Here is a 72,089-nt window from a genome sequence, read left to right on the forward strand (position 1 = left end):
GCATATATCTATTCCTGAACACTATAAGCAGAGCAGTCTCTGAGTAAACTATTAGCAAGCAAATGCAGACATTAAAATTCAAAGCGTTAAATTAGAAAAGAGAATACGAGAAGTCCACATCTACCTCATATAAAACTTATCAGGGATAATGATGGAAAGCAGACAGAACTAAATCAAAATTCTTACTATTTTGCTGTTGCTTTGCCATTGATTAAAATGAAGCCTTGAAAATGTCACCAAAACATTCTAGATGTTAGAAAAATGGCACTGCATAAAAAATTATGCCTTTTACCTGTAATCAATCTGTTTTATTAGCTCCTTAGCATGGCATAGTGGAAACAATTTATAGCTTTCTCTCAGCCCTTGAGGCTCTCCCTGAGGAGATAGCAAGCAATGTGTTAATGTCTGAAGCCCTTGAAAGCTTAAGAAAACATCTAGGGTGTCTGCTAATTTTCTAAACTATTTGCGTTCACCAAGGAGTAGGTTTCTTTTAGATACATTTATTAATTTAACTCAGTTAACTTTCAAATTGTCGCACCCAGGGACCTGGATTAAAAAAATTTACCTTTAGGACAGGCCACTCAATATTTCCTTATTTCCACCATGTTCTCAAATGCAATAAAATTATTACATTTGATGTATATGATATGCATTTTTTCCCTATATTTCTCTTATTTTTTTAATATGGAGACAGATATTAGTCGCTCCACTCCTTCTTTCGTTGTGAATTGTCTGTTTAAGACTGCTTTCTTATTCTATTTTATCAGATTAAGATATTCAATTTTATTAGCATGACTCAAAATGAAAAGAAACTGGCAAATAGCCCTTAATAATCAGAACATGAAATGTATGAAGTATGAATCTCTGAGAAATGAAATTGTAAAAAATGAAACAAAAAACATAAAGATGGGCATCCGGATATCCTAGACCTTAGTGAGCTGAAATGGACTGGTATTATACGTTTTGATTTGGACTATCATGGGAACAACAAATTGAAGAGGAATGGCATCACACTCATCCTTAAAAAAGAACATTTCAAGATCTATCCTGAAGTGCAATGCTGTCAGAGACAGGATATATCCATACTCCAATGAAGAAAACCAGTTAATATGACTATTATTCAAATTTACCCACCAAACACTAATGCCAAAGATAAGGAAATCAAAGATTTTATCAACTTATGAAGTCTGAAATTAATCAAAATTGCAGTCAAGATGCATTGATAATTATTGGTGATTAGAATGTGAAAGTTGGAGACAATGAAGAAGGATTGGTAGTTGGAAAATATGGCCTTGGTGTTAGAAACAATGTCAGGCATCGCATGTTAGAATATTGTAAAACCAACAAATTTTTCTTTACGAATAACTTTTTTTTCAGCAACATAAAGGAGACTATACATGTGGAACTCACCAGACAGAACACACAGGAATGAAATCAACTATGTCTGTGGAAAGAGATGATGGAGAAGCTCAATATCATCGTTGCAACAAGGCCAGGAGCCAAGTGCAGAAGAGACCAATGATTAATCATATGTAAGTTCAAGATGAAGCTGAAGAAAATTAGAGCAAAACATGACCTTGAGTACATCCAGCCTGAATTTAGAGACCATCTCAAGAATATATTTGACACATTGAACACTAATGACCAAAGATTAGACAAATTTGGAATGGGATCAAGGACATCAAGTATGAACAAAGCAAAAGGTCATTAAAAAAAAATAGGAAAGAAAGAAAAAAACAAAATGGATGGCTGAGGAGACTCTGAAAATTGCTCTTGAAAGCAAATGGAAGAAATAATGAAGTTAAAAACTGAAGATTTCAAAGGGTGGCTTGAGAAGACAAATAAACTATTATAATGAAATGTGCAAAGACCATGGAAAACCAAAAGGGAAGAACATGCTCGGCATTTCTCATACTGAAAGAAATGAAGAAAAAAATTCAAGCCATGTGAGTGAACTATAAAAACCCAGTGAATTATATGCTATGTTAATTATATCTCAATAAAAGGTTTTAAAAAATAAATGTAACAAGAAAAAGCCAATTTATCTGACTTCTAGATGTGAAAAAAGAGATTTACCCATGTATAAAGCACTTTAAATGTGTAGAATCCTTGCTTACTCAAGTAGGTATTAAAAGTCTTAATGTTTAAAAAAAAAATCATGAACATTTAATGACTTTGTAAAAAATAAAGCCTTGAAAAAAATCCAATGTTTCTTTATCAATTATTTTAAGTTAACAATTTCCATAGAGTCATTTGTTGTGATGGTCAAAGAAAATGTCCATGAAGAAGTGAGTTTTAAATACCAATATTCTCTATGAGACAGTAAACGTTGAATTCTTATTTTGCCTACTTTAGGGTTGGCTAGTTTTTATTGCTTCAAGTAATAAACTAATATTTTGAGCTAAAATTATGTAAATAGATATATCTGATGCTGTACTTTGCTGTTATTTCATATATTAAATTGTGCAGGTTTTCTGGGATTTAAGTAATATAATATTTTTATATTTCTCACCAAGGAGCCTTTACAGGTTTGCTATTGTTTTTAGTTGCCATTGTGTATAGAAAAGACTGGCTATGAATACAAGATAACCTACTACTAGAATATGACACAACGAAAACTGGGAGGAATACCACGTTGTAGTGAAGGGCATGCCCCTCACAGTTCTAGCAATGTGCCAGTCACATATACTGGAAATTAGAATATCACTCTTCCTGTAACTTGACTTCTGTGACTTCCCTACCTCAAAGCATTTCTGTTCACCTCTCCACTGGTTTACTCTTTCTCCAGGGAATCCAGCAACGTATGTAGTACCAATTTGGTGGTAACTTTCTCTAGATGAAAGATTACATGCAGATACTATTTGACACTTGGTGGTGGGGACCAGTCACTGGAGAAGAACATCAAGCTTAGTATAGTACAGGGTCAAAGAAAAAGAGGAAGACCCTCAAGGAGGTGGATTGGCACAGTGGCTGCAACAATGGTCTCAAACACAGCAATGATTGTGAGGATGGCTCAGGACCAGGTGCTATTCCATTCTCCTGTACATGGGGTTTCTGTGAGTCAAAACTAACTCAATGGCACCTAACAACAACAAGTATTAAGATTATTGGGGACCATTAAATATTTAAATGAATCACAGATCATTTCTTATTCTAACTGTAAAAATGTTTAACTCGTATACTCAAGATCCTCAGCTAGTATTTCCTTTTTTTTTTTTTTCTCTCTCTCTCCTCTCTTTCTCTCTCTTAATTTCAGGAGCTCCTTCAGTGAAAAACTATATAGGTGAATTACACTTTTTTTTCCTTTGGGTTGATGGATATCCCTGAGTTGTATGTTATTCCTTTTGATCTGATGATTTCTGTGGTGGGAAGCTCTTAGATGTTTGCATTAAACTTGGGACTACCCAATATATTGCAAATTTTCAGCTGCTTCTTTCACATCTTAGTGTATATGAATGACACACCCTACAATACCATGGTGCCCAACTGTCACAATTGCTTATGGTGCCTCTGCCTCTCTGCATTGCATCATCTAGTAATGCTTTTCCCATGCATGTAATGAAACAATAAGCAAAGGGATCACCCAAAATTAGCTCAAGAAAGGGGTTTTAATTTATTTAAAAAAAAAGTCCAGCAGCAGGGCCCTATTGGCGTGGTGGTTGAGAACTCTGCTGCTAACCGAAAGGTCAGCAGTTCAAACCCACCAGCTGCTCACTGGAAACCCTATAGGGGCAGTTCTACTCTGTTCTATAGGGTTGCTATGAGGCAGAATCCACTCGATGGCAACGGGGTTTTGTTTGGTTTAGTGCTCATGACCTTCATAGCCTTCTAAGTACTTTAACATTTTTAAACTATTTATGCTCACATGACAATAAACCGTGCACCTTTTTATATTCCAATGGACTATTTTTATTCAAGTTTCATTGGCTACACGGAGAATTTTATTTCATGATCATGTGCCAAGAAAATAATTTAGACTTTTGAAGTTTCAAAAAAATACTAGAAATTTTAAAATAATAACAATAAACAAAAATACATGGAAAAAATTAAGGAGCATCGGAATCAACTCGACGGCAGTGGGTTTTAACATGCTGCAGCTATGTCCGTAAAACTAGATAACTATATCCTTACCACATAAAAGGTCTTACTTGAATTAGAAATACAGGTAAGCACAAACCATGGGATTATCTCATTTTGTCGCTCACAAGTAGGGTGGACAAAAGTCAATGCAAATAAAATTCATAATAAATATTTACCAAAGTTTAGGAAAGCCAAACCAATGAAAGAGAGGCAGCAAACTTAACTCGTCATAGACTATCCTGTTACCCAAGGAGATACACAGAAAGTAATTGAACAAACAACTTAAAAAGTTGTTGATATAGATAAGAAAGGATCATCCATTAAACAAAAAAAGATAATTATTAAGAAAGAACAACCAGCAGGGGATGGATTTCAAACCTGGGAGCCTCTATGGTTGGCCTCAAGAAATTTATCTTAACTGGTGTATATTCTGATCTAGGCAAAAACAAGTCAGATGCAGAGCTGAACTTTTGAACTGCAAAAATTTCAAGGTATGTTGAGTAAACAGATTTACATGTGAAAGTAAAGGCATTAATGGGTAAAGGGTAGAACTCCAAGATCTGCAATGGGGGCATTTAAGCAATTCATGCAACTGAGTACTTTAAATCGCCATATACTCTGAGACTCCTCGCAACCTGGCCCTGATCTAATGCAGCCTTCAGAAGACTTTGAAGACTAAAACAGAAGGCAAAGGCTTACAAACACACACACATACATAAACACAAGTGCTGACACTGAAAAGTTTAATAATTGAAAAAAAAAAACACCAGAATCTTTGTATCTCCACTTTTGTACCTAGTACTTTTTCCCACTTCCACTCAGCATATCCACTCTCCTTGCCTAATTTCATGATTCCCAACACATTCTCCTGGAGCCCTAGTGGTGCAGTGGTTAAGAGCTTGGCTGCTAACCAAAAGGTCGGCAATTCAAATCCACTGCCCACTCCTTGAAAACCCTATGGGGCAGTTCTACTCTGTCTTACAGGGTTGCTGTGAGTAGTAATCGACTCAAGGACAATGGGTTTGGTATTTTTTAACACATTATCAAAAAAACCAAATGCACTGCTGTTGAGTCAATTATGACTCATAGCAACATTATAGGACAGAATAGAACTGTCCCATAGGGTTTCCAAGGCTGAAAATCTTTATGGAAGCAGATTGCTTCAATTTTCTCCCAAGAAGCAACTGGTTTTTTGAAACACTGACGTTCCAGTTAGCAGTCAAGCAATTTAACTGCTGCACCACAAGGGTCCTAACACATTCTACTGTACTATAGATTGTTCTTAATTATTGTTTGTGATCCATCTCTTTCCTTCAAGAAAGGTACCAGTTTGTACTCTTTTGTTCATCAATGCACTTAGAAGAGTGACTAGCATGTAGAAGGCAATTTATAAATATATGTTGAATATATTTGTGCTCACTGTTCCCTATGGAGGCACACAGACAAGGTTTGAGTTCATGGTGTAATTTGTAGGAATCATATGCTGCATCAAACTCTAGAAAATACATTGCGTATTTTTTTCCATGTCCTATGTAGGGCACATTTTACATCTTTGTTCCTCAAGCTATAAATCAAGGGATTCAACATGGGGATAACCAGGGTGTAAAATATGGAAGCCACTTTATCAGTGTCAAAGGAATGACTGGACTTGGGCTGCATGTACATAAAGATTAAAGTCCCATAGAACACTACCACCACTGTCAGATGGGATCCACAGGTGGAGAAAGCCTTGTGCCTGCCCTCAGCTGACTTCATCCTGAGAATGGCTACAAAAACGAGTAGGTAAGAAACAAGAACTGTTAGAAGAGATGAAATCAAATCAAAAGATGCTAAGATGAGATTGATCAATTCAATTTCATGTGTGTTTGAGCAGAGCAAGGATAACAAGAAGAGATTGTCACAGTAGAAATGATTGATGATATTGTAGCCGCAGAAGGATAAATTAAAAATCTTTATGGTGACCAGAAGAGAAACAAATGTGCTGTAGAGATAGGGTATTGCCACCAGCACCCAACAAGTCCTTTGTGACATGATGACTGTGTAGAGCAGAGGGTTACAGATAGCCACAAAGCGGTCATAAGACATTGCTGACAGAAGAAAAAGTTCACTAGTTATGAACACAATAAAGAAAGCTAGCTGTGTAGCACAAAAATAATAGGAGATAGTGTTTTCATCCACAATAAAATTGACTAGCATTTTGGGTCCCACAGCTGTTGAATAACCAAGATCAGTGATAGCCAGGTGTCTGAGAAAAAAGTACATGGGTGTTTGTAGCTTGGAGTCTGTCTTGGTGAGGATGATCATGCCTGAGTTGCCCACCACTGAGATCGTGTAGATGATGAGGAACAGCCCGAACAACGGAGCCTGGAGCCCAGGGTGATCTGTGATTCCCATCAGAAGGAATTCATTTAGCATTGTTAGATTTTGCTTTTCCATCTTGGTCTATCAGGAAACCTGTTCTGGATAGAGATATCAGCGTAGTCAATCGGTTTTATGTAGCATCATCTGGTAGATTTTTAGTATACAAAGGCAATATGCTAAATGAATAAGATAAATCCAAACTTCCAATACAGGTTTTTGAAAGTAAACCCGCCTCCCACAAGTAAAGTATAGGTACATGAAGAAAGAAAAAAAGATAGAGGGAAAGAAAGAAAAATCTAACTTGTTATCAATTGAGGAAAATTTGCTGCCCATGGAACATTTGTCAATGCCTAGGACATTTTGGGTGTCAGTACTAGGAGAAGGGTACTACTGGTATCTAATGGAGGCCTGGGATGTTATTAAAAATTCTACTATATACAGAGTAACCCCACACAATAACAAAATTTCCAGTCCAAAATGTCACTATGGCGGAAGTTGAAAAGCCCTGATACAGACATAGAGATAGAGATAGACACAGATAAAGATGTAGGTGAAGGCATATGTGTACGTGTACACGTAGATGTAGATGTACATATACATATACCTTGATGGGATTCCTGGTGGAGCAGTGGTTAAGAGCTTGGCTGATAACCACAAAGTCAGCTTTTTGAATCTACTAGCTGCTCCTTAGAAAACCTATTGGGCAGTTCTACTCTGTCCTATAAGGTCTCTATGAGTCAGAATCAACTCGATGGCAACAGGTTTTCTTTTTTTACATATAGATATATGAAGCAAAAATAAAAAAAGTAAAAAATTTTAGATGTGTTAGGTATATGGGTGGTTACAAAACTTTCTTTTTTCATTTACAATACTGACAATTACATAATGACATGTATAAAATTATAATATGTATGTTAACTTCATTAAAAACATTTCAAAATGCAAATTCCCAGAATGTGTGGAAACATTTAGTATCCCTTACTTCAAAACATAGTCCTGTAAAAGCCCTTGTGCCACAGGTGGTACAGTCGGAAACAACATACTTGACAAGTATTGAACACAAGGAAAATCTAATAGATCGTGGTGGGGATAGTCTGTCTTTATACAGGAAATTATTCCAGGTGGTAGACCCATACAGATATAGTCTTTTTTATACCTCAGCTTGTGGGTAATAGAAAAGTTTGTGGCATAGTGGTCAAGTGCTACGACTGCTAACCAAAAGAGCGGCAGTTCAAATCCACCAGGTACTCTTTGGAAACTCTTTGGGGCAGTTTTACTCTGTCCTATAGGGTCACTATGAGTTGGAATCAACTCAGTGGCAATGGGTTTGGTTTTGGCTTTGTGGGTTATAGAATAAAAAAAAAAAAAGATACCTTAATTTCTTTATTCACAAGTGCAAAATGACCACTTCCCTTCAGTGTTGCTGGAAAAAAAAATGAGGATTAAATGTTTCAATGCATTTAAGATATCAGGACATAAGTCTCAAATATCAAGTATATAGTGATGTTTTTTTTTTTAAATGACAAATGATGACAGTAAGTTACCTGAAAGGTGTTTTCTTTACATATGCATATGCAAATTCTCCTACTGTGATCTAGCTTCTATGTCAGGGTTATGATGATAAGTAGGTTGAGTAGTTTGTTATCCATGTAACTGAGCCCAGCCCTTCCCTCCTGCATCCTCAACTCCATGACTAAAATTGGACCATCGATGTGCCAATCTTCTGGATGATACATCTTCTTAATACATTTTAATATAAGTTGATGGACTGCTAACCTAAAGGTCAGCGGTTCAAAACCACCAGTGGCTCCATGGGAGAAAGATGTGGCAGTCTGCTTCCATAGAGATTTATAGCCTATTTACAGCTATGGGGTCACTTTTGAGTCAGCAGTGCATTTGAATATAAATTTACTTAAAATATGTCCTAACCTAGGAGCATTTTCATTATAACTAATATACTAAATTGTTTGTAACAAATGAGATATAGTTTCTCATGGAAGAATCTAAGACAGTGAGAGAAAATTTGAACAAATTGGGAGAAAGTAAGGTCCATGTCACTGATTTTATATAACAAAATTTCATTTAAAAATTCCATTTGGATAAAGAAATCCTCTAGTTTAAGCTATTATATAGTACATAATGCATATAAACACATGTATATTTAAATTAAAATGTATATATGTATCCCTAATAAGCCACAGATTAAAAAAAAAAAATGCCAGAGAAGGATGAGGATGGCAGTTTAAGGTAAAAGAACGAAAGGTTTGAAATGATACTACTTACATGAAAATAGCACTACCAGCAGCCTCTGAATCAAGAATAACCAAACAAATAGAAAAATACAATAGTATCATATTAAATAATAAAATGGTTGCACAGGAAATACACTATCTCATTTAAAACATTGCTTACAAGGTTGTGACCCTGTACACACATTGCTTATGTCAGAAAAAAAAAAAAAAACTATTGGCCTCTTTCCACCTAGAACAAAGGAGAACGAAGAAAACCAAAGACTAAAGGAAGTAATTAGTCCAAAGGACATATGGCCCACATGAACCACAGCCTCCTCTAACCTGAGACCAGAAGGACTAGATGGTACCACTCTGACCAGGATCACAATAGAAAGCCTGGAGCAAAATGGGGGAAAAAATGTAAAAAAAAAATTCAAATTCAAAAATAAATAAACAAAAAAGACCAGATTTACTTGTTTGAAAGAGGCTGGAGAAACCCCTGAGACTATTTTCTTAAGACAATCTTCTAATGTGAAACTACAGACACCCCTGGTGGCCACCTTTCAGGCCAATAACAGACGGGGCTGCTAAACAATAACTTCGATCAACTACAGGAGACCAAAAGGGCAAGTAGTCAGGGAGGGACAGGGAAACCTGACTAATGGAAACAGGGAGCCAGGAAGGAAATGAGAAGAGTGCGGACACAGTTTTTGGTAAGAGTTTCTGATTGGAAAATTAATTTGCTGTGTAAACTTTCACTTAAAGCACACTAAAAATTTTTTTTAAGAGGTACTGAATTGGGTATTAGTAGATATTATAATTAGGAAATCAACTATCTTCAATGAATACAATAAAAGCAATGTAAATCTTGTCGAGTTGCAATGATGAAAGGCTGAAGAACAAAAATACTTATATTGGTAAGTGCTGCTTTTCCTATAAGTTAAGAGGAGATAAGAGGACTTCCTCCCATCGGCTTTGGAGTTCCACGGAGAGCACCAAATTATTTTCCATAGTTTACTGTATTTGTTGAGCATTTAATTCATTTTACACAGCTATGCTCTTTGAAAAAATTATGTCTTCTTCCTGCCAGATTCTACTGGAAATTGAAGAATATGGTATATATTATACTATCACCATAAAAAAAAAAACTAGGTAATTAAAAGTTTCCTAAACTCCAAAAATTGCTTTTCACTTCTCAACACGAGGTGTGAGATGGAAATTTATTTGTTTCTTCATCAAGAGATTAGGAAAAATGGACATTTGTACTGTTATCTAAATATGCATTAAATATTAAATTACACTTGAGAGGTACATAAGAGCCTAGAGGCAGCTTATAACTGAGGATTTTGAAGAACACCAATGCTAGAAACTGAATACCTGCAGCTTCATAATTCTGCTGCAGTATTTTTAATACTGTATATGCTTCCTTTACTTTCATATTGGAGCTCTATTATTCACATAATTAGGCCACCTGGGTGGCAAAAACACTTAAGCACTCAGCTACAGACTGAAAGGCTGGTGGGTCGAGTCCACTCAGAGGCACCTTGAAGAAAGAAAGATCTACTTCTGGAAGGTCACAGCCATTGAAAAACCTGTGGAGCACGGGTCTCTGATACCCAGGGGGCAGTTATGAGGCAAAACTGACTCCAGGACTTTGTTTTTTTCTGTTAACTTTATTCAGATAACTACTTATATGAAGTAAAAATATTTAGACATGGAATGATAATGTTTCAAAATGCTTCTTAGCATTTAGCCTCTGAAATAGAGTGTGAAGATTTGAAAAAAAAATTATGTCAAAAAATTGGAGAGAGATCCTAGCTTCAGGCACTATTGAAAAGTATAACGCACACAGAACTGAATCAGAAATCCTAATATTTTGCAATGACTTTGCCATTGGATAAAGGTGGGACCCTGCAAGGGTCAATGAAACATTCTGGATACTGGTAAAATACGGAAACAGTCTTTTTACCTGCAATGAAGCCTCTGTCTTGACTCCTCTCCCAAGTGTTTCTTAAAACGGCAGAGGAAGAAGAATTTATGGATTTTTTTTTTTTTTTTACCCATGGAGATCCTCCCTGAGGAGATGCCAAACAATTTGCTGATTGTTCCTGAGGCATTTGAAAGCTTAACAAAATACCTGGCCTTCGTTTGTTAATTGTCCAGTATATTTTGTATTCACCAGTGACCAAATTTTTACTCATAGAGTGTGTATGCATGTCTATGTTTATCTGTTTCATATAGTCCTTTGTTTTACTCTTTGTTAACGTTCCATTTTTACCACATGGGGATCGGGATTAAAATATCGTATCTGTATAACAGACCTATCAACATTCTCTATTTCTACAGTGGTTTCTTCAAACGGATGACAAAACGAAGAAGTGCTTAAACACTGTCTTATCACATTATTTAAAAGACTTAAATGGAATAAAACTATTGCATTGTGCATATGTGAGGTATCACTTCCTAGTTTGCTCTTACTATTTTTATTATTGTTGCTGTTATTGCTATTTTCAAGTTATTTTTTGTTTGTTAATTTTGTTTTGACCTAAAGAACAGAAATGTTACCCTTGCTTCTCATTTGATGATCAATTGCCATCATCTGTCTGTTTAGGTTTTTTGCTTCCTTTATTACATCTCAATATTGTATGCTTTTCCATTCTGTTCAATCCTCATCCCAAAACATCTTTCTTGCCTTCACACATATTCAGCTGTGCTTGACATATGCTGTACCATGTCAATATACACTTGTGTCTTAGGCTGGGTTCTCTAGAGGAGCAAAACCAGTAAAGCATATAAATATGTGTATACAGAGATTTACATCAAGGAAATGGCTCACAGGGATATTGAAGCTGGAACATCCCAAGTCCCGAGATCAGGATACAGGCTTCTCCTGATTCATGCAGCTGCAAGGGCTGGATGACCCAACATCTACAGGTCAAACAGCAGGGCTCTTGCTCACTGGCTGGGAAGATCCAAGAATCCCCAAATCAGCAGGCAATACTGAAGGCAAGCTGCTGGCTCAATTCCCAAGAACCAGAGGTCAGATGAACAGGAGCCAGCTACAGGACCCAAAGTGAGCAATAGCAAATGAACCTTGCCAGAATGTCTGCTTATATTCAATTCAGACCACACACCCAAGGAAACTTCCTTTCAACTGACTTGCTACTCAGAGCAGAGTCTATCATGGAGGTAACCACATTATATCGAACCTCATCATGGAAGTGATCACAACATCTTTGGACTGCCAAACCACTGAGAATGATGGCCAAGACAAGTTGACACACAACCTTAACCATCACACCTTGTAAAGTGTGGTATTTTGTGTGTAATGTTTTATTATGAATATATATGTATTATGCTATAAATCTTTTTGATGCATTTTGCCATTTTAAATATTTGTAATGTAAACATTTGTGACTTTTTTTTTTGCTTATTTGTGATATGTAATGATATGTATATGTATGTGTGTATTTTTTTTTACTTGTCTATTCTTTAATGGAAGGAACACCGGTATTGCAATGTTTAAAAATTCACTGCTAACCAAAAGGTTCACAGTTTTAACCCACAAGCCATTCTGGAGAAAAAAGAACTTGCCATCTGCATTCATAACAGCCTAGGCAACCCTATGGGGCATTTCTACTCTGTCCTATAGGTCACTATGAGTCACAATCCACTCCATGGTACCTAACGAACCAAAAATTTTTTAATGGTAAATATCTTGTTGTCTCCAACAGAACATTGTCCGATCTTCTTGCGTTGGACATGTCATCAGGAAAGACCATTTTCTGGAGGAGGACATCATATTTGGTGAAGTAAAGGGCCAAAGAGAATGTGAGCCCTCTGTGACATGGATTTCCACATTGGCTGCAGCAGTGGACTCAATCATACCAGTGATTTTGAGGATAGCCCAGGACTGGGCATCATTTTGTTCTGTTATACATAAGGTTGTCATAAGTTAAAGTCAACTCAATGGCAGAAAGCAACAACATTTTGAGATAGACTTTTTTCACTTCACATGACTCTACTAAGGTCCATCCATGCTGTTGTGTGTATTAATAATTTGTTCATTTTATTGTAGAGTATTGTATCATGTATCTATTTATTACAGTTTACATAACCATTCACCCACAGAAGGAAATTTTGGGTTGCTGCCAGTTTTTAGCTATTATAAATAATGTTTTTATCAACCTTTTTTTCTTTTTTTGGTTGTGATTTAGGTGAAAGCTTTCAGAGCAAATTAGTTTCTCATTAAACAGTTAATGCACAAGTTCTTTGTGACATTTGTTGCCAACCCTGTACTATGTCAACACTCTCCCTTTCTTTACCTTAGCCTCTGTTTCCATTTGTCCAATTTTTCTGTCCCATCCTGTTTTCTCTTCTTTGCTTTTGAACAAGTGTGCCCACTAGTCCTGTATTTATGATTGCAATACGAAGTACGTCACTCATGTGTGTTATTTTTGGCCGCATAGACCTGTCCAATCTTTGGCTGAAGGGTGAATCTCAGGGGTGACTTCAGTGTTGGACTTTAAAAGGTGTCCAGGAGCCATACTTTTATGGTTTCTTCAGTCTCTGTGAGACCAACAAGCCAGGTTTCTGTGTGTGTGTGTGTGTGTGTGTGTGTGAATTTGAAGTCTGTTCTACATTTTTCTCCCTCTCTGTCTGGGACCTTCTATTGTGACCCCTGCCAGAGCAGTTGGTGGTGGTAACTGGGCACTGTCTAGTTGTCCTGGGCTCAGTCTGGTGGATGCTGTGGTTGTTGTGGTCCATTAGTCCTTCGGACTAATCTTCCCCTTGTGCCTTTGGTTCTCTTCATTCTCCTTTGCTCCAAACAGAATGACCAGTAGATATATTTTAGATGCCTGCTTGCAAGCGTCACCACAGTTGGATGTACAATATTTTCTCTATAGACTATGTTATGTCTGTTGAGCTAGATATTCCCTGAGACCATGGTCCCCAGCCCCTCAGCCCAGTAGCTCAGTCTCTCAGGTGGTTTGGATATGTCTATGAAGCTTCTATGACTTCGCCCTAAACAAATTATCATGACTTCCCCAGTACTGTGTACTATCTTGCACTTTTCCAAAGTTACCATTTATCTACTAATTTGTGTAAATGTTATTGTATGAAAATAAGTTTTCATTTCTCTGGAATAAATGTCTACGTGTGGGTTGTTTTAATTTTGACAAAGTCCAATTTATTGATTTGTACTTTTTATCAATATATTTGCAGGTAACAATAATTCATTAGTTTTTATTGTTGAGTAGTATCCATTTTCTTGAATATACCGCAATTTACTTATTCGTCCTCAAGTAGATGAGCAGTTGGGTTGATCCTAGTTTTTGACTTTTGCAAAGTTGCTATGGACATTTGTATACATGCCTTTGTAAGGAAAAATGCTGTAATTTCTCCTGGGTAGACATATATGAGTAATATGGTTAAATTTTATGATAAAACTGTGGTTAGCTTTTGAAGACCCTGATGCTGAAAGGAAATTATTTTTTAAAGTATTTATACCATTTTAATTTCCCTGTAGGAGTTTATGAATACTCAGGTTCCTCCACATACTTACCAACTACATGATATTCTAATAGATGTAAAGAATTATGTCATTAATGTTTTAACTGAAATTCTTTAATTACTAATGATGCTGCTCCCAACTTGGAGAGTGGCAGCTGGGGTCTTAAACGTTAGCAAGCAGCCAACTAAGATGCATCGATTGGTCTCAACTCACCTAGAGCAAAGGAGAATGAAGAACACCAAACACAAGGTAATTATGAGCCCAAGAGACAGAAAGGGCCACATAAATCAGAGACTACATCAGCTTGAGACCAGAAAAACTATAAGGTGCCCAGCTACAACAGGTGACTGCCCTTACAGGGAACACAACAGAGAACCCCTGAGGGAGAAGGAGAGCAGTGGGATGCACACTAAAAACTCTCATAAAAAGACCAGACTTAGTGGTATGACTGATACTTAAGCACCCTGGTAGTCATGGTCCCCAGACCTTCTGTTGGCCCAAGATAGGAACCATTCCCAAAGCCAACTCTTCAGGAAGGGATTGGACTGGACGATGGGATAGAAAATGATACTGGTGAAGAATGAGTGTCTTGGATCAGGAGTCACATGAGATTATGTTGGCATCTCCTATCTGGATGGGAGATGAGTGGGCAGAAGGGGTCAGAAGCTGGCTGAATGGACATTAAAAGAGAGAGTGGAGGGAAGGAGTGAGCCGTCTTATTAAGGGGGGAGCAATTAGAAGTATACAGCAAAGTGTATGTAAATTCCTGTATGAGAGACTGACTTGATTTGTAACCTTTCACTTTTAAAGCACAAATAAATAAAAATAAATGAGGAGGTGGGGCCAAGATGGCAGAATAGACAGACGCAACTGGCGAGCCCTCTTACAACAAATACCTGGGAAAAAAAGTGAAAGGAGTACATTCATGACAAGCTAGGAGCCCTGGACATCACAGACAAGGTTAGAAAACGAACTGAGAGGCAGGGGAGGAAGAGACAATTCAGAAGCAGAGAGAAGTTACCAGACCTGAACGGCCAGGAGCCCTCAGGCACCATTCCCGGGAGCAGCTGTGGTGGACTGGTACTAGTGTTCAGCTGCAGTTTCCTCAGGGAGAAGCAGCCAGCCACACAGCCTGCTCACACCTCTGAAACCAGAGAAGAATGTCACTCTCAGCAAAAGCCAAGTACTTGTGTATATTCTACCACACCCCCAAGATGGCTTCATGGCTGAATTCCCTGGGCCCGAGATAGGTCCTGTTGAGCACCTAGAGCCATCCTCCAGGCCCTGGAGAAGGAATAAATATGAAATTGAGGGAAAAGATAATTTGCCAGCTCCACTAACATGGGGAGCTCAGGACTGAAGCGGCTCCTGTCCAGGCATAAATGGTCCATGGACTTTGACTACCTTTACTCTCTGCATGGACATCTGTGGGCATATTTCGGGAGAATAGGCCCTTGTTGGCAGACTACAACTATTTCAGCTGGGCGGTGGAGAGGTGGGTGTTTGATGTTTGACACCACTTTGCCTATTACACAGGGTCCTCACCAACCCACATAAGGGGCATAAGGACTGGTGGCTTCACTCAGGTCACCCAGTCACCTGCAACAGGGGTCCAAGGATAACTGGTACCTCCCAGTCCTTACAACCAAAAACATTGGGTGCCCATGGTCTGTCTGCAGAACCCACCCACCTGTACACTCCAGGAAAAATGGACCAGCTTTCTTCAGAGAGACTTGGGGGATGATTCTCAGCCCCCTGCCTTGTTCAGAGTGTGACCACTTGCTGCAACCAGATACCAGTACCTACACCAATCACCCTTACCCCTGCAAGACTGTAGGACAGAGCCTGTACCATACACTTGGTGATCAGCTACCTGGAAACCTAAGCTACCTGAAAACAGCTCTAGCCATCTGGGGAGAGGATGTCAGAGCTCCAAAGGTGAAAATAATCAAGCTAGCTCATTCAAGCAACCCATAGGGTTATACCAAAACAAAACAAAAAAAGAAGCTATGATACAGTAAGCAAACAAAACAAACTAATAAAATAACTTATAGGTGGCTTGGAGACAACTGTCAATATCAAGTCACATAAAGAAACAGACCATGATTGCCACAACAAGCTCTCAAAACAAAGAATCACGGAATTGTCCAGATGAATGAGTATTCTTTGAACTACCAGATGCGGAAAGCAAAAGATTAATATACGGAACTCTTCAAGACTTCAGGAAGAAGATAAGGCAAAATGCAGAACAAGCCGTAGAACACACAAATAAAACAATTGAAGAAATTTAAAAAGTTCTTAAAGAACATAATGAAAAATTTAATAAGCTGGAAAAATCCATAGAGAGACAGCAATCAGAAATTCAGAAGATTAACAATAAAATTACAGAATTAGACAATTCAATAGAAAGTCAGAGGAGAAGAATTGAGCAATATTTGTGAACTTGAAGATAAAGCACTTGGCACCAATATATTTGAAGAAAAATCAGATAAAAGAATTTTAAAAAATGAAGAAAAGAATCATGTGGGACTCTATCAAGAGAAATAACCTGTGAGTAATTGGAGCTCCAGAACAGGGAGGGATAAAAGAAAATTCAGAGAGAATTCTTGAAGATTTGTTGGCTGAAAACTTCTCTGATATGGTGAAAGATGAGTAGATATCTATCCAAGATGCTCATCGAACTCACTTGAGGTAGATTTTAAAAGAAAGTCACCAAAACATATTATAATCGAACTTGCCAAAACCAAAGATAAAGAGAGAATTTTAAGATTGGCTAGTGTCACCTACAAAGGACAGTCAATAAAAAAAAGCTCAGACTACTCGGCAGAAACCATGCTGGCAAGAGGGCAATGGGATGACATATAAAAAACTGAAGGAAAAAAATAGCCAGCCAAGAATCATGTATTCAGCAAAACTGTCTCTCAAAGATGAAGGTGAAATTAGGACGTTTGCAGATAAACAGAAGTTTAGGGAATTTGTAAAAACCAAACCAGTACTACAAGAAATACTAAAGGGAGTTCTTTGGTTAGAAAATCAATAATGTCAGGTATCAACCCAAGACTAGAATGCTGGGCAGAGCCATCAGAAGTCAACCCTGACAGGGAAATCACAAAAATAAACCAAGATAAAAAACGCTCAGAAGAGAGAAAGGGCGATTCTATTACATAAAAGAAGACAACATTAAAACAACAAAGAGGGACTAAGAAATGTAGTCATAGATCTTTCATATGGACAGGAAGACAAGGTGATACAAAGAAATAAAGGTTAGGTTTAAATTTAGAAAAATAGGGGTAAAGAATAAGGTAACCACAAAGGAGACAAACTATCCTACACATCAAAATAAAATACAAGACAAAAATAGAGACTCGGCAGAAACAAAATGGTCAAAGAATAAGAGGAAAAGACAATATATAATCTACTCAGCACAAAAAATTAAGTGGGAAAAAGAAACTGTCGACAACACACAAAAATAGACATCAAAATAATAGCACTAAATTCATACCTGTCCATAATTACACTGAATGTAAATGCACCAGTAAAGAGACAGACAGTGGCAGAATGGGTAAAGAAACAGGATCCGTCTATATGCTGCCTACAAGAGACACACCTCAGACTTAGAGACACAAACAAACTAAAACTGAAAGGATGGGAAAAAATATATCACGCAAACAACAATCAAAAAAGAGCAGGAGTGGCAATATTAATTCCTGACAAAATAGACTTTAAAGTTAAAACCATTATAAAGGATAAGGAAGGACACTGTATAATGACTACAGGAACAATATACAAGGAGGATATAACCAGATTAAATATTTATGCACCCAAAGACAGGGTTGCAAGAGACTCAAAACATACTCCATCAGCATTGAAAAGTGAGATAGACAGCTTCACAATAATAGTAGGAGACTTCAACACACGGCTTTTGGTGAAGGACAGGAGATCCAAAAGAAGCTCAATAAAGACAAGGAAGATCTAAATGCCACAATCAACCAATTTGACTTCATAGACATATACAGAACACTCCACCCAACAGCACCCAAGTATACTTTCTTTTCTAGTGCACGTGAACATTCTCTAGAATAGACCACATGTTAGGTCATAAAGCAAGCCTTAGCAGAAAGCAAAACATTGAAATATTACAAAGCATTTTCTCTGACCATGAGGCCAAAAAAGTGGAAATCGATAACAGAAAAAGCAGGGAAAAGAAATCAAACACTTGGAAACTGACCAAAACCCTGCTCAAAAAAGACTGGATTATGGAAGACATTAAGGATGCAATAAAGAAATTCATAGAATCCAATGAGAATGAAAACATTTCCTATCAGAACCTTTGGGACACAGCAAAACCAGTGTTCAGAGGCCAATTTATGTCAATAAATGCACACATCCAAAAGAAGAAAGGGCCAAAATCAAAGAAGTATCCCTACAATGAAAGAAAACCCTCAGGCACCAGAAGAAAACAAATAATAAAAATTAGAGCAGAACTAAATGAAATAGAAAACAGGAAAAAAAAAATTGAAAGAATTAAGTAGACCAAAAGCTGGTTCTTTGAAAAAATCAACAAAATTGATAAATCATTGGCCAAATTGACAAAAGAAAAACAGGAGAGGAAGCAAATAACCTGAATAAGAAATGAGTTGGGCAATATTACAACAGACCCAACTGAAATTAAAAGAATCATATCAGATTACTATGAAAAATTGTACTCTAACAAATTTGAAAACCTAGAAGAAATGGATGAATTTCTAGAAACGGACTACCTACCTAAACTAACACAAACAGAGGTAGAACAACTAAATAGACCCATAACAAAAGAAAAGATTGAAAAGGTAATCAAAAAATCTCAACAACAACAACAACAACAACAAAAAAACCTGGCCCAGATGACGTCACTGAAGAGTTCTACCAAACTTTCAGAGAAGAGTTTAGGTATTTCAGAGCATAGAAAAGGACTGAATACTCCCAAACTCATTCTATGAAGCCAGCATATCCCTGATACCAAAACCAGGTAAAGACACCACAAAAAAAGAAAATTACAGACATATATCCCTCATGAACCTAGATCCTTTAAAAACCCTCAACAAAATTCTAGCCAATTGAATTCAAAAAAATAATCAAAAAATTCACCACGACCAAGTGGGATTCATACCAGGTATGCAGGGATGGTTCAACATGAGAAAAACAATTAATGTAGTCCATCATATAAATGAAACAAAAGACAAGAGTCACGTGATTTTATCAACTGATGCAGAAAAGGCATTTGACAAAGTTCAACACCATTCGTGATAAAAACTCTCAGCAAAATAGGAATAGAAGGAAAATTCCTCAACATAATAAAGGGTATTTATACAAAGCCAATAGCTAACATCATCCTAAATGGAAAAGGGAACCTGAAATCATTCCCTTGGAGATAGGGGAACAGACAAGGATGCCCTTTTTCAGCACTCTTATTCAACATTGTGCTGGAGGTCCTACCCAGAGATATTAGGCTAGATAAAGAAATAAAGGGCATCTGGATTGGCAAGGAAGAAGTAAAAGTATCTCTTTTTGTGGATGACATGATCTTATACACAGAAAACCCTAAGGAATCCTCCAGAAAACTACCAAAACTAATAGAAGAGCTCAGCAGAGTATCGGGATCCAAGATAAACATACAAAAATCAGTTGGATTCCTCTACACCAACAAAAAGATCATTGAAGAAGAAATCACCAATTCAATACCATTTACAGTAGCCCCCAAGAAGACAAAACACTTAGGAATAAATCTTACTAGAGATGTAATATTAATGTATAAGACCACTATTATAAGAACTCGAGAAATAGTTTAAACAGAGAAGAAAACATTCTTCGATGGTTATGAGATGAGGGAGGGAGGGAGAGAGGTAGATAAGAACTACTTTAGGTGACGGGAAAGACAACACACAATACAAGCGATGTCAGCACAACTGGACTAAACCAAAACCAAAGGGGTTTCATGAAGAAACTGAATGCTTTGGAGGCCAGGGTAGCAGGGGCGGGGATTTGGGGACCATGGCTTCAGGGAACATTTAAGTCAATTGACATAATAAAATCTATTAAGAAAACATTCTGCATCCCACTTTGGAGAGCAGTGTCTGGAGCTATCTAAGATGCATCAATTGGTCTCAACCCACATGGAGCAAAGGAGAATGAAGAACATCAATGACACCAGGTAATTACCAGCCCAAGAGACAGAAAGGGTCACATAAACCAGAGACTACATCAGCCTGAGACCAGAAGAACTAGATGGTGCCCGGCTACAACCGATGACTGCCCTAACAGGGAACACAACAGAGAACCCCTGAGGGAGCAGGAGAGTGGTGGCATGCAGACCCCAAATTCTGGTAAAACGACCAGGCTTAATGGTCTGACTGAGACTAGAAGGACCCCGGTGATCATGGCTCCCAGACCTTCTGTTAGCCCAGGACAGGAGCCATTCTCGAAGCCAACCCTTCAGACAGGAACTGGACTGGACAATGGGATAGAAAAAGATGCTGGTGAAGAACGAGCTTCTTGGATCAAGTGGACACTTGAGACTATGTTGGCATCTCCTATCTGGAGGGGAGATGAGAGGGAAGAGGGGTTAGAAGCTGGCGAAATGGACAGGAAAAGAGAGAGTGGAGGGATGGTGCAGGCTGTCTCATTAGGGGAAGAGCAATTAGGAGTATATAGTAAGTTGTGTATAAATTTTTGTAGGAGAGACTGACTTGATTTGTAAACTTTCGCTTAAAGCACAATAAAAATAAAAAATAATAATGACGACGAGCATTTTATATGCTTGTCAGCTGCATATTTTCTTTGGATAAGTTATTGTTGATTTTTATGGCTATTTTTTGCAGAGTGTTTCCTTTTTTATAGTTCTGTGCCATCTGCACATATTATGGACACAAGTCATTTATGAGATATGTTATTTGAAAACATTATCTCCAAGAATATAACTTGTTTGTATACAAGTGTCTTTGGAAGAGCAAGAGTTTTAAAATTTGATTTGGCCAAGCTTCTTACGGATTTTGCTTCTACTGTTTGTCTTAGTTATCTAGTGCTGCTATAACAGAAATATTACAGTTGGATGTCTTTAAAAAATAGAAGTTTATTTTCTCACCAATTATGTGTTACTGTTGAGTTGCTTCCAACACATGTCAGAGTTTAGAAGGCTAGAAACCTGAATTCAGGACGCCAAGTCTGAGGGAAGATTTTCTGTCTCTGTTGGCTCTTAGGGAAGGTCCTTGTCATCAATCTTCCCCTCATCTAGGAACTTAGCTCCAGGTCTCTGGGTCCAAAGTATGTGCCCTGCTCTGCGAGGTTTTTCTTGGTGACATAAGGTACCACTTCTCTCAGCTTGCTGCTCTCTTTTATATCTCAAAAGAGAGTCACTCAAAATACAACTTAATCTTGTAGGTTGAGTCCTTCCTCATTAACATAACTGCTTCTAATTCTGCCTTAGTAACATCTTAAAGGTTAGGATTTAGAACACATAAGATAGTCACATCAGATTCCAAAATGTTGGACAACCACACAATACTGGGAATCATGGCCTAGCCAAACTGAAACATATTTTGGGGAACACAACTCAATCCATTATCAGTGTTATATCTAAGAAATCCCCAAATGTATTTATAGAATCAATGCAACTCCACTTAAAATCCAAATAGCTCTTTTTTTAATAAACCAATAAGCTGAAAATAAATTCACAAAGAAATGCTAGGTTAATTTTTAATTCTATAACTCTATTTTTTTTTTTTTATTGTAGGCCCTATTAGACATTGTACATGAACGATCCTATCATCTATCAATAAAAAGTTTCATTTCTTCCTTTCCAATTTGGGTACTTTCTATTCGTTTTTTTTTTATTGCCTTATTGTACTGGCTACATCCACAAAATGTCAGATTTGGTAAGGGTAGATTTACGTGTTTTATTCCTGGTCTTACTGAGAATTTACTCAATCTTTCATAGCATGTGTGATGGTAGGTGTGACTTGTTCTTTGTTGCCCTCTATCGGTTTGAGTAAGTTACATTTTAACAGTGTTGCTACTTGGGGTTAGGTGCTGCTGAGTTGGTTCCAACTCCTAGCGACCCTATGTACAACAGAACAAAACACTACCGGGTCCTGCACCATCCTCACCTTCGTTATTATGCTTGTACCATTTTTGCAGCCGCTGTGTCAGTCCACCTCACTGACGGTCTTCCTCCTTTTTGCTAACCCTCTACTTATTAAACATGATGTCCTTCTCCAGGGGCTAGCTCCTCATAATGTGTCTAAAGTATGTGAGACAAAGTCTCTCTACTTATCAAACATGATGTCCTTCTCCAGGGGCTAGCTCCTCATAATGTGTCTAAAGTATGTGAGACAAAGTCTCTCCATCCTTGTTACCAAGGAATATCCTGGGTGTACTTCTTACAAGACAGGTTTTTTCGTTTTTTTTTTTTTGGAAGTCCTAGCCGATACCATGATTCAAAGGCATTAATTTTTCTTCAGTCTTCCTTATTCATTTTCCAGCTTTCACGTGCATGTGAGTTGATTGAAAACACCCTGGTTTGGCTCGGGAACACCTTAATCCTTAAAGTGACATCTTTGCTTTTTAATGCTATTAAGGGTCTTTTGCAGCAGATTTGCTCAATGCAAAGCGTCTTTTGATTTCTTGACTGCTGCTTCTACGCGTGTTGACTATGGATGCAAGTAAAATGAAATCCTTGACATCTCCAATCTCTTCTCCATTTATCACAATGTTACTAACTGGTCCAGTTATGGGGATTTTCATTTTTTTTTTTTTTTATGTTGAGGTGTAATCCATACTAAAGGTGGTGGTCTTTGATCCTCATCGGTAAGTGCATCAAGTCCCCTGCACATTTAGAAGGGAAGGCTATGTCATCTGCATATTACAGGTTGTTAATAAATCTTCCTCCAATCCCGATGCCCTGTTCTTCATGTAGCCCAGCTTCTTTGAATAAGTATTGTGGAAAGATACAACCCTGACACAAACCTGCCTTGACTTTAAAACAAGAAGTATATCACTGCCCCTTGGTCTAAGTACATGTTCCTCATGAGCACAATTAAACGTTCTGGAATTCTTACTTTTCTTAATGTTATCCACAATTTGTTATGATTCATACAGTCGAATGCCTTTACATAGTCAATAAAACACAGGTAAACATCTTTCTGGTATTCTCTACTTTCAGCCAGGATCCATCTGACATCAGCAATGACATCCCTTGTTATATATCCTCTTTTGACCAGCTTGAATTTCTGGACTTTCTTTGTTGATGCACTAACCCTTTTGAATTATCTTCAGCAAAATTTTACTTTTGTGTTATACTAATGATATTGTTCAGTAATTTCTGATTCTGTTGGATTACTTTTATATTACTTTGGTCAAAATTTTATCACAATAGGGACTTTTAAAATATTTTTCTATATCAGTTTATGTGGCATTGGTTTTCATTTCTAATAGTTTTTATGGTGAATGCCATTAAGTGATTTTTAAAAGCCAATCACGCATTCTTGGGGCATACCTAATTTGATATACTATTGCCTTTACATATTTCAAGATTCAATTTCTTAAATTTTTCTGTATGTTTTTCACATGCATGCTGTTTTATCAAATGCTTTTGTCTGCATTTGATATCAGATTGAAGCTATCCTCATATAGAAAATGGAAACATACCTTCCTTTTCAGTTTTCTGGAAGAGTTTATAGAGAATAGGCTAATTCTTTTTCCCTAAATACTTAATAGAATTCCCCAGTCAAGCCGCTTGGACTTGACTAGGGATGGAAATTATCTTAAATTTAAATTTCTATTTTGGTAAACTCTTTATCAATGATTTTTTTTCTTATGGGTTTCCTAGTCCCTGTATACATGGAAATATATCACGCCCCTCCTTCTATGGTCCTACCTTAAAACACAGAGGTTTTTTTTTTTTTTTTAATATAGAAAATCTTAGTGTCTAAAATTTCCTTTATTTTTTCTCATAAATTTTTTTTGAATATTAAATGAATAAAAATAAGAAAATATGCCTGGAAAATGAGGAAGGAATATGGAGCAACTATGTCAAGAAATCATGGCAAATATATAAAATGCCACATATCACACCTCACTCACTAGAAACACAGCACAGTTCAAACATTTGTTTTCTCCTTTTGCTTCTTCCAAGTAGAATAATCAAAATGATGAACAAATATAGAGCACACTTACATTAACCAAATTTGAGAAAATTCAGCCAAACAAACAAAAAAAAAGCAATGACCTAGCTCATCATACAATAGACTTCTTATGCAAGGATACATAAACAATTACAAAATGTCTTCTAAACAATTATAATTTTCCGGATAGATAAGGATAACAATCTGAGACAGAACCATGCAGTTGGGAACTGATATCAATGAGGTAGAGAAAAAAAATGTAAAAACCTGGAAACTACTGTGTGTACTTCAATAAATTTATCCTAACTGGTATGTACACTGATAAAAAAAAAAAAAAAAGGTCGATTTAGACAAACCGGATACTGAGCTGATCCTTCTGAATATAATAAATTTATTTTGTTACCATTTATAAGATAATATTAATAAGGAAACCCTGGTGGTGTAGTGGTTAAGTGCTACGGCTGCTAACCAAAGGGTAGGCAGTTCGAATCTGCCAGGCGCTCCTTGGAAACTCTATGGTGCAGTTCTACTCTGTCCTATAGAGTCGCTATGAGTTGGAATCGACTCAACGGCAATGGGTTTGGTTTTTTGATTTAATATTAATAAAAACAATATAAAAGTAAGCAGACTCTAAGGGTTCATATATGAATGTAAAGACACTGATTATGAAAGAGAGGGATTTCAAGGTTTAGAAAGGGGACATTTGAGCAAATTCAGATGACTGAGTACTTCAAAACATACAGCCACACTGAGGCACCTTGCAATTACAGTAAGCCATCTAAGGGCAGAGCCGGAGCACTAAAACAGAAGATGTGTGTGTACACACATACACAAACACACACACACGCACACACGTGTGCACATGCAAACTCTTTCTACAAAATTTTATCTACTCTTCTGTATTCACTCCTCTTTTTTTATTTTAATTTACCAATCCTAACACTTTCTAATAGACTATACAATTTCCTACCTGTTAAGCCTATGATGCATCTCTCCTGCTCAAGAAAGGCAACTTTTTTTTTCTGTTTTATTAATTTATTTACAGCTCACAGTAGACTGACTGCTAGTAGGCACTATATAAATAGATGTTGAACTTATCTGCACTTTCATGCTTGCTATGCCCTCCGAAGGCGCATAGAAGAAATGTTTAAAGCCCATAATGTAATTTATGTGAATGACATGGTATAAAGAACTTTGAGAAAACATAATGCATAATTGCCCCTAAAGTCCTACATAAGGCATATTTCACATCTTTATTCCTTAAACTATAGATCAAAGGATTCAACATAGGGATAACCAAGGTGTAAAATATGGGAACCACTTTATTAGTGTTAAAGGAGTGGGTGGGCTTGGGCTGCAGATATGTAAAGATTAAAGTCCCATAGAACACTACCACCATCGTCAGGTGGGACCCACAGGTGGAGAAAGACTTGTGCCTGCCCTCAGCTGAGTTCATCCTGAGAATGGCTACAAGAATGAGCAGGTAAGAAACAAGAACTGTTAGGAGTGGTGAAATAAAATCAAAAGCTGCAAAGATGAGAATGATCAATTCCATTTCATGCATGTTTGAACAGAGCAAGGATAACAAGTGGAGAGTGTCACAGTAAAAATGAGTGATGACATTGTAGCCACAGAGGATAAATTAAAAATCTTTATAGTGATCAGAAGAGAAATAAATGTGCTGTAGAGACAGGTGATTGCTACCCACACCCAGCACGCCCTTTGTGACATGATGACTGAGTAGAGCAGAGGGTAACAGATGGCTGCGTAGTGCTAGTAGGACATAGAATGAAAATCTCACTAGTTATGAACATAATAAACAAAGCTCTCTGTGTAGCACACAAATAATAGAAGATTGCATTTCCATGAACAAAAAATTCACAAACATTTAGATCCCACAGCCGTTGAATAACCAAGATCAGTGTTAGCCAGGTATCTGAGAAAAAAAGTACATGGGCATTTACAGACTAGAGTCTATCTTAGTGAGAATGAGCATGCCCAAGTTGCCACGACTGAGGTCATATAGATGATGAGGAATAGCCCAAACAATGGAGACTGTAGCTCAGGGCGCTCTGTGATTCCCGTCAGAGTAAATTCGTTCAACATTGTTAGATTGTGTGTATCCATCTAGGTCTATCAGAAAATCTATTCTGGAGAGAGATATAAGCAACATCAATAGCTTTAATGCAGTATCATGTGGTAGATTTTTAGTATACAAACCCAGTATGAATAAGATAAATCCAAACTTTCCATTTTACTGTATTTGAATATATACCCACCTTCCACAAATTTTACACACACATGTACAGTTAGGTAGAGTGATGGATAGCCTGATAGATGAAACAAAAAAGAATAATATGCTAAACTTCAGGTGTTGGATATGTGGATATTATCACATTCTTCTTAAAACTTTTCTTTTTTTATATACTTAAAAAAATTCATGGATACATTTTGAACCTGTACTTCAATATATTATCTTATTAAAACTCATGATAATAGATGGTCCAGGATGGAACAGTCAACATACTAGACAAGTTTTGGATAGATATATAATTGATAACAATGTGGATTATTTGTCTTTATACATGGAAATATTCCTAGAATTATATGTATACAGATATACCTCTGCTATAACTTCATTTGGAGCCCTGTTGGTGTGGTGGTTAAGAGCTCTGCGGCTAACCAAAAGGTCAGCAGTTCAAATCTACCAGCTGCTCCCTGGAAGCTCTGTATGGGCGGTTCTACTCTGTCCTATAGGGTCCCTATGCATCTGAACCAACTTGAAGGCACCTAACAATAATAACAATATATCTCCATTTGTAATATATAGGAAGCGATACTTAGGGTAAATAACATCAGTTATAAGAATCTGTTTATCCTCACCTGAAAAATCATATTCCAGCACTTTCTTGCATGGTTGTTAGGAAGAATAAATGAGACTTAAATGTTTCAATGTGTCTGTGATACCTGAAAATAACTCTAAAATAGTGTGTGTTTAGTACTATTTGTCTGTCTGTCTATCTATATATCTATCATCTGTGTATCATCATCATCATCTATCTTTATTTGGTTGTTGACAGTAATTACTTGGAATGATTTTTTGGTTGTTGTTAATTGTTTTGATCCTTAAGATATTTATAAGTAAATTCTTCTGGACTGTGACTTAAGTTCTTTGTCACCATTTTCATGATGAAATAGGTATATAAAAAAAACCCAGTGCTGTCGAGTCGATTCCGACTCATAGCGACCCTATAGGACAGAGTAGAACTGTCCATACAGAAAGGTGTATATAAATTTTTGTATGAGAGGCTGACTTGATTTGTAAACTTTCACTTTAAAGCACAATTAAGAAAAAAGTGCCATTCTTTAGATTACTTTCTTTGTTGGTCTACTTAAAATACTTTCTCCTCCAACTGGGCATTTGTATTATAAAGGACACATTCTAAGTTTTTTGTAACAAATCAGATATACATATATTTTTTTCTCATGGAGAAATCTAGGATATATGAGGAAACCTGAACAAATAGTGAAATATTGGTGTCAAAAAAAAACGCTTGTAAAATATGTATCCTCTACTTTTTATGAAAAATAAAAGTTTAAAAAATCACAATAGCGTAGGAGAAAAAGAAAATATACTGTGACTATATATGTAAATTACTAGAAGTTATCAAAACCTGTCTTTAAATGAAGCAACTTCCATTAGACATTGGAATGCCTATGTACCAGGAGATATTACAGATAAATGTCAGTATAATCTTAAATAAAAGTATCTGAATATGCCACAAATGTTTTAAGAAATATAAGAATAGCCCTACAGTTTAAAATAATGGAATTGCTGGTTTAAAACTTTGTGATCACTGCTTCCTAGGTATGTATATGTGTCCGTCCGTCCTTCCGTCCGTCCTTCCGTCCTTCCATCATCTATCTATTTGTCTGTCTGTCTGTCTACCTGTCTGTCTGTCTATCATCTATCTATCTATCTATCTACCTATCTATCTATCATCTATCTGTCTGTCTGTCTATCTGTCTGTCTATCATCTATCTAATCTACTTACCTACCTACCTACCTGTCTGTCTGTCTATCTATCTTTCTATCTATTTGTCTGGCATACATCTATTCCTGAACACTATGAGCAGAGCAGTCTCTGAGTAAACTATTAGTGAATAAATGCAGCCATTAAATTCTGTAGGATTAAACTACAAAAGTCAATACATGAAGTCCACATTTAACCATAAAAAACTTACCAAGAATAATGGTAAGCAGATAGAATAGAATCAAAATTCTAAATATTTTTCTGTGGCTTTGTAATTGATTAAAAATGGGGCCTTGAAAATAGCACTAAAATATTCTAGACATTATTAAAACGTGACACTGCATAAAAAATTCTACCTTTTACCTAAAATGAATCTGCTTTGACACACCATGCGCTTCTTAACATGGCATAGACGGAACAATATATGGCTTTCTCTCAGTCTTTGAGGCTCTCCCTGAGGAGATACCAAGCAACGTGTTAATTATGTCTGAAGCACTTGAAAGCTTAACAAAATGTCTAGGGTGCCTGTTAATTTTCTAAACAATTTGTATTCACCAGGGAGTAAGTTTCTTTTAGATACATTTATTCTCAGTTAACTTTTAATTTCTCCCACCAAGGGATCTGGATTAAAATGTTTTACCTTTAGGACAGACCTCTCAATATTCATCCACTTCCGTAAAGTTTTCAAATGGAATAAAATCAGTACAGTTCATATATATGGTATATACCATTTCTTTGTGTGTTTTCTATATTTTCGCTATTTTTGGACCTCTGAGGACAGTTATTAGTCAACACAACTCCTCCTTTTAGTTCAAATTTTTTGTTTAAGGCTTCTCTCTTATTTTATTTTATCAGATTAAGATACCCTATTTTATTGGCATTGCTCAAAATCGGAAGAAACAGCTGCAAAAACCATTAATAATTAGAACATGAAAGTATGAATCTCACACATTGGAAATAATAAAAAATATGAAATGGATGCATAAATATGGATACTCTAGGTATTACTGAGCAGAAAACGACTGGTATTTTTCATTTTGAATTGGCATTCATATGGTCTAATATGGTGGGAATGGCAAATTGAAGTGGAATGGTGTCACACTCATTGACAAAAAGAACATTCCAAGACGTATCATGAAGTAAATGCTGTCAGTAATAGGATAATATCCAGAGAAGACCAGACAATACTACTATAATTCAAATTTACCCACCGAGCGGTGAGGCAAAGATGAGGAAACTGAAGATTTTACCAACTTATGAAAGCTGGAATTCTTCAAAATTTCAGTCAAGATGCACTGGTCATTAAGGGTGAACAAAATGTGAAAGTTGGAAACAAAGAAGAAGGATTGTTCGTTGCAAAATATGGCCTTGGTGATAGAAAGGACTCCAAAGATCACATGTTGGAATATTGCAAGACCAATGAATTCTTCATTACAAAAAACTTTTTTTCAACAACATAAATGGAGACTATATTTTATACATGTGGACCGCACCAGATGGAATACACAGGTGTCAAATTGACTACATCTGCTGAAAGAGATGATGGAGAAGCTCAATATCATCAGTCAGAACAAAGCTAGGGCCCAACAACAGAACAGACCATCCATTGCTCATACTCAAGTACAAGTTGAAGCTGAAGAAAATTAGAGCAAGTTCATGAGACCCGAAATATGACCTTGAGTTCATCCGACATGAATTTTGAGATCATCTCAAGAGTAGATTTGACTCATTGAACACTAATGACAAAAGATTAGACAAGTTTGGAATGACATCAAATATCATAGATGAAGAAAGCAAAAGATCATTAAAAAGGGAGGAAAGAAAGAGAAAATCAAAACAGATGTCAGAAGAGGCCCTGAAACATAAAGTAGCTAAAGCAAATGGAAGAAATAATGAAGTTAAAAACTGAACTGACGATTTCATGGCGGCTCAAAAAGACAAAGTATTGTAATGAAAGGTACAGAGATTTGGAGTTAAAAAGCCAAAAGGGAAGAACCTGCTCCACATTTCTCAAGCTGAAAAAACTGAAGGCATACGAGTGAATAATATGATGTATTACTTATGTCTTAATAAAATGTTTCAAAAATAAAAGTAACCAGAAAAAAAAGCCAATTTATCTGACATTCTAATGTATAGAGCACTTTAAAAGATGCAGAACTCATGCTTACTTGAGTGGATACTAAATGCCTTTATGATTAGAAAAATCACGAAAAGTTAATGACTGTAAAAAATAAAGCCTTGAAAAAAATCCCTAGATTTTCTTTCTATATCAGTTTTTTTAATATAAATTCACAAGTTCCATAGAAGCAATTGGTTGTGATGGTCAAAGAAAAGTTCCATGAAGAGGAGAGTTTTAAAAATGCCAACGTTTTTTATGAGAGAATAAACGCTGGACTTTTATTTTGCCTGCTCTAGTGTTGATTCATTTCTTTTGCTTCAAGTAATAAGCTAATATTTTGAGCCAGTAATTATATAAATAGAGACACATCAGATCTTATACGTTGCTGTTATTTCTTATATTATGTAGTATATAATTGCTGCTATTTAAGTAAGATAATATCATAGTAAATATTTTTATTCTTCTCATCAAAGAGATGATACAGGTTTGTTATTATTTTTAGTTGCCATTGTATATAGGTAAGACAGGCTATAAATATAAGATGATTTCTCCTTGAATATGACACTGTGGAAACTGGGAGAAACACCACATTATTGTGAAGGGCGTGCTCCTAACAGTTCTAGGGATGTGTCATTCACATAAGCTGGAAATTAGAATATCATTCTTTTTTATAACTTGAATTCCAAGACTTTCCTATGCCCTGGCATTTCTGCCCACCTCTCCACTGATTTATTCTTTGTCCAGGAAATCCATCAATATATGTAGCACCGATTTGTCAATTCCTTCACTCCACTCTCTTTGGTGGTAACTTTCTCCTACAGAGAAATTATATGCAGGTACTATTTGACACTTAGGAGGAGGGCCAGTCCTCAGAGAAGGACATCATGGTTGGTATAGTAGAGGGTCAGCAAAAATAGGAAGACCCTCAATGAGATGGATTGATACAGTGTCTGCAACAATGGGCTCAAACACAGCAAATATTGTGAGGATGGTTCAGGACCAGACATTCTTTCATTCTGTAGTTCGTGGAATTCCTGTGATCACAACCAACTCCTTGGCACCTAACAGCTACGACAACTATCAACATTATTGGGAGTCTTTAAACATTTTAATGAATCACACATTATTTCTTATTCTCACTGTAATAATATTTAACTTGTATATCAAAAAAAAGCTCCTCAGTATTTTCTCATCATTGTCTCTATTTCTGTCTTTCCTATTTTCAGGAGCTTCTTCACTGAAAAACTATAAGTGGATTAGACAAATTTCTTTTCTTTGGGTTGATGTATATCACTGCGTTGCCTGTTGTTCCTTTTGGTATGTGTGATACTGTGGTGGGAAGCACTTGGATGTTTACATTAACCATGGCAATACCCAATATATTGCACATTTTCAGCAGGTTTCTTCACATCTTAGTCTATATGAATGGCACAGCCTACGATTCCATGATGCCCAACCTTTGTGATTGCATGTCCCTCTTCCTCTGCCCCTTGTGTCATCTAGAAATGTTTTCCCAGGTATTTAATGAAACACTCAATAAGTAAATGGATCACTCAAACATTAGCTCAAGGAAGAAGTTTTAATTTATTAAAACAAATTAAAAGTCCAGTAGTGGGGCCTGAAGGCTCTCATTGGTTCAGTAGCTCAGCAAAATCAAAGCCAATAAATATATTTGCCAATCTCTTGCCCTAAAATTAAATTTGCTAAGAACTGAAGCTCAAACGGTAACACAATCCAGAAAGTAGAAGATGGTAGGGAAAAAATCTCCTCAGAGACCTCTCTTTTTAAGGAAGTAACATCAATCTTGACAAGCCCCTGGCCAACTTCTACACATCATTAGTGATAATGATTTAGCTATTTTTTAAAAAATTCTACTTCTACCTTTATTTTTAAAGGTGGCGGAACTTTTCAAGGCAGAAATTCACAAATCATTTCTTAAATGGGAACTTCCTTGTTATTATTTTTAGCATCTTCCTTACTAAACCAAAAGACCAGATTCTTCCTGCCCAGTCAATTCTGACTCATAGAGACCATATAGGACAGACTAGAACTGCCCCTTAGAATTTCAAAAGAGCACCTGGTGGATTTGAAATGTCCACCTTTTCATTAGTAGCCGAGCTCTAACCACTGTGTAACCATTGCTCCTGTTCCAGACTTAATGATAATTCCTAATATCCCCCCACAGCACATTTATTACAAACCTGCCCATGTTCTGTAACCACTTTGTGATGGTTTTCCATTATTTAGTTTGAGCAAGTCCTGCATCCAAAATGAACTGATTAGCTTGTTGTTTCAATTCATTTATTCATTGTCTTTATTGAATTTATTTTCTCTCCCAGAAATTATCCTAGGTATTCACTACTTTATGAACCCCACTGCTATTTCTCTTCTTTTAATCTGATACTTTCTGTTATTTCAGGGATGACATTATTAAAGCAGAAAACTGACATTAAGAAGTAATTTAGAGTAGCTGTTATGAGCCTGGAACCTGCAGCTAGACCACGTTTGAAACTTGATTCTAATGCTTAAGACCAATGTGAACTTGGACTATTTATTTATTCCTCATGAGTTCAACTTGGGTAATTTATTTACCCTCTCTGAACCTCCATTTTATTATCTAAAATATGAAAATATTAATAGAACTTACTTTACAGAACTGTTGTGATGATTATAATTAATGAAATTCTGAAGAATGACTATGATATACCTTTTGATAAATATGAGATATTATTACCTGGAAGTGCTCATTTTTGCTGGGTGGAAACCCTAGGTTCTTGTCGGCATGGCTTGAATCAGCTAATAAACCAGTGACTGAGATAAGAGTGTAGAAAGGCACCTTTATTTCGTGGTGCTAAGGAAAGAAATAGTCAGGGTTGCTACTGCCAACGCTGCTCAGTGAGAGGGAATGGAAGGTTACTTTTAAGGGGTTTACACGTAGGAAGTTCATATAAGTTACATCAGTAACATTATTAATCTTACTGCACAGCTGCAATGCTATTTACGTGTAACTTCATGCATCGGGTGTTCAGAATATGGGGGTTAAACTTCACCTAAAACTAAAAAAAAAAAAAAACCTATTGCCTTTGATTCGATTCTGACTCATAGCGACCTTATAGGACAGAGTAGAACTGCTCCATAGAGTTTCCAAGGAGTACCTGGAGAATCTGAACTGCAGACCCTTTAGTTAGCAGCCATAGCACTTAGCCACTATGGTACTAGGGTTTCCAAACTCACCCAGAGACAGGGAAATTACTATGTATGAGGTCTAAAAGCTTATCCTGAATGTCAGCATGATGCCTAAACCATTTCTGCCAATTTCCTCTACTTTGGGGCAGCAGTTAAGGAGACAGGAAGCAGGATTTTAATGTTGAAAAGCCAAAACAATGAAAGACAGGCAGCAAACGTAACACATCATAGTATATTCTGTCCCCCAAGAAATACTCCAAAAATAATTCAACAAACATTTTAAAAAGTTTTTCATATAGATAAGAAAAAATAATCCATGAAACAAAAAAGATAACTATTAAGTAAGAACAACCAGGGGAGAAAGGATTCCAAACATGGGAGCATCTATAGACAGTCTCAAGAAATTTATCATAATTAGTGTATATTCTGATATAGGTAAAAAGGGTTGGTTAAAACGAAGTCAGATGCAAAGCTGAACCTCTGGATTGCTAAATCAATAAGGTATGTTAACAGATTTACATGTGAAAGGAAAGGCATTAATAAGAGTGGAACTACAAGGTCTGGAATGGGGACTTTTGAGCGAATTAATTTAACTGAGTATGTCAAATCATCACACTACACTGAAACTCCTTGCAACCTGGCCCATATCTAATACCCCCCTCAGAAGACTATGAAGGGTAAAACAGAAGGGAAAGGCTTGCACAAACATACACATACACAAACACAAATGCTGACACTGCAAAGTTTATTCTAAATGTTGACAAAAACAAGACAATCATTGTAGCTCCACTTCTGTACCTAGCACTTTTTCCCACTTCCACTCAGCATATCCACTCTCCTCTCCTGATTTCATGGTTCGCAACACATTCTCTTGGAGCCCTGGTGGTGTAGTGGTTAAGAGCTTGGCTGCTAGCCAACAGGTCAGCAGTTCTAATCCACCAGCCATTCCTTGGAAAGTCTATGGGGCAGTTCTACTCTGTCCCGTATGGTTGCTATAAGTCAGAATCCTCTCAGTTCAAAGGGTTTTGTTTTTTAGCACATTCTCCAAAAAAACAAACCCACTGCTGTCGAGTCTATTATGCCAATTGACCTAGATATACCCCAAAACTATGATCTCCATCCCCAGTCCCAGCTAGTCTGTCCCTCAAAGTGTTTGAATGTGTTTAGGAAACTTCTTCGTTTTTGGTTTGATCCAGTTTGCTGACTTCCCCTGTATTGTTTGTTGTCCTTCCCTTCACTGAAGTTGACCCTCGTCTACTATGTAAAAAAAAAAAAAAAAATTGTGATTTTCCCTCCCCCCACACTCCCCACCCTCATAGCCATCAAATAATTTTTTTTCTGTGTTAAAACCTTTTCTTAAGTTCTTATAATAATGATCTCACACACTATCTGTCCTTTTGTGACTGACTTACTTCACTCAGCAGGAAGAGCTAGACCTCTCTGACTTCACCCAGTCCTCTGACAAAAGCAGGCAGAAGGAGGAAACTGCCTTTGGATTTCCCTTTCATGCAGTGAACTCAGAAACTTTGGCTCTTGCGAACACAAGATTTCCTCAACAAAGCTACATTGCAGTAGCCCTGGAAACCAGTAGAACAACTAAATAGTTTTAGCTTTAAGAGATTGTGAAAGCACATTCATGCCAGGGTAAAACAAAGAGCCCATTTTTATCCTAGAAAACCCAAGTGTCTGCGAACAGTAAATGGGTGTAGCTTTCTTTTCTTTTCCAACTAAGAGAATGGAGAGGCAACATCAGCTTGCATGTTTCTCAGTAAGAGAAAGAACTCTCTGACTTCATTCACTCCTCTGATGAAAGCAGGCAGAATGACAGAAACTATCTTTTGGTTTCTCTTTCCTGCAATAAACTCAGAAACTTTGGCTCCTGGAAAAGCAAGTTTTTCTCAGCAAAACTACATTGCTGTATCCCCTCTTCTAACAGTGAAACAACTACATAGTGGTACCATTAAGAGATTGTGACGGCACATTGACCCCCAGGGAAAAGAAAGCGCATATTGGAATCCTAGCAAACCCATGTCCTCCCGAGTTCAATGGGAGTAACATTCCCTTCCTACTAAGTAAGAGAGTGCAGAGTCAACATTAGGTTGCATGTTTCTCAGTAAGAGAAAGAACTCTCGGACTTCATTCAGTCCTCTGATGAAAGCAGACAGAATGAAAGAAACTGTCTTTTGGTTTCTGTTCCCTGCATTCAAATTGGTAACTTAGGCTCCTGGAGATGCAAGATTTCCTCAGTAAAAGTGCATCGTGTTATCCTGGGTATTCGTATAGAAACAACTACACAGTGGCAGCCTTAAAAGACTCTGAAAGTACATTGACCCCCAGGACAAGCAAAGTGCATATTTAAATCCTAGCAAACTCAGGTGTCTGCTTACAGTTCAACAGGTAAAACTTTCCATTCCAACCCAGTAAGAGAGCACAGGGGCAATATCAGTTTGTTAAGTTTCTCAGTAAGAGAAAGAACACTCTGACTTCCTCCAGTCCTCTGACAAAAGCAGGCAGAATGAAACTGTCTTTTGGTTTCTCTTTCCTTCAGTGAAATTGGTACATTGGCTCCTGGAAATGCAAGGTTTCCTCAGTAAAACTACATCGTGTAACCCCTGTTCTTTCATAGAAACAACTACATAATAATAACCTTAAGACATTGGGAAAGCACATTGATGCCCAGGGAAAACAAACTGCATATTGAAATCCTAGCAAACCAGTGTCCACCTGAGTTCAATGGGTTTAACTTTCCATTCCTTTCACAGTAAGAGAGCACAGGTGAAATATCAGCTTGCATGTTTCTCAGTAAGAGAAAGAACTCTCTGACTTCATCCAGTCCTCTGACAAAAGTAGGCAGAATGAAGGAAACTGTCTCTGGTTTCCCTTTCTTGAAACGAACTCGGTAACTTTGTTTCTTCGAAACGTAAGGTTTACTCACAAAAACTGCATTGCCGTAGCACCTGTCCTTGCAGAGGAAGAATTAAATTTTGTTAGCATTAAGAGATTGTGAAAGCACATTGACGCCCAGGGAAAACAAAGAGCATCTTGACATGCTAGAAACCCAAGGGTCTGCTTATACGTCTATGCGTCTATGGTTGTAACTTTCCATTCCTTTTCCAGTAAGAGAGTGCAGAGGCAATATCAGCTTGCATGTTTCTCAGTAAGAGAAAGAACTCTATGACTTCATCTAGTCCTCTGATGAGAGCAGGCAAAATTAGAGAAACCGTCTTAGGTTTCTCTTTCCTGCAGTGAAATGGTAACTTTGACTCATGGAAACGCAAGGTTTCCTCAGCAAAACTACGTTGCGGTAACCTCTGTTCTTGCATAGAAAGAAGTACAAAGTGGTAACCTTAAGAGATTGTGAAAGCATATTGATGCCCAGGGAAAACGAAGTGCATATTGAAATACTAGCAAACCAATGTCCGCCTGAGTTCAATGGGTGGAGCATTCTATTCCTTTCCAAGTAAGAGAGCACAGAGGCAACATCAGCTTCCATGTTCCTCAGAAGGGAAAGAACTCTCAGACTTCATCCAGCCCTCTGACGAAAGCAGGCAGGATGAAAGAAATTGTCTTTTGGTTTCTCTTTCCTGCATTGAAATGGGTAACTTTGGCTCCTGGAAATGCAAGGTTTCCTCAGCAAAACTAAATCACGTTACCAAGGTATTTGCATAGAAACAACTACATAGTGGTAGCATTAAGAGACCCTGAAAGTATATTGACCCCCAGTGAAAGCAAAGTGCATATTGAAATCCTAGCAAACCCAGGTGTCTGCTTGCAGTTCGGCGCGTGTAATTTTCCATTCCAACCAAGTAAGACAGCGCAGAGACAACCTCAGTTTGTATGTTTCTCGGTAAGAGAAAGCACTCTCTGACTTCACCCAGTCCTCTGCAGAAAGCAGTCAGAATGAAAGAAACTATCTTTCGGTTTCTGTTTCCTGCAATGATATCTTTAACTTCAGCTCCTGGAAACACAAGGCTTCCTCAGCAAAACTACATCGTGTTAGCCCTGATTTTTGCATAGAAAAAACTACATAGTGGTAGCTTTAAGAGATTGTGAAAGCACATTGACACCCAGGAAAAATAAAGTGCATATTTAAATACTAGCAAACCCAACTGTGTGCCCGCAACTCAATCGGTGTAACTTTCCATTCCTCTCCAAGTAAGACAGCACAGAGGCAACATCAGCTTGCATGTTTCTCAATAAGAGAAAGAAGTCTCTGACTTCATCCATTCCTCTGAGGAAAGCAGGCTGAATGAGATAAACTGTCTTTAGGTTTCTCTTTCCCGCAGTGAAAGCGGTAACTTTGACTCCTGGAAACACAAGGTTTCCTCAGCAAAACTACATCGCAGTAACCTCTGTTCTTACATAGAAACAACTACTAAGTGGTAACGTTAAGAGATTCTGAAATCACACTGACGCCCATGGAAAACAAAGGGCATACTGAAATCCTAGCAAACCCAAGTGTATGCTTATACTTCACTGGATGTAACTTTCCATTTCTTTCCAAGTAACAGAGCACAGAGGAAACATCAACTTGCATGTTTTTCAGTAAGAGAAAGAACTCTTGGACTTTATCTTGTCCACTGATGATAGTAGACTGGATGAAACTGCCTTAAGTTTTCTCTTTCCTGCTGTGAAATCGGAAACTTTGGCCCCTGGAAATGCAAGGTTTCCTCAGCAAAACTGCATCACTTTATCCTCTGTTCTTGCACAGAAATTATTATGAAGTGGTAATGTTAAGACATTGTGAAAGCACAATGAAGGCCAGGGCAAACAAAGAGCATATTGAAATCCTAGCAAACCCAAGTGAATGCTAATAGCACAATGGGTGTAATTTTCCATTCCTTTCCAAGTAAGAGAGGGCAGAGGCCACATCAGCTTGCATATTTCTCAGTAAGAGAAAGAAGTCTCTGACTTCACCCAGTCCTCTGAAGAAAGCAGGCAGAGTGAAAGAAAATGTCTTCGGGTTTCTCTTTCCTGCAGTGACATCAGGAACTTTGACTCCTGGAAACGCAAGGTTTCCTCAGCAAAACTACATCACGGTAACCTCTGTTCTTGCATAGAAACAAGTATGAAGTGGTAACCTTAAGAGATTGTGAAAGGACATTTGATGCCCAGGGAAAACAAACAACATATTGTAATCATTGCAAACCCAAGTATATGCTTATACGTCAATGGATGTAACTTTCCAGTCTTTTCAAAGTAAGAGAGCACAGAGGCAACATCAGCTTGCATTTTTCTCAGTAACAGAAAGAACTCTTTGACTTCATCCAGTCCTCTGACGAGAGCAGGGAGAATGAAAGAGACTGTTTTGGTTTCTCTTTCCTTCAGTGACACTGGTACTTCGGCTCCTGGAAACTCAAGGTTTCCTCAGCAAAACTGCATCAAGTAGCCCCTGTTATTGCATGGAAACAACTACGAGGTGGTAATGTTAAGAGATTGTGAAAGCCCACTGATGCCCAGGGAAAAGAAAGCGCATATTGAAATCCTAGCAAACTCATGTCTGCCTGAGTTCAACTGGCTTAACTTCCTATTCCTATTGAGTAAGAGATTGCAGAGGCAACATCAGCTTGCATGTTTCTCAGTAAGAGAAAGAACTCTCTGACTTCATCCAGTCCTCTGATGAAAGCAGGCAGAATGAAAAAAACTGTCTTTTGGTTTCTCTTTACTGCAGTGAAATCGGTAACTTTGGCTACTGGAAACACAAGGCTTCCTCAGCAAGTCCACATTGTGGCAGCCCCTGTCCTTGCAGAGGAACAACTAAGTGGTGTTAGCATTAAGAGATTGTGAAAGCACATTGATGCCTAGGAAAAAAAGAAGTGTATATTGAAATCCCAGCAAACCCTAGTGTCTTCCTGCTGTTCAATGGGTATAACTTTCCATTCCTTTCCAAGTAAGACAGCACAGAGGAAAAATCAGCTTGCATTTTTCTCAGTAAGAGAAATAACCCTCTGACTTCATTCAGTCCTCTGACAAAAGCAGGCAGAATGAGAGAAACTGTGTTTTGATTTCTCTATCCTGCAATGAACTTGGCAACTTTGGTTCTTGGAAAGGTACAGTTTCCTCACAAAAACTGCATTGAGGTAGCACCTCTCCTTGCAGAGGAACAATCACATTGTGTTAGCATTAAGAGATTGTGAAAGCATCTTGACACCCAGGGAAAACAAAGAGCATATTGAAATCCTAATAAACCCAAGTGTCTGCTTACAGTTCAATGGGTGTAACTTTCCATTTCTTTCCAAGTAAGAGACTACAGAGGCAACATCAGCTTGCATGTCTCTCAGTAATAGAAAGAACTCTCTGACTTCATCCAGTCCCGTGATGAAAGTAGGCTGAATGAGAGAAACTGTCTTTTGGTTTTTCTTCACTGCAGTGATACCAGTAACTTTGGCTCCTGGAAATGCAAGGTTTCCTCAGCAAGACTACATCACAGTAGCCCCTGTCCTTGCAGAGGAACAACTATGTAGTGTTAGCATTAAGAGATTGTGAACGCTGTTTGACGTCCACAGTAAACAAAGTGCGTATTGATATAACAGCAAACCCAAGTGTCTGCCCGCAGTTCAAAGGGTGTAATTTTCCATTCCTTTCCAACTAAGACAGCGCAGAGGCAATATCAGCTTGCATGTTTCTCAGTAAGTGAAAGAACTCTCTGACTTCATCCATTCCTCTGAAGAAATCAGGCAGAATAGGAGAAACTGTCTTTTGGTTTCTATTTCCTGAAGTGAACTTGGTAACTTTGGCTCCTGGAAATGCAAGATTTTTTTCACCAAAATTACTTCGTGGTAGCCCCTGTTCATGAAAAGAAACAACTACACAGTAGCCTGAAGAGATTGTGAAAGCACATTGTTGACCAAGCAAAACAAAGTGCATATCGAAATCCTAGCAAACTGAAGTGCTTCCTTATAGTTTAATGGGTTTAACTTTCCACTCCTTTCCAAGTCAGAGAGCACAGAGGCAACATCACCTTGCATGTTTCTCAGTAAGAGAAAGAACTCTTGGACTTCATCTAGTCCTCTGAGTAAAGCAGGCAGAATGAAAGAAACTGTCTTTTGGTTTCTGTTTCTGCAGCGAAATCCATAACTTTGGCTCCTGGAAATGCAAGGTTTCCTTAGCAAAAGTACACTGTGTTATCCTGGGTATTCGTAGAGAAACAACTACGTTGTGGTAGCTTTAAGAGATTGTGAAAGTACTTTGACACCCATGGAAAACAAAATGAGTATTGATATAATAGCAAACCCAAGTGTCTGCCTGCAGTTCAAAGTGTGTAATATTCCTTTCCTTTCCATGTAAGAGAGTGCAGAGGCAACATCAGCTTTCTTGTTTCTCAGGAAGTGAAAGAACTCTCCGGCTTCAATCACTCCTCTGACAAAAGCAGGCAGAATGAGGGAAACTGTCTTTTGGTTTCTCTTTCCTGCAGTGAACTCAGTAACTTTGGATCCTGGAAAAGCAAGATTTTTTCATGAAAAATACATCGTGGTAGCCCCTGTTCATGAACAGAAACAACTACTTAGTGGTAGCCTTATGAGATTGTGAAAGCACATTGATGACCAGGCAAAACAAAGCACATATTGAAATCCTAACAAACCAAAGTGTCCGATTATAGTTCAATGGGTGTAGCTTTCCATTCCGTTCCAAGTAAATAGTGCAGAGGCAACATCAACTTACATGTTTCTCAGTAAGAGAAAGAACTCTCTGACTTCATCCAGTCCTCTGATAAACCAAAACCAAAACCAAACCCAGTGGCATCGAGTCCATTCCGACTCATAGCGACCCTATAGACAGAGTAGAACTGCCCCATAGAGTTTCCAAGAAGCGCCTGGTGGATTTGAACTGCCGACCCTTTGATTAGCAGCTGTAGCACTTAACCACTATGCCACCAGGGTTTCCCCCCTGATGAAAGCAGTCAGAATAAGAGAAACTGTCTTTTGGTTTCTCTTTTCTGCAGTGAAAGCAGTAAGTTTGGCTCCTGGAAACTCAAGGTTTCCTCAGTAAAACTACATAGCAGTAGCCACTGTTCTTACAGAGAAACAACAATGAAGTGGTAGTGTTAAGCGGTTGTGAAAACACACTGATGCCCAGGGAAAACAAAGTGCATATTAAATCCTAGCAAACCCAAGTTTCTGTCTCCAGTTCAATTAGTTTAAGTTTCCATTCTTTTCCAAGTAAGAGAGGGCAGGAGCAACATCAGCTTGTATGTTTTTCATTAAGAGGAAGATCTCTGTGACTTCATCCAGACCTCTGGCGAAAGCATTTAGAATGAAAGAAACTGACTTTAGGTTTGTCTTTCATTTAGTGAACTTGGTAAGTCTGGCTTGTGAGCACAAGGTTTCCTCAGCAAAACTACATTGTGGTAGCCCTGTAGCTTGAAGAGGTACAACTATGTAAAGTCAGCATTAAGAGATTGTGTAAGCACATTCAGGCCCAGGTCAAACAAAGTGCGTTTTGAAATCCTAGAGAACCCATGTGTGTGCCTGCAGTTCAATGGGTGTAACTTCCCATATCCATCTAAGAGAATGCAGAGGCAACATCAGCTTTCATGCTTTTCAGTAAGAGAAAGAACTCTCAGACTTCATCCAATCCCCTGACGAAAGCAGGCAGAATGAAAGAAACTGTCTTTGGGTTTCTTTTTCATGCAGTGAACCCAGGAAGTTTGGCTTTTGCGAGCACGAGGTTTACTCTGCTAAACTACATATAGGTAGCCCCTGTAACTTACAGAGGAACATCTAGGTAGTGCTAACTTTAAGATATTGTGAAATAATATTTAGTCTCGGGTAAAACAAAGTTCATACTGAAAGCCAGAGAACTCATGTGTCTGCCCACAGTTCAATGGGTGTAACTTTCTGTTCTGTTCCAACTAAGAGACATAGGTGCAGACCTTTGGGTTTTATAAGATTTCATTATGAACTGTGTTTTACCTGGACATGAATGTGCTTTAACAATGTCTTAACAATGATAAGATTATGTAGTTTTTCCTCTGAAAGTATATGGGCTACCTCCATGTAGTTTTGCTCAGTGAATCTTCGATTGGCAAGTGCCAAAGTTTCTGAATTCGGTGTGCGAAAGAGAAACGAAAATGCAGTTTTTCTCTTCCCACTTGATTAAGTCATATGGCTTGGTGAAGTCAGATGATTTTCTCTCATATAGAAAAAATGCAAGCTAATGTTGCTCCGCAGTCTCTTAGTTGGAAAAGAAAGTAACATTACACCCATTGAAATAGGTGTAGACCCTTGGGTTTCATAAGATTTCAATACGGAGTTTGTTATCCCTGTGCGTGAGTGTGCTTTAACAATCTCTTACTGATAACACTATGTAGTTTTTCCTCTGCAAGTATATGGGCTACCGCGATGTAGTTTTGCGAGTAAACATTGTGTTTGGAGAGGCAAAGTTACCAAATTCATTGCCTGAATGAGAAACGAAAATATACTTTCTCTGATCCACTTGATTAAGTCAGGAGGTTTGATCACATCAGAGGGTTTTCTCTCATATTGAAAAACATGCAAGGTAATGTTGCTTCTGGATTCTCTTGGTTGGAAAAGAATGTTAGGTCACACCCATTGAAATTCGTGTAGACATTTGGGTTTTATAGGATTTCAATATGCACTTTGTTTTATCCCGTCGTGAATGTGCATTATCAATTTCTTAAAGAGAACACCATGCAGATTGTTCTGTGCAATTATTCGGGCTACAGTGAGGTAGAGTTTGTGTTTGCAAGAGTCAAAGTTACCAAATTCATTCCATGAAAGAGAAACCAAAAGAGAGTTTCTCTCATTCTGCCTGATTTAGTCAGAGGATTTGATGAAGTCAGAAGGTTTTTCTCTTCCTGAAAACCTGCCAGCTAGTGTTGCCTCTGTATTCTCTTAGTTGGGGAGGAATGGTAGGTTACACCCATTGGAAAATGTGCATACACTTCGGTTTTAAAGGATTTCAATATGTACTTTTTTTAAAACTGTGCATGAATGTGCCTTAACGTTCTCTTAATGAAAACGCGATGTAGTTATCCCTCTGCAAGTACAGGGCCTACCATGGTGTAGTTTTTCTAAGTAAACCTTGTGTTTGCAAGAGCCAAAGTGACTGAATTCACTGCGCAAAAAAGAAATGAAAATGCAGTTTCTGTCATCTGACTTGATTAAGTCAGGAGGTTTGATTACGTCACAGGGTTTTCTCTCATATTGAAAAACATTCAAAATAATGTTGCTCTGCAGTCTCTTAGTTGGAAAAGAATGTAAAGTTACACCCATTAAAATAGGTGCAGACCCTTGGGTTTTATGATTTCAATATGCAGTTTGTTTTACCTGGGCGTGAATGTGTTTTAACAATCTCTTAACAAGGATAAGACTATGTAGTTTTTCCTCTGAAGTATATGGGCTACCATGATGTAGTTTTGCTGAGTGAACCTTGTATTTGCAAGAGTCAAAGTTACCGAATTCATTGCATAAAAGAGAAACCAAAATAGAGTTTCTCTCATTCTTTGTAATTTAGTCAGAGGATTTGATGAAGTCAGAAAGTTTTTCTCTTACTGAAAAACAGGTAAGCTAATATTGCCTCTGAAATCTCTTAGTTGGAAAAGAATGTAAAGTTACTCTAATTCATATACACGCAGACACTTGGGTTTTTAGGATTTCAACATGCACTTTGTTTTACCTGGGCGTGAATGTGCATTATCAATCTCTTAACAATAATACAATATAGTTATTCCTCTGCAAGTACAAAGGCTACAACAATGTAGTTTTGCTGAGGAAACCTTGTGCTTGCAAGACTCAAAGTTACCAAATTCATTGAATGAAAGAGAAACCAAAATAGAGTTTCTCTCATTCTGCCTGATTAAGTCAGAGGATTTGATGAAGTCAGAAGGTATCCTCTCTTACTGAAACACGTGGAAGCTAACGTTGTCTGTGCAGTCTCTTAGTTGGAAAAGAACGTAAAGCTACACCCACTGAAATATGTGGAGACACTTGGCTTTTATAGGATTTCAATATGCACTTTGTTTTCATCTGGGCCTGAAAGTGCACTAAGAATCTCTTAACGATAGTACTATGTAGTTTTCCTCTGCAAGTATTTGTTTTACCACCATGAAGTTTTGCTAACTAAATCTGGTGTTTGCAAGAGGCTAAGTTACCGAATTCATTGAGCAAAAAAGAAAACAAAATACGGTTTCTCTCATTCTGCCTGATTAAGTCAAGAATCCGATGAAATCAAAACATGTTTCTTTCACTGAAAAATATGCACGCTAATGTTACCTCTGCATTTTATTAGTTGGAAAAGAATGTAAAGTTACACCCATTGAAATACGTGCAGACACTTGGGTTTTAATGAATTTCAATAAGGACTTTGTCTTACCCAGTGCGAATGTGCGTTAACAATCTCAACGAGAACACCATGCAGGTTTTTCGGGGCAAGTACACAGGCTATAGCAATGTAGTTTTGCTGACTAAACCCTGTGCTTGCTAGAGACAAAGTTACCAAATTTATTGAGCAAAAGAGAAACAAAAATACAGTTTCATTCCACTTGTTTAAGTCAGCAGGTTTGGTTAAGTCAGAGGGTTTTCTCTCATATTGAAAAATGTGCAAGCTAATGTTGCCTCTGCAGTCTGTTAGTTGCAAAAGAATGAAGAGTTGCTCTCATTCCAATACATGCAGACTCTTGGGTTTCATAGGTTTTCATTTTGCACTTCGTTTTACCCCTGCGGGAAGGTGTATTAAGACTCTCTGAACGATAGCACTGTGTGGTATATCCTCTGCAAGTACATGGACTACGGCGATGTAGTTTTGCTGAGTAAAGCTTGTGTTTCCAAGAGCCAAAGTTACTGAATTCATTGCATGAAAGAGAAACCAAAGGACAGTTTGTCTCATTCTGCCTGATTAAGCCAGAGGATTTGATGAAATCAGGTTTTTTTCTGTTACTGAAAAACACGCAAGCTAATGCTGCCTCTGCAGTGTCTTAGTTGGCAAAGAATGTGACGCTACTCCTTTTCAAATCCATGCGGTCCCCTGTTTTCTTGGATTCTACTTAAGTTAGGCGCATTTGATTAGATCAGATTTTTTTTGTTTGTTTTCTTTTATTGAAAAACCTGCAAGCTAATGCTGCATCTGCAGAGTCTTAGCTGAAAAGCATGTAAAGTTACTCCCATTCAAATTGGTGCAGTCCCTTGTTTTCCTGGATTCTACTTGATTAAGTTAGGCATATTTGATTAGATCAGAGGTTCTTTTTCTTATTGAAAAACCTGGAAGCTAATGTTCACTCAATAAAACTACATCGCTATAGCCTCGTACTTGCACAGGAGAGACAGCATTCTGCTCTCAAGATATTTTTAATGCACATTCATGCCCAGGTAAAACAAACTGTACATTCAAAACCTATAAGCCCAAGTCACTGGATGTATTTGAATGGGAGTATCTTTACTTTCTTTTCCAGCTAAGAGACTGCAAAAACAACATTAACTTGCATGTTTTTCGATGAGAGAAAAAAACCCTCTGACTTAATAAAATTGTCTAACTTAATCAAGTAGAATTAGAGAAAACAAGTGCCTGCACGTATTTGAATGGGAGTAACTTTACATTCTTTTCCAAGTAAAAGACTGCAGATGCATCATTAACCTACATGTTTTTCAATAAGAGAAAAAAAACCCTCTGACTTAATCAAGCCCTCTGACTTAATCAAGTAGAATGAGAGAAACTGTATTTTGGTTCCTCTTTCATGCAATGAATCCGTTAACTTTCCCTCTTGCAAACACAAAGGTTACTCAATGGCAATTAACAATAACCACAAACCAGTGAAGTAAAATGATAAGAAATGGTAGTTAAACAAGAACATTTTATTTATATAATTTATATAATCTTAGTTTTTTCATTTATAAATTTAAAATAATGTGACCTTTACTTTGAATTTTTCAGATTCCGATGAACTACATTAATATTGTAGGAAAGAATAGCCATTAAGTTTTTAACAAAAGCAGGTACGTAAGGACACCCATATTCAATTTCTCCTTGAGTTTCTGGATAAAAAGTCTCACTGGCTGTGTACTCAGCTGACTCGACTGGAAGTTCCCTATATTTTGTACACTTCTTTTATGTGCTTCCCCTTTCTCTGAATCTGTGGAGTTTCTCCCCAGCAGCAATACTGAATCTGTAAAAAAAAAAAAAAAAAACTAGAGCATGCTATGATTTCAACCCACCAAAACCATGAAGGAATGTTTGGATGTTGTTGTAAAAAAAAAAAAAAAAACTGAAACCAGTTGCCGTCCAATGGATTCCGACTCCTGGTGACCCCATGTGTTAGAGAGTAGAACCCTTTTCCACAGCATTTTCTCAGCAAAGGGTGAATCTTTATGGAAGCAGATCTCCAGGCCTTTCTTCCCTGGGCTCTCGGGGAGTGGGTGTTCGAAACCCCAAACTTGAGGCTAGTAGTGAAGTGCAAACGGTTTGCATAGGTCTTGCTAAAATACTATATGAGAAGCAAAGATCAAAACACGTGGAAACAGCTTAAAAAATGCACAGTTTTTTGCTCGCTTTTGGAGAAATCTGTCTGACAGGAGCTGCAGCCGAGCTCCTTCTTCTGCAGTCTGGGCAGTGAAAAGGGAGCGTTTTCCTCATTGCCGCCGACTCATTGCGCGTTTGGTTCCAAAGAGGCTCGGGTCCTCTCCCTGCGGCGGTGGGTCCTGCAGGAAGGAAAGCTCCTGCTTTCACCATGGGAGGGCGCCCAGGTCCGTTCGGCCAAGCATCGGCGGGTCCCACGCTGGGGTCCCGGGTGGGTTTGCAAGCGCCCTCTGGTGGCCAGCCACGATTTCGCTGAAATTCAGAGTCAGGTGATTCTAAGCCATGGAAGTCAAAACTGAAGCGAAGTCACCATCTAGCGCCTTAATGGAAATAGTGGAGACAAGAAGACAGGAGCTAAATATTCAAAAGCCCACTGAGAGGACAATCTGGAGGGAGGAAACAGGCGGACAGTGGAGGGGCCCGGAGATGGAGAGGTTGTGCACTCTTTGGCTTGGACTCTGACCTGTGAGCTCCACACACCCACCCCGCCAGGGCCTGATTAGGGTAAATGAAGAGATGTTTAAGGGGTGCCAGGAAACTCGGTGGTCAGGATTAATGACACTTTAATGAAATGTACTTTAAGAACAATCTGTGAGGACAAAATATCAAAATTTTAGAGATATCCGGAACAGACAGGCGGATGGGCACCGGAGGGTGGGGAAGGGCGGCCGCACATCTAGGTGAGCCGGTGGACCCTGGGGAATCATTACCCGTGTCTGGAGATGGCTCAGGACATGAGGACAGAAGAGTCAGAACCGAGGGCTTCCAGAAGCGCCCGGCCAGCGCCTCCTGTTCAGCCCTCCTCTGGTCTCCCCGGTCCACTGATGCCTTTGAGGGTCAGCCTGAGCTCAGTCACTATACCCAGGTCCCCCGGGCTTCCTCAAAATGTCGACCACCGCTGCAACATCGCCCGGCCCTTCGCTTTGCACCTTGGTTCTGTGTCTTGCACCTCCTGCCCCTGCTCTCTCGTCCTGTTTGCCCCCACTCAGCATTTACATGAACAAGCTCCCTGAAACCCCACAACTGGCTCTGCCTGCTCCACCTTCCCTTTTCGCCTCTGCCTCCTTCCATCTTAGTCCGCACCCTATTGCTGCCAGCGACCCTTTCAGTCCGCAGCTCCTCCCCACTGTCACCGCCCGCCTCCCTCCCCCCCCCCAACGGACCCTCTCACCCCTGCCTCTGTGCCCAGCCTGTAATTTTAGGTAGAGGGTTTGCCCACCACCACATGGAAGAGTTGGAGAAGGCTGGGCCTCTTCTGGCCTGGACTCTGAACTGCCTCCTCACCAGGCCAGGTAAAGTTTAAGGGGAGCCAATAAGCTCAGCGCACCCGTTCCAGGCAGAATGGCTCCTGTATGCTTTTGTGGCATTTTGTTGCTGAGCTCCAGTTGTGGAATGGAGTGTTCAGGACTTTTTAAATAAACTAAGCTGTCTTAGAAGAAATACAGCCAGAATGCTACTTAGAAGCATGGATGATGAGCCTTGTTTCCCATGTGTTGGACATCCTATCAGAAAGGACTAGTCCCTGGAGAAGAACATGCTTGGTAGAGTAGAGGGTCAGCTAAAAACAGGAAGACCCTCGACTGGTGGCTGCATCAGTGGGCTCCAACGTAACGATTATGAGGACGGTGCAGGACCCAGCAGTGGTTCTGTGGTACATAGGGTCGCTATGAGTTGACACCAAGTCTACTTCTGCCGGCCCCTTGGTTTACACCCTGGTTCTGTGTCTTGCAGCTTCTGTACCTGTTGTGTCGTCTTGTTTGCCATCTGTTAAGTGTTCACATGAACAAGCTTCCCTGAAACCCCACGCCTGGCTCAGCCTGCACCCCGTTCCCGCCCTACCTTTGTGCCCAGCATGTGACCTTATCCAGACAGTTTTGCCACCAAGATATCACAGAGCAAGTTGGTATCCTGGCACTAACAGGCACCCAGAACTTTTAGGCTTTGTTTTTCTTTTCCTTTCTATGTGAGATTTCAGTCTGGAACTCTAGTATAACTGCCTGTGCTGGAGATGCTGACTTCAACAGAGGAGGAAGGTGGGAATGGAAAGGGAGACATTTAAGGTATGGATATTAATATTAGCACGGCTCCCCTCTGCCCCCTCGAGAGTGTCTCATCTACCACCGCACTAATTGATTCTTGTGATTTTGACCTCCATCAATAAAGCCAATGGGGAAGATTTACACTCTCAGTTTCAACAGGAGGGACAGAAATAAGCATGGTCTGCACAGAGCTTTGCATGGACCCCCTAGAGAACTAGGGAGTTCCCAGGTGGTGCAAATGGTGACACGCTCAGCTGCTAACTGGGAAGCTGGCAGTCGGATCCATCCAGAGGTGTCTTGGAAGAAAGACCTGGTGATGTAGTTCTGAACAATCAGCCATGGAAAACCCTATGCTGCACAGTTCTGCTCTGACACACATGGGGTGGCCGTGACATGGAGCAGAGTCTGCGGTGACTGACTTAGAGGGAAGCGAGCCCTTTGGGGAAACCCTAGTGCAGTGGTGTTTAAGTACTACAGCTGCTAACCAAAAGGTTGGCAGTTGGAATCCACCAAGCGCTCCTTGGAAACCGTGGGGCAGTTCTACTCTGTCCTATAGGGTTGCTATGAGTCGGAATTGACTCAACGGCAACGGCTTTGATTTTTTTTTTGAGCCCATCAGAGGGAACATATGCTCTGAGACCAGTAATTTCTGTACTTTCACGAGAAAGTCATTAGCAAGGGTGAACATGTCCAATGAGTCCAGAACACAGCACCTCCTTGAAGCCCTTTAGTGGGACGTGTGCTGTCACTTGTGTGCATAGAAAAATCTGTGTCAGGACTGGAAGGAACTCACCTTGTTTCAGACCTTTACCCATTTTCACTGAGTGAAGCCAGCAAGGAGGCAGGGGCAGAAAGGGAAGGTGCAGTGTTTGGAGCTGAACACAGCGGAGCAGAGATCCTCTGAGAACAGGAGGGTGGATGATGCCTGGAGTGTTAAGGTTAGGGTTAGAATCGGAGTTAGGGCCAGGCCATGTCAGGTGAGGGTCAATGCCAGGGTTAGTGTTTGAGCATTAGGATAAGGGTTAGAGTTGTAGGGTCAGGGTGAATGTAGAAGGTAAATCTTCACGCAGTTCTCTTTGTGAGTATGTGTTGGCAGTGTTCTCACATTCCTCTGTTTGTGGGGGCTTCTCCCTTAAGGACTGAGAAGCAAACCGGTTGTTGACAGTGCTGAATTAAGGGGTGGGCTATATAGGCAGCTGTCTGGGGTGAGAGGCTTCATGGGATACCAAATCAATATGTGTCAAAAATTACTTTGAGTGAAATATCGTCAAAGCAAGTATATATCAAGTAGTTACCCTAAGTTTATATAGATGTTCCCAAAGTGTGTGTTGCTGCACAGTGGCATAAATAGGTTGCACAAAACCCTGCTGCCTAAATGGCCTGCAGGTGTCAGTCCTCCTCTAACTTCACAAGGGGGAGGAGAGAGAATCAAGATCAACATCAGGCCCAGGCTGATTCATGTGAGGTGGAAGTCAGACATGTCTCCTCTTTCTGCCATCTTTACCAATTCTGATACCAGCTGTTCCTCCGTGACACTCTCTACTTCTCTGCTGGGTTCGAAAATTCATTGCAATACCCACACGGAACTCATAGACTATACTGATGATTATGGGATTATTATTAGGGACGTAACAGGTTACAGTTTAGGCTCAGAAACACTCAGCGTACAGTTCTTCCATCAGGACAGCATCTTTTCAGCTGTGCCTGCAGGCATACCTCTCTCTGGCCCTAGGCCTCTGGCTTGCTCAGGCAAGTGTTACAAAGCTCCTTTAGCCCCTGCCAATAAGTCCTCAGAGGCACCCCAGGCACTCAGGTTTCTCTCTCCATGGGCCGGGAAGCCCAATGCACAGGCTCCTGCGGGTCTTTCCTGCCACCGCTTCTCACTGGCTCCAGGGTTAGAGCTCGCTCTCTCTCTCTCTGTCTCCTGGTTCCAGGAGTTTCTCAGTGCAGGTATCCCAGGTCCAAAGGCTACACTGTCTACTCCTGGCTGTTTCTCCTTGGTGGTTGTACAATCCTCCCTTACCCTCCTCCGAGGTGGCTCATTTCAAGCCTAGCAGGATGGCAAAGCTGAACAGTCCTCTTGGTGGGCTACAATTACCTTATTTGCATAGTCCCACCCAGTCACTTGAGCTGTGGGAATGCATGAATTCAGCTGGCTGTAATGGTATGCTTTGCCTTACAGGCAAAACAAAGAGATATTTAACAAGTAGAGTGAGTACAAATAATGACTGCACATCAAAGCAATGGCAGGAAAAAAAAATGAGATTTGCAAGGTTGGCAATTAACTGTGAATCTTTCTTTATATCAGCTTCTAGTCTCACACAAATCTCTCCTACTTGATACGATTTAACTGAGGCAGTATTTCTAAAACGAAAAGTATAAACAATTTTGACATGAAAGTTTAGTGATGTGTTTGCAGCTGGTCCAACTTAATTGGAAGCTTTGAATACAGAACTGACCGTTAGGAAAGTCTAAATAAATTCTGCTTATTTAGCTGACAGAAAAGAGATAATACTTAGGCGTTTGCTGGGGAACTTCTTAAGTTCAAAGGAAAAGCTCCATTCCTGGCTCTTCTTGATGGTAGTGAAGTCTCCCTTCTGCCTTGGCATTAGCTCCCTTTAAGCATAGCTGGATGGCAAAACTGACCAATCCCCTCATTACGGTTCCATAAATCTTACTTTGCACGGTCCCATTCCCTATGCCTGCAGGGTTCCATGCACCTTATTTGCATTATTAGCAAGCTATCCGATCTCGGTGGACCACAAGCATGTTATGTGCATAGTCCCACACAATCATTTTGTGAGAGCTAGGAGACCATGGCTAGAAGGACCAGGTACTAGTAATTCACCACACTGAACCTGCTATAGAAAATACTCTTATTTAAACTAATTACTATTTCCATATATTGCAAAAAGTTCACCACTATGCTAGTATGAAAACTTCAGTTTATTCACCATTTATCATGATGTTGTTTATGGGCCCAATTTTGAACATTTTTGAGTTCTTCATATGAGTATATGTGCATATTATGAATAGATGCTGTCTTAGTTACCTAGTGCTGCTGTAACAGAAATACCACAAGTGAATGGCTTCAGCAAACAGAATTTTATTCTCTCATAGTCTAGTAGGCTAGAAGTCCAGATTCAGGGCATCAGCCCCAGGGGAAGACTTTCTCTCTCTGTTGGCTCTGGAGGAAGGTCCGTGTCATCCATCTCCCCCTGGATTAGGAGCTTCTCAGCACAAGGTCTCTGAGTCCAAAGGACACGTTTTGCTCCTAGCACTACTTTCTTGGTGGTATGAGGTACCCCTGTCTCTGTGCTTGCTCCTCTCTTTTGTATCTCAAAAGAAATTGACTTAAAACCCAACCTAATTTTGGAGATTGAGTCCTGCCCCATTAACATCATACAAGTAGGATAAGCAACACGGGGGACAATCATATCAGATGATAAAATGGTGGACAGGCACAAAATACTGGGAATCATGAACTAGCCAAGTTGACACACAAATTTTGGGGGGACACAATTCAATCCATAAGAGATGCTAATAGCTATAATTCTAATTGAACAGCCTGGCAACTGTTCTCTCCCCTTAAGTATCTGTATTTCCTTTCTCCAGTAGGGAGAACTCTAGGTCTCAATAATATCAATAGCGTTAATCATGTACTCAGTTACATAATAACCAAAAACCAAAAAACCAGACCTGTTGCCTTCAAATGGATTCTGACTCATAGCAACCATATAGGACAGAGTAGAACCTCCACATAGGATTTCCAAGGCTGTATTCTTTATAGAAGCAGGCTGCTACATCTTTCTTCTGTGGATTGGCTGATGGGTTCTAACCCCTCATCTTTCAGTTAGCAGCTGAGTGCTTAACCACTGTACCACCAGGGTTCTTTAGTAATATAATACACACTAAAACAGTTTCAGAATTGCTACACCCATACCTAAATAGATTTAAACATTCTTTGCAGCTGTTTTAATCTATGGAAACCCTGGTGGCATAGTGGTTAAGAGTTCGACTGCTAACCAAAAGGCTGGCCATTTGAATCCACCAGGTGCTCCTTAGAAACCCTATGGGGCAGTTCTACTCTGTCCTAAAGGGTAACTCTGAGTTGGAATCAACTTGACGGTGATGGATTTGGTTTTAATCTAAAGCCTGATATATATATATATAACCAAGGTATTGTATTTTAATTTACATGGATTGATTCCTTTCTGTTTGTTCATTCTCCAGCTCTGTCTGGAAACTATTTTGATCCCTGTCAGAGCAGTCAGTAATGGTAGCCAGGCATCATCTGGTTTTACTGGACTAAATCTGGCGGAGGACATGGTAGATATGGTCCATTAGTCCTTTGCACTAATCTTTCCCTTGTATCTTTAGTTTTCTCCATTCTTCCTTGCTCCCAAAGGGATTAGACCAGTAGAGTATCCTACATGGCCGCTCAAAGGCTTTTAAGGCCCCAGACGCTACTCACCAAAGTAGAATGTAGAACATATTCTTTATAAACTGTGTTATGCCAATTTAGGTCCCCACAACCCTTTGGTCCCTCAGAGAGTTTGGATGTGTCTATGGAGCTACCATAACTTTGCTTTGTACAGGTTGTGCTGGCTTCCCCAGTATTGTGTGCTGTCTTACCTTCATCAAAGTTTCCACTTATCTATTGTTTATTAAGTGTTTTTCCATTCCCACCCCTCTTCTCCCTCCTAACCATTTGTCATAGATTGAATTCTGTCCCCACAAAATATGTGTCAGTTTGGTTAGGCCATGATTCCCAGTATTGTGTGGTTGTCCTCCATTGTGTGATTGTAATTTTATATTGAGAGGGTTGGGATGGGATTGTAATACCATCCTTACTCAGGTCATCTCCCTGATCCAAGGTAAAGGGAGATTCCCTGGGGTGTGGCCTACACCACCTTTTGTCTCTCAAGAGATAAAACGAAAAGGAAGCAAGCAGAGTTGGGTGCCTCATACCTCCAGGAATGAAGCACTAGGAGCAGAACACATCTTTTGGACACGGGGTCCCTGCACCTGAGAAGCTCCTTGACCAGGGGAAGATTGAGGACAAGGACCTTCCTCCAGAGCCTGCAGAGAGAGAGAGCCTTCCTCTGGAGCCGATGCCCTGAATTTGGACTTGTAACCTACTAGACTGTGAGAAAATAAATGTCTCTTTGTTAAAGCCATCCACTTGTGGTATCTCTCTTATAGCAGCACTAGATAACTAAAAAAAAAAAAAAAGATAACTAAGACACCATCAAAGGTTGTTTTTTTGTGTGTGTAAACCTTCTCATGAGTTTTTACAGTAATGTCCCATAGGATATTTGTCCTTTTGTGACAGATGTATTTTACTCGGTATAATGTCCTCCAGATTCATCCATGTTATGAGATGCTTCATAGATTCATCATTGTTCTTTATTGTTGCATAATACTCCATCATGTGTACCACAGCTTTTTTTTTTAATCCATTCATCTGTTGGTCAGCATCTAGGTTGTGTTCCATCTTTTTGTTATTGTGGACAATGCTTCAATGAACATGGGTGTGCATGTCTATTTTATTTCTCTACGATATATTCCTAGGAGTGGGATTTCTGGATCACGTGGTATTTCTATTTCCAGCTTTCTACGGAAGGGCCATATCATTTTCCAAAAAGGTTGTATCATTTTGCATTCCCACCAATGGTGCATAAGATTTCCGATCTCCCCAAAGCCTCTCCAGCATTTGTTATTTCCTATTTTATTGATTCCTGCCAGTAATGCCAGGGTCAGATGGTATCTCATTGGGGTATTGATTTGCATTTTTCGAATGGCTAGAGATAGTGAACATTTCCTCCTGTGTGCTGGACTCTTGAATGTCTTCTTTGATGAATTGTCTGTTTGTTTCCGTTACCCATTTTTTTTTTAATTTTTATTGTGCTTTAAGTGCAAATTTACAAATCAAGTCTGCCTCTCACAGAAAAACTTATATACACCTTGCTACATACTCACAATTGCTCTCCCCCTAAAGAGACAGCCCACTCCCTCTCTCCACTCTTTTTTCGTGTCCGTTTCGCCAGCTTCTAACTCCCTCTACCCTCTCATCTCCCCTCCAGGGAGGAGATGCCAACATAGTCTCAAGGGTCCACCTGATCCAAGAAGCTCACTCCTCACCAGCATCCCTCACCAACCCGATGTCAAGTCCAATCACTGTCTGAAGAGTTGACTTCTGGAATGGTTCCTGTCCTGGGCCAACAGAAGGTCTGGGGGACATGATCACCAGGATCTTTCTAGTCTTAGTCAGACTGTTAAGTCTGGTCTTTTTATAAGAATTTAGGGTCTGCATCCCACTGCTTTCCTGCTCCCTCAGGGGTTCTCTGTTGTGTTCCCTGTCATGGCAGTCATCAGTTGTAGCCGGGCATCATCTAGCTCTTCTGGTCTCAGTCTGATGTGGTCTCTGGTAGATGTGGCCCTTTCTATCTCTTGGGCTCGAAATCACTTTGTGTCCTTGGTGTTCTTCATTTTCCTTTGATCCAGGTGGGTTGAGACCAATTGATGCATCTTAGATGGCCGCTTGCTAGTGTTTAAGACCCCAGAGGCCTCTCTCCAAGATGGGATGCAGAATGTTTTCTTAATAGATTTTATTGTGCCAATTGACTTAGATGTCCCCTGAAACTATGGTCCCTAAACCCCAGCTCCTGCTACTCTAGCCTTGAAAGCATTCAGTTTATTCCAGAAACTTCTTTACTTTTGGTTTAGTCCAGTTGTGCTGACCTTGCCTGTATTGTGTGTTATCTTTCCCATCACATAAAGTAGTTCTTATCTACTATCTAATTAGTAAATACCCCTCTCCCATCCTCCATCCCTCCCCCCTCTTGTAACCATCAAAGAATATTTTCTTCTCTGTTTACACTATTTCTCGAGTTCTTATAATAGTGGTCTTATACAATATTTGTCCTTTTGCAACTGACTAATTTCACTCAGCATAATGCCTTCCAGATTCCTTCATGTATGAAATGTTTCACAGATTCATCACTGTTCTTTATCGATGTGTAGAATTCCATTGTGTGAATATGTCATAATTTATTTATCCATTCATCTGTGGATGGGCACCTTGGTTGCTTCCATCTTTTTGCTATTGTAAACAGTGCTGCAGTGAACATGGGTGTGCATATATCTGTTCATGTAAAAGCTCTTATTTCTCTAGGGTATATTCCAAGGAGTGGGATTGCTGGATCCTATGATAGTTCTGTTTCTAGCTTTTTAAGGAAGCACCAAATGGATTTTCAAAGTAGATGCACCATTTTACATTCCCACCAGTAGTGTATAAGTGTTACAATCTCTCCACAGCCTCTCCAACATTTACTGTTTTGTGTTTTTTGGATTAATGCCAGCCTTGTTGGAGTGAGATGAAATCCCATTGCAGTTTTGATTTGCATTTCTCTAATGGCTAATGATCCTGACCATTTCCTCATGTATCTGTTAGCTACCTGAATGTCTTCTTCAGTGACGTGTCTTTTCATATCTTTTGCCCAATTTTTAATTGGCTTATTTTTCTTTTTGCTGTTGAGTTTTTGAAGTATCATGTAGAGTTTAGAGATCAGGTACTGATCGGAAATGTCATAGCTAAAAACTTTTTCCCAGTCTGTAGGTAATCTTTTTATTCTGTTGATGAAGTCTTTGGATGAGCATAGATTTTTAGAAGCCCCCAGTTATAGAATTTCTCTTTTGCATTGTTAGTAATCTTTCTTATACTATTTATGCCATGTATTAGGGCTCCTAATAATGTCCTTATTTTTCCTTCCATGATCTTTATCGTTTTAGATTTTATATTTAGGTCTTTGATCCATTTTGTGTTCGTTTTTGTGCACAGTGTAAGGTATGGGTCTTGTTTCATTTTTTGCAGATGGATATCCAGTTATGCCAGCATCATTTGTTAAAAAGACTGTCTTTTCCCCATTTAACTGTTTTGGGGCCTTTGTCAAATATCAGCTGCTCATATGTGGATGGATTTATGTCTGGATTCTCATTTCTGTTCCATTGGTCTATGTATCTGTTACTGTATCAGTACCAGGCTGTTCTGACTATTGTGGCGGTATAATAGGTTCTTTTTATTTTAATTTAAAATCAGGTAGAGTGAGGCCTCCCAATTTGTTCTTCTTTTTCAGTAATGCTTTACTTCTCTGGGGCCTTTTTCCGTTCCATATGAAGTTGGTGATTTGTTTCTCCATCTCATTAAAAAATGCTGTTGAAATTTGGATTAGAATTGCACTGTATCTATAGATCCCTTTTGGTAGAATAAACATTTTTACAATATTAAGTCTTCCTACCTATGAGCAAGGTTTGTTTTCCAGTTATGTAGGTCTCTTTTGTTTTCTTGCATAAGTGTCTTGTACTTTTCTTTGTATAAGTTTTCTACATCTCCGGTAAGATTTATTCCTAAGTATTTTATCTTCTTGGGTATAAATGGTATAAAAATGGTACTGTAAATGGTATTGATTTGGTGATTTCCTCTTTGATGTTGTTTTTGTTGGTGTAGAGGAATCCAACCGATTTTTATATGTTTAGCTTGTATCCTGATACTCTGCTGAACTCTTCTATTAGTGTTGGTAGATTTCTTGAGGATACCTTCAGGTTTTCTGTGTAATAGAGATAATTTTACTTCTTCCTTGACAATCTGGATGCCCTTTATTTCTTTATCTAGCCTAATTGCTCTGGCTAGGACCTCCAGCACAACGTTGAATAAGAGTGGTGATAAAGGGCATCCTTGTCTGGCTCCCAGTCTCAAGGGGAATGCTTTCAGGCTCTCTCCATTTAGGATGATGTTGGCTGTTGGCTTTGTATAAATGCCTTTTATTATGTTGAGGAATTTTCCTTCTATTCCTATTTTGCTGAAAGTTTTTATCATGAATGGGTGTTGAACTTTGTCAAATGCCTTTTCTCCACCAATTGATAAAATCATGTGATTCTTGTCTTTTATTTATGTGGTGGCTTACATTAATTGTTTTTCTAATGTTGAAACATCCCTGCATACCTGATATGAATCCCACTTGGTCATGGTGAATTATTTTTTTGATATGTTGTTGAATTTTATTGGCTAGAATTTTGTTGAGGATTTTTGTGTCTACTTTCATGAGGGATATAGGTCTGTAATTTTCTTTTTTTGTGGTGTCTTTACCTGGTTTTGGTATCAGGGATATGGTGGCTTCATAGAGTGAGTTTGGTAGTATTCTGTCCTTTTCTATGCTCTGAAATTCCTTAGAAGTAGTGGCGCTAACTCTTCTCCAAAAGTTTGGTATAACTCTGCAGTGAAGCTGTCTGGGCCAGGGCTTTATTTTATTGGGAGTTTTCTGATTAACTTTTCAATCTCTTTTTTTGTTATGGGTCTATTTACTTGTTCTACATCTGTTTGTGTTAGTTTAGGTAGGTAGTGTGTTTCTAGGAATTCATCCATTTCTTCTAGGTTTTCAAATTTTTTAGAGTACAGTTTTCATAGTAAACCGACATGATTCTTTTAATTTCATGTTGGTCTTTCGTAATATCTCCCGTCTCATTTCTTATTTGGTTTATTTGCTTCCTGCTCTGTTTTTCTTTTGTCAGTTTGGCCAATGGTTTACCAATTTTGTTGATTTTTTTGCAAAGAACTAGCTTTTGGTCTTGTTAATTCTTTCAATTGTTTTTCTGTTTTCTATTTTATTTAGTCTGCTCTAATTTTCCTTCTGGTGCCTGAGGGTTTCTTTTCTTGCTCTCTTTCTATTTGTTCAAGTTGTAGGGATAATTCTTTGATTTTGACCCTTTCTTCTTTTTCTCTGTTTGCATTTATTGATATAAATTGACCTCTGAGCACTGCTTTCGCTGTGTCCCAAAGGTTCTGATAGAAGTATTTTCATTCTCATTGGATTCTAGGAATTTCTTTATTCCACCCTTAATGTCTTCTATAATCCAGTCTTTTTTAGCAGGGTATTGTTCGGCTTACAAGTGTTTGATTTCTTTTCCCTGCTTTTTCTGTTATTGATTTCCACTTTTGTGGTCAGAGAAGATGCCTTGTAATATTTCAACGTTTTGCTTTCTGCTAAGGCTTGCTTTATGACCTAATACGTGGTCTATTCTACAGAATGTTCCATGTGCACTAGAAAAGAAAGTATACTTGGTTTCTGTTGGGTGGAGTGTTCTGTATATGTCTATGAGGTCAAGTTGGTTGATCATGGCATTTAGATCTTCCGTGTCTTTATTGAGCTTCTTTCTGGATGTCCTGTCCTTCACTGAAAGTGGTGTGTTGAAGTCTCCTACAATAATTGTGGAGCTATCTCACTTTTCAATGCTGATAGAGTTTGTTTTATATATCTTGCAGCCCTGTTATTGGGTGCATAAATACTTAATATGGTTTTATTTTCTTGGTGTATTGTCCCTTTAATCATTATTATATAGTGTCCTTCCTTATCATTTGTGGTGGATTTAACTTTAAAGTCTATTTTGTGAGAAATTAGTATTGCCACTCATGCTCTTTTTTGATTGTTGTTTGCTTGATATATTTTTTCCATCCTTTGAGTTTTACTTTGTTTGTGTCTCTAAGTCTAAGGTGTATCTCTTGTAGGCAGCATAAAGATGGGTCTTGTCTTTTAATCCATTCTGCCACTCTCAGTCTCTTTTTTGGTGCATTTAGTCCATTTACATTCAGTGTAATTACGGATAGGTCTGAATTTAGTGGTATCATTTTGATGTCTTTTTTGTGTGTAGTTGACAGTTTCTTTTTCCCACTTAATTTATATATTGTCTTTATATATTGTCCTTTCCTCATATTCGTTGTTATTGACTTTGTTTCTGCTGAGTCTCTATTTATTTTTTATTTTTTTTATTTTGATGAGTAGGATAGTTTGTCTCCTCTGTTGGTTTGGTTTTTGGTGCTTACCTTATTATTTACCCTTATTTTTCTAAATTTAAACCTAACTTTTATTTCTTTGTGTCGCTGTATCTTCCTCTGCACATGGAAGATTTGTGGTTACATTTCTCTGTCCCTCTTTATTGTCTTCTTTTATGTAATAACATCAATGTTACCCTGTTTTGAGCTTTTTTTAAAATAATATTGCTTTTTTTTTTTTATTTCTGTGTCTGGGTTGACTTCTGATTGCTCTGCCCATTGTTCTAGTTTTGGGTTGGTACCTGATATTGATTTTCTAACCAAAGAACTCCTTTTAGCATTTCTTGTAGTTTTGGTTTGGCTTTGATGAATTCCCTAAACTTCTGTGTATCTGGAATAGTCCTAATTTCACCTTCATATTTAAGAGACAGTTCTGCTGGATATGTGATTCTTGGCAGGCAATTTTTTTTCCGTGAATTTTTTAAATAAGCCATCACACTGCCTTCTTGCCTGCATGGTTTCTGCCGAGTAGACCGAGGTTATTCTTACTGGCTCTCCTTTGTAGGTGACTTTTTGTTTATCCCTCACTGCTCTTAAAATTCTCTCTTATCTTTGGTTTTGGCAAGTTTGATTATAACATGTCTTTGTGACTTTCTTTTTACATGTACCTTATGTTGAGTTCGATGATCATCTTTGATAGATATCTTCTCATCTTTCACAATATCAGGGAAGTTTTCTGCCAAAAAATCTTCAACAGTTCTCTCTGTATTTTCTGTTATCCCTCCCTGTTCTGGTACTGCAATCACTCATACATTATTTCTGTGGATGGAGTCCCACATGATTTTTAAGTTTTCTTCACTTTTTAAAAATTCTTTTATCTGATTTTTCTTCAAATATATTAGTGCCAAGTGATTTACCTTCAAGTTCAGAAGTCCTGGCTCCTACTTGCTCAATTCTGCTTGTCTGACTTTCTATAAAAAAAAAATAAACTATGGAGTTTTCTAATTCTGTAATTTTATTGTTAATCTGAACTTCTGATTGCTGTCTATGGATTTTTCCAGCTTATCAAACTTTTCATTATGGTCCTGAATAATCTTTCTAATTTCTTCATTTGTGCTGTTCTTCTCTGGTTCAGGAGGTGTGAGTAGGCTATGTGGCTGGCTGCCTCTCCCTGAGGAAACTGCGGCCAAACACTAGTATCAGCCCACCCCGCGGCCTTGGGAATGGTGCCTGAAGGATCCCCGTGATTCAGGTCCGGTAACACCCCTCCGCTTCTGAACGGTCTCTTCCTTCCCCTGCCTCTCAGTTCATTTTTTAAGCTTGCCTTTGAAGCTCAGGGCTCCCAGTTTGTCACAAATGTACACATTTCATTTGTTTTTTTCAGGTCTTTGTTGTAAAGAGGGCTCGCCCGAAGCATCTGTCTATTTTGCCATCTTGGCTCCACCTCTCAAGGCTGTAAATCTTTATGGGAGCAAACCGTCACATTTTTCTCCTGCAAACACATCACAGACATTCCAAAAATAGAGGAGAGAAGGAAAGGTGCAGAAGAAAAAATAAAGCCGGACACTATCCAAATTTGATGAAAGACATAAACATGCAGCACACTGGCCTTGGCTCAAACCCCTGAGTTGCCAGGGTTTGAAGAGCAACTACAGGGCAATCCCCAAAGCCCAAGTCCTTTCAGTTCTCTACTTCTATCAGGTTTGGTATTGGCCAATGGCCAAAGCAGTCATAAGTTCTGTTGCAATTCAAGAGGCTACTAGACTTCTGTTTTCAATGAAAGCAGCTTCCAGGTCATTTTCCAAAAGCATGGAAAAGAAACAGGAAAAAGATGTCACCATACTGTATTCAGGTACAATAAGTAAATGCACTCAAGTGTTTTCTGAACTATGGCAAGGCATTTCTTGAGTACAAGAATTTCCCAGAGTAGAACGTAGTTCTGTTGTACATAGGGTCACTATGAGTCAGAATTGACTCAATGGCACCTAAAGACAACAGCATCAGGGAGTAGGATATTCTGCCAGGAATAGTGTCAAGAAAGGCTTCAACCAAGAAGTGAAACATTAAATGGGCATGGATACCAAGACAGCAAGAACAAGTGCCCATTTTTACAATCAATCACAAGGAATAAATACAATCAAGTGTGTTCTCAGCTATGGCAAATTGTTTCCAAAACATAATGGAGTACACAGCAGGAAGTAAGGAGTTATACCAGTAGTAGGGTCAGAGAAGAGTTTACCAGGAAGTGATGCTGAACCAAATGTGGAAATACCGGTAGGTGGTTAAGAAGTAGGAAATGGCCCAATATATTCAGGAAACCCCAAGTATTCTCCTGAGGCCACAGTGCAAGGTGATGGTATCATGAATGTAAAAATTATGAGGCGATAGGGTGAATCTATTGGGGCATTTTTGCTCCATTTCTGAGCAAGAAAGATCTTCTTTTGCCCTTTTGTGTTTCGAGATGCTTGTCCCAGTTCTACCCTCTGCAGTCACACAAAGCAAACCGCCTCTTCTCCTCATCTGAGAGCTTTCGTTTTCCTCCAAGTTATCAGATTCCCTTCTGTCCACCAGCAAAAATTTCTAAAACCCCTTCTCAAATGGTTTCAACAATTTTACTGGTTACTTTTCTAAATAGCCCTCTAGAACAAAATCAAACGTGCAGTCCAGCAGAGAACAGTGGGCTTTTTCCTGAGGGCTCTGCTAGGCCTCCCATGTAGGTTGACCATGGAGGTCCTTATACTCATTGCTTTTCTTTGAGGCCATAATGCTAACCCTGTTCCAGAAGGTCCAAGAGAAAGCATGGGAAGGTGGTATGTGTACCATATTCTGGGGCTCAGAGCCAGGAAGGTCAAAGAATTTGGGTCAACAGTCTACCCATGAATGATGGTACCTTTAGGCACCACATCAAAGAGTTCTATTCTGCGCTGATTTTCGATAAAGGATGGGTCTTTTGGGGGACTCATCATTCATCACTCATTGATCCAACTAACATATGTCAAGTATCTACTATGTGTCAGGTACTATCCTACTTTCTGGGACTACATATATAAGGCAGACCTTGTGTTTGCCCCCAAGTTGCTTATAATCATTTTAAAGAAGATAGATTTTTAAATGAGGATCTCACATGAATATCTGGGTGGTGAGGGGAGTGTTATCATGTAGGGATTATAGAGTGATCTGATACTTAGAGCAGGAATATCAAGTAGTTTAGGCAGACTCAGCAAGCTGTGACATGAAATATAACAATGTTGTTGTTGTTGTTATGTGCTATTAACTCAATTCCAACTCCTACTAATCCCATGTAATAGAGTAGAACAGTCCCATAGGGTTTCCAAGGCTGTAATCTTTATAAGAGCAAATAGCCAGCTCTTTCTCCCCTTTTTCGTTAGTAGCCAACACTTAACAATTGTACCACCAGGGCTCCTCTAACAGTGAACATTCATATAATCTTAGTCTGTAGCAGTCACTGTTGTTAAAGGTGGCATCCTCTCAACAACCCTATGAGAAGGATAGAGTTCTCTTAATCTGACAGGTGATGGGAGTGAGGCATAGAGAGTTTCAATGCCTCATTCAAGGTCATATGGCAGGTATGTAGAAACACTGGGACTCAAGCCCAGGAGTTTGGCTGGGGCCTGCTGTCTTCACCATCATGGTTCACCATGGAGAAGAAGGGAGGGGAGAGAATATCTTCTAGCCAAAGGAAACAACCTATGTGAAGCCTCAGCTACAAAGGAAGCCTGAGAGGGCTTCAGAGTGGACATGTGTTTCTAGGACTGGAGCAAAGTGGATCAAACAGTGTCAGAGGAGTGGCTTGGGGGAAACAATGGCCATTACACTGTTATTATTCCGTGGTCTCTCAAGTCACCCCAACAGATGTTAACCTTTTTAAGGGCAGAGGAAAGGTTCAATTCATTCTTTCTATATTATTTCCCTTATAACAACTTCCTAACCCCTGCCAGAAGAGTTGCCACATTTTTCTTGTTGCCATGTTTGGATTCAAAATGGGCCCTCAGAACTGAGAGATGTCAACAATGATGTCACACAAGGGTTACTAGAATCCTCGGTGTTCACTCAGATTCCAGTGGCTTTTTGGAGAGGTTGTTGATCTGAGATCTTCTGTGGGAGAGCGACTTAAACTACCAGTTCACAGACAGTGTTTCCTAAATTAGCATTGTCGAGCTAGGGAGAGTTTGGGACATCATCTCTAACTGGCAGGAGGGAAAAAACTCCTTCAGAAGGCCGTTCTTTTTGTCTCATCTTCACCCAGCCAGGATGGAGCGGCAGAATGCAATGAGGAGGACTTTCTCTAAGAATTGAGGTAAGAGCATGAGGAAAATGCTTCCTGATCAATTACAGCTGGCAGTGAGGGGTTGTATTTCCCTGAAAAAGAGGACTACAAGGAGAGAAGATGAAACCTGTGCTGTGGGATGACCGGGCTCACTGAGGTTTTTGCTGAGAAAGTACTTCCTGCCATTCTGTAGACAACTAAGCAAAGTAGGTGATGTGAAAGAATAAATGGGTTAATTATAAAATTCTACTGCAACCTGAGGGTTTTTCAGAGTAGGGAGGAGAAGACACTCAATGTTTTAGGCATGATATTCCTGCTTCTATCTCTGGGATTGAAGGAGGCAAGTGGTCACCTAGGGCAGTGGGTGAAGGGCCAGGAAGAACGGTGGTTATGGAGACTTGTACTTATTTTTAATATGTTCTAATGAGATTGAATTGACAAGTCATGTGATGAATTAAAAGAAATAAAATTATTTGAGGAGTTTGGGGAGTGGGTGGTGTGAGAGAACACAGTACCCCACGCTGACCCAGAGTTCCCGGTCGCTGTGAGCCCCAACAGTTCCCAGCCTGGACTCAGGCAGCAGAAGGTCTGGGCACGACTTGCTGCCTGAGCTTCAGGGACTTGCCCTTTTCCTCCAAGTTCTAAAGTTCTATTTAGACTTGAAGTTTTAAAATTTTACCACACTGAACCTGAGCTTGTGCTGTACTTCCTGGTGGCGCACCCTGATCCTGTATCCTCTTCCACCACCCACCCCTTTTTCTTCTCTGCTTTTCTCCTGTGTTGCCCCACAGTGGCTGAGCCCTGCTTTCTGCTCCCTCCTTGGTCTCTGTATCTCTCTAACATACTCCTGGGAGGTCCCTCCTCTCTATCCTGTATCTCACCATGGAGTTTTCTGTCCATCCAACTCACACAACCTACCTCCAAATCTTTTTTCATTCTGAACTCTCTAGTCCTTCCCTCAGATACAGAAAAACCTACAGACCTTTAGGCTGACAGGGATGATCCACCCAGACACACCTAGGTGAGGTGGTTGTATTTGACCACCGATGTCTCTGGAATCAGGACTCTCAGATACATACAGTCATCTGTTTTCTGCCTGAGGACCTTGAAGCGGTTCATCTAAGATGGACCTGTAGAGGGGACTTCTGTTTACAGAAAGACAAGTTTAACCCTCTACTATTGCTTGTTTAGGAAGGGTACAAGGAAGAGGTATACATGTAAGACTTTAACAAAGTATACAAATTTTCTTTCTCTTTAAGTACAGTGCCTCTATAAAAAGTCCTCCCTTTAAAGAGAGTTAAGAGATGAGACTTTCTCCTGTTTGAGTGTTTACTTGCTAAATATGCTAAGAAAATCACCGTTTTAGAAGAAATCTTTAGAAGTTTCAGACAATTAAAAAGGTTCACGGAAATGAGGACATTTACATGTTCCAAAGAAGGGAATTCACTTGGCATTCAACATATCAATGCCATGAAAAAATTAATTTGAAGATTCTTTATTTACAAATATGATACCCTGCAATACTATCTTCAAAGGGCATAAGCTCTCGTTACAAGGTACTACTATCACTAGTAAGGGACCTTCGGTGGCACAAAGTGTTTGCGCTCTACAAATAAACGAAAGGTTAGTGGTTCCAGCTCACACAGGTGCGTCCTGAAAGAGAGGCCTTGCTTCTGCTTTCATAATGATTGCAGCCAAGAGCACCCTATGGAGTGCAGCTGTACCCTGTACACATGGTATAGCCATGAGTCAGAATCCACTGCTTGGAAATGGCTACCGTCAGTAGTACCATTTTGCAGAGATTTTATTGTTCACAGCAATGCCCCCAAAAGGGTGGTAGGTTCTGTGAAAAAGAAAGAAGGGATGAGGTCTGCAGAGGTGGAGGATGCTGGTGATGGAGAGGCCTCCAGGGATTCCTGAGACCAGAGCCTTGGGCTCCTATATGAAGATCAGGGCCATGAGAGCTCATGTAAATTAACTATTCTCAGAGGTCTCTATCCGAGAGGAAAATGCCCAAGAGTCCACAACATCTCAAGCAAAAAGTCCAAGCTCTAGGCCCAGGGAGACTCCACAACCATCAGAGAGGTCTTTTCCCTCAGCTTCCACTGAGCAGACATCTCATTCATCCAGCTAAGGGGCTGCTCCAGAGAAGCGATGGGTCAGGTGTGCATATTTCACCCAGGTGTGCTCGGTCAAGGGAGTGGCTGTTGCCTGGCAGACCAAAACCTCCTTTGCCCCCATGGGCAAGATGCCCCAGGTCTTTGAGGCTGAGCTCTCTGGGGAGAGCACCATTGGCTCTGTCCTCAGTCTGGCCAACACTGAGTCCCTGGTCAGCACTCTGGGGCCCCGGCGGGAGGGGCCCCAGGCCAGCACAACAGTGCCCAGTGTCTGAGGAGAGGAGCATGGGGAGAGCCCCTGCGCAGCCACCCCGGAGTGGCTAGTGACCCATGAGCTCCGCTTCCGCCGCTTGGCCTGCTGCCTTGTGTTCAAGTCTCAGGAGGCCCTGGTGGCTCACAGGGAGCATGACCCAGGGCTTCAGCTGCCAGGTCTTCTGTGAAGGGCTGCTGGAGAAGCAAGTGCCATGCTTAGCCCAGTTCAGGCCTGGAGGCTGCCACCAGCTGGCCAGGTGCCAGCTGATGGCCTCCAAGAAGAGGGAGGTGAGGGAGAAGAGCATGGTCTGCAGGAGCTGGAGGAGCAGCTGGAGAGGCAGAGAGAGGAGCTGAAGAGGCTGAGGCACCAGCTGGTGGGGTTGCAGAGGTGGGGGCCAGGCTGCAGAGGGTGGGGGCACAGCAGCAAAGCCAGAGAAGAAATAGTCTGAAGACCTGCTAGCACCCTGGGCCTGGGAGGAGCAGGGCATTTGTGCTGGGAAATGTGGGTCCTGTCACCAGCTGCTACCCAAAACATATGTGGTTTGAATCTACCCAGCGGCCCACGGAAGAAAAACCTAGCCATCTACTTCTGTACTATCACAGTCATTGAAAACTCTATAGAGTGCAATTCTACCCTGAAACAACTGGGTTCACCATGCGTTGAAATCAACAACAGAACCGTAGGTTTTTGTTCTGTTAAGGCCTTTATTCAGGCTGCTTTAACCCACTTGCTCTGTAAGAACCTCTCCTCCTGGCCCTGTGTCCCCACCCACCTACTCCAAGTGCACGGAGAGCTGCAATCCTAGGGGGACCTGGATGGAAGGAGCCCCAGGACAGCTGACTTCAGACACCAGGTCTGCTCAGAGGTTCCCCTGGCCCAGGAGAGTAGAGGACAGGCCTCATCTGGATGGTGAGGTCTTGGAACCCTGAGAACGAGCACAGCATAAGTAGGGGGAGAGAAATGGGATTTCAGTGGGACTTGGGATGCTGCTCTAAGGGAGCTCCAAGGGAGGTGTGCTGGTGAAGGGGGTGTCTCTGAGTTCTTTGCATATAAAGAACCAGAGAGAAGGCAGGCTGTGAGGAAACCTAACTATAGGTGAGCAGTGGGCATAAAGCCCTAACCAAGGACTCTGGGTCGCTTCTCAACATCCTCCAAGCAGAGAAAGCAGGAAGTCCTGGTTAGAAAAAGAGGAATAGGTGGTGAAATAAAGAGCTCACCCCATTCAAGTCTACTGCCCTCACTGGGGGAGTTTGGGTTTATTGCTGTGATTTAGTGTTGTTGCCTCTTTGGAGGATTGGGAGGTGGTTTAGGAAAACTCTCCTGGGTGTCACCCTTTTCTGCATAACACTAGATCTAGTAGTGTCTGCATAACTCATGCAAAGGATGAGTTCCTAGGATGTAAGGGAACTTTTTTTTCTTTTAAAAAAGCTTTTTCTGTTTGATTTTGCACATATCAATAACACTAGCTTGTTCTTTCTTTTTTTCTGTGGTATAATTTGGCCGATCCTGAGTTCAGAGAACTGGAAGAAAAAGACTGGGCTGGAACTATAGGAACAAAGGCAGACGAGGCCTCTTAACCCTGGGAGAACACAGATGGTTACAGGTGAGGCCAGCAAGGGGCAGATTCAGGCCCAGACTGTATAATGAGCAGAAAAGCCCAACTCTTAGACACATCATCAAGTCCCAGGACCTGGGAAGCCCTGGAGATGCCAGGGGCATGTCAATCCTCCTGGGAGATAAGACCCCAAATGGCACAGGGAAGCCTTCAGGGGCAAGGAAGGGAGGGCAGGGCCTCCAGGACGGGCATCTCCATCCACAGGCTGCCCTATATATATTTCTCAGTGACAGTAATGGCTTCTGTGAGGGATGGGGTCAGAGGCAGACAGAAGCGAGAGCTTTGAAACGGAGTTAATTCTGCCAGTACCTGAAGGTGAAAAAGGAAAGCCTGTGATTCTCAGAGGTACAGAACTATGAGGGGGCTGACGTATACAAGGTGGGCAGAGGTGTTTGGAGAGGTCCATCTGTCCAAAGACTTATGACCATAGTCTTCATTATCCTAAAAACAGCAATTTCCCAGTTAACTTCCTCTACGTTTAAACCAAACCCAAACCCATTGCCACTGAGTCCTGATAAAAGGCCTGGAGTGCGCAAGGGTGGTTTTTTCAGTAGAGCAATGAGGGAAGGAAGGTGGTAACAGCATACCAGACAAAGAGACTCTTCTTTGTGCCTTGTTATACTCAGTTGCACATGGTGTCCAGCGGTCATCTTTGCGTATACACATGTACATGCATTAAGGGTAACTATATTGAGCCTCACGGAATTCTTTTTGGTCCTTTCTAGGGATAGAGATCCGAACAGGTCACTGGCTCCATATACCAAACATGAAATCTGCAGAGTCTGACTTTTATACAGTCTGTGCTTGTGTTCTCTATCCAGGGATTAAAATCTTTGATCTGACATTAAAGATTGTTCTTTTCCCTATAAGAAAAAGAGGAAGACCCTCAACAAAATGGATTGACACAGTGGCTGCAACAATGGGATCAAACATGGCAACAATTGTCAGGGTGGCGCAGGATGGGGTAGTATTTCCTACTGTTGTATATAAGGTCATTATGAGTCGGAACCAACCTGATGGCACCTAACAACAACATTAAAAAAAAGTTTTAAAAATATATCTGTCATATTTTACAACTTGCAAATATCTTATAATCTTATTATGACATACGTAGCAGTACAAATTTGTAAAGAAGTTATAACACAAACCATCCCTACACAGGTATTTTGCTCCTGCTCCCCCAAGGTGTCCAGTGTTCAAAGACACATGAGTGTCCTTCCTTACATTTCTCTTTTCTGGGAGACATGTTACAGTTGTACGTATCCATGTAGATCTATTTGCATGTTTACTGTTACAGAACCTTTCACACAGTCTACCCACATTACTCCTTGCCCCTTTTTTCACTTAACATATGGCACTAATGCTATCTGTTTGGTTCTTCTAATTTTTTAACTCATATTTATACACAAAGAACGTAAATAAATGGCAGCAATGATGGTGTGCAACCTATACACTTTCATATAATTCTACAGAAATGAAAACACATACCATGTATGGTGGTTAAGCATAGTCATTTCAGTATGTTCTAGCTCCCCACCCCTTGTCCCTTCCCATAACTGAATCCAAGATAGTTCATATCAACAATCAGGTAAATGTTCTATCTTATTATTCTTGCTTAAACTGTCATATTCACACATGCAAACAAGCGCATCTACTCATTTATGCACATATATATACTCGTACCCAAATATATTCGGTTATTATTGTTTTACCCATATGGGCTCACTTTATATATATACTTCTCTGTATCTTGCTTTTTTTCTTCAATAATACTTCACAGTAATTTTACTTACTAATCTTCTATAGCTCTATTTCATTCTAATGACAACTATGTATTATTGTATGATATGGTTGTTATATTATTATTCTAATATTATTAGAATATTTGAATATAATATATTAAAATTTTATTATAATATCACATCATCAATGGACACTAATTTTATTTTTCCTTTTTTGTCATTAATAATGACCATCCTTTGTATATACTACGTGGAGCCCTGGTGGCATAGTGCTTAAGAGCCCAGCTTCTAACCAAAAGGTGGCAGTTTGAATCCACCAGCTGCTTCTTGGAAACTGTATGAGGCAGTTCTACTGTGTCCTTAGGGTTGCTATATACTATAAGATTTGCGTCTGTGGGGTAGATTCTAATGAGTGAGGTTTCCAGTTCAAAGAATGTTTTAAAAGCTTAGAGCCCTGTCTATGTCTTTCCCCTAAAAGGCTATAATAACACACCTGTCTTTGTCATCTAGTGCTGCTATAACAGACATACCACAAGTGGATAGCTTTAACAAAGAGAAATTTATTCTGTCACTGTCTAGTAGGCTACAAGTCCAAATTCAGGGTAGCTTTCTATCTCTGTTAGCTCTGGAGGAAGGTCCTTGTCATCAGTCTTTTCTTAGCCTGGGAGCTTCTCAGTGCAGGAACCTCAGGTCCAATTGCTTCCCTTTCCTTTTATCTCTTTTAAGGTAAAAGGTGATGCAGGCCACACCACAGGGAAACTCGCTTTACATTGGATCATAGTAACGGTGTTAGGATCCCACCCTAATCCTCTTTAACATAAAATTACAATCACAAATGGAGGACAATTACACAATACTGGGAATCACAGCCCAGACAAATTGATATACACAGTTTTGAGGGGACATAATTCAATCCATGACAGCACCTTCCAGCCACGTCTGAGGGCATCCTTCTTCCCACAGCCCACCCAGCCATAAGTGGTGTTGATTTTTAAATTGTGCCAGTATCACTGGGATTTTGATTGATATTTTCTTAACTATCATTGTTTTTGAAACTTTGATTATGTTTATTGGGTGTTTGGATTTTTTTCTGAATGGTCGGTTAATTGCTCATTACCAACAGTTCTGATGAGGGCCACAATACACAGACCCCGAAAAAATGGGAGAAAAGCAAAGAACAGAACTCAGATTATTGAAAAGTCCAGACTTACTTGATGAGTTGAGACTAGAGGATTCCTTGAGATTATCGCCCTGAGAAACTCTTTAAACCTTGTACTGAAACTATCCTCTGAGGCCATCTTTTAGCAAAATAGCAGATTGGCACACAAAATAAAGGGTATTATCCATCAGTATGGCACTCCATTAAAAAACCATTATATGAGGCCAAAATGTCAACCATTACTCTAAAGCAAAGGTGAGAACATAAGGGGGCAGGGAAACTAGAGTACTGGAAATGGAACAACCAGAACACAATTAAAGACACTGTTGACCACATTGTGAAAAATCTGAACGATTTTTGTGGAAATTGTCAGATGGGAACCTAATTTGCTGAGTAAAGTTTCACCAAAAACAAAACATTATTTAAAAAAATCATTGCTCATTTTCCAAGTACCAAATTTTTGCGTCTGCTTCATTTAAAGTAGGAGTAGTTATTAGTCCTTTGTCATCTACACTTCAAATTTTTTAATCTTTTGCTTATCTTTTTTTTTGCAAGCTCTTTTCCCTTCTTCAATAATTGAAATATTTTATGCTCAATTACATCTACCTTTTCTCTTATAATTTCTGGATTTCCTATATAGGTTAAGAAAATCTTACATGTAACTTCCTAATTTTCTATTAAGATTGTTGTTGATTTATATATTACATTTGTAAATCTATGTGGTATTTTGGTACACTTTTCTATAAGGACAATCGGTTGAGTCAGCACCATTTATTATATAAATCATAATTTTCCCTGGTTGAAATATCAACTCTGTCTTCGTGGTTATTAGGAT

General features: G+C 39.3%; 1 protein-coding gene across 1 annotated transcript; it reads right to left on the reverse strand.

The window, feature by feature from the left end:
• Positions 1-3,642: 3,642 nt before the first annotated feature.
• On the reverse strand, positions 3,643-46,797 carry LOC135229717 (olfactory receptor 8K3-like). The gene has a single exon (XM_064279070.1). The coding sequence runs from the start codon at positions 6,514-6,516 to the stop codon at positions 5,569-5,571; it is 948 nt and encodes a 315-aa protein (XP_064135140.1). The 5' UTR covers positions 6,517-46,797; the 3' UTR covers positions 3,643-5,568.
• Positions 46,798-72,089: the final 25,292 nt, after the last annotated feature.

Source organism: Loxodonta africana, unplaced genomic scaffold (genome assembly GCF_030014295.1).
Source record: "Loxodonta africana isolate mLoxAfr1 unplaced genomic scaffold, mLoxAfr1.hap2 scaffold_475, whole genome shotgun sequence".
Classification (NCBI taxonomy): domain Eukaryota; kingdom Metazoa; phylum Chordata; class Mammalia; order Proboscidea; family Elephantidae; genus Loxodonta; species Loxodonta africana.

Coding starts and splice junctions, on each gene's coding strand:
- LOC135229717 (XM_064279070.1), bottom strand. CDS start 6,516: ATGGAAAAGCAAAATCTAACAATGCTAAATGAATTCCTTCTGATGGGA.